This window comes from Chelonia mydas, chromosome 13 (assembly GCF_015237465.2).
Source record: "Chelonia mydas isolate rCheMyd1 chromosome 13, rCheMyd1.pri.v2, whole genome shotgun sequence".
In the NCBI taxonomy this organism is placed as follows: domain Eukaryota; kingdom Metazoa; phylum Chordata; order Testudines; family Cheloniidae; genus Chelonia; species Chelonia mydas.
In genome coordinates, this window is record NC_051253.2 from 12174499 (window position 1) to 12244520 (window position 70022).

At 40.1% G+C, this 70022-nt stretch overlaps 2 protein-coding genes across 8 annotated transcripts in view; one reads left to right on the plus strand and one right to left on the minus strand.

Annotated features, from left to right (window-relative positions):
• PCK1 (phosphoenolpyruvate carboxykinase 1) overlaps positions 1–6176 on the minus strand; it is a 7989-nt gene extending 1813 nt beyond the window's left edge. The window contains exons 1-8 of the mRNA XM_027822275.3: positions 5812–6176; positions 5359–5608; positions 4316–4497; positions 3443–3646; positions 2937–3124; positions 1671–1833; positions 981–1205; positions 762–893 (exon numbers count right to left, since the gene is read on the minus strand). Of these exons, the coding sequence (XP_027678076.2) occupies positions 762–893; positions 981–1205; positions 1671–1833; positions 2937–3124; positions 3443–3646; positions 4316–4497; positions 5359–5582 (1318 nt within the window). The 5' untranslated portion in view covers positions 5583–5608; positions 5812–6176. The remainder of the gene's footprint in view (positions 1–761; positions 894–980; positions 1206–1670; positions 1834–2936; positions 3125–3442; positions 3647–4315; positions 4498–5358; positions 5609–5811) is intronic.
• Positions 6177–22356: 16180 nt separating this feature from the next.
• Positions 22357–48669, plus strand: CTCFL (CCCTC-binding factor like). 7 transcript variants are annotated; one of them, XM_043527583.1, is made up of 12 exons: positions 26700–26805; positions 27328–27897; positions 28188–28214; positions 29211–29445; positions 31635–31805; positions 32305–32438; positions 34426–34546; positions 35555–35704; positions 37841–38001; positions 40494–40676; positions 43588–43711; positions 45902–48669. In XM_043527583.1, the coding sequence occupies exons 2-12, from the start codon at positions 27337–27339 to the stop codon at positions 46057–46059; spliced, it is 2025 nt and encodes a 674-aa protein (XP_043383518.1). In that variant the 5' UTR covers positions 26700–26805; positions 27328–27336; the 3' UTR covers positions 46060–48669. The 7 variants fall into 7 exon arrangements, with proteins under 7 accessions (XP_043383522.1, XP_043383518.1, XP_043383519.1 ...); XM_043527584.1 differs by having other exon boundaries at positions 26732–26784; XM_043527585.1 differs by lacking the exon at positions 26700–26805 and adding an exon at positions 27140–27160.
• Positions 48670–70022: the final 21353 nt, after the last annotated feature.

Here is a 70022-nt window from a genome sequence, read left to right on the forward strand (position 1 = left end):
ATAAATACTTTGAGTCCATGGGCAAGAGAGAGAGAGAGAAAGAAAGGGAGACTGACATTGTAGTCTGGTGGTTACAGCACCCACCTAAGAGGTGGGAGAGCTAGGGTCCAGTCCCCCTACTCCAATCACTTTTTAATTAGCTAGCCAAACTGAACAACTTCAATAGGAGAGATTGCGGAAGCTCCACCTTAGATTATCCCAAAGCTCAGTGCTTAGAGATCCCAACGCAAATCATTTCTCCCAATCACACAGAGGAGGGAATCGAACCTGGGTGTCCTTCATCCCAGGTGTGTGCTCTAGCCACAGGGCTAAAAGTCATAATGTGGTTATCTCTTGCTCTTGTGGCCAGATTTTCAATGGAACTTGGTTCAGTAGGTAGCCTCAGTTCCCCATCTATAAAATGGGGATAATATGTCATTTCTCCCACCCTTTCTCAGTCTGGGCTATCTAAATTGTAAGCCCTTTGAGGCCTGGACTGTCTCTTACTATCTATCTGTCCCATGTCTAGCACAATGGGGCCCTGATCTTTGTTGGTGCCCCTAGGTGTTAACATAATACAGATAATTGTAAAGTGTTGGGCACCCAAAAATCATAGGCCACTTCTTAAAATGTGGTTTACTAATCTAGTTATTTTGCTGCTCTCGCTGCTTAGAGGACACCACGGTAGCAAAAATCATATTTAAACCCAACTGTTGCCAGCACAGTTTTAGGCATACAGTGGCTAGGGCTTTGGTCTTGATACACATTATTGCAGCTCTTACCAGCAGGTCTACGGCCTCCAAATATTATACCCTCAATCGGCACTCCTTCTGGAGATTCCCAGGCAGGGTCAATGATCGGGCACTGGCTGGCAGGGGTGCAGAATCGAGAATTGGGATGGGCGCAAGTCTCCCCTGTACAGACCAAAATATTTCATGATTGCAGAGTTAACGTGAAATGTGAAGAGAAATTTAAAAAGTCCCCCGAACATGCAGAGTTACCATTCCCTGGGGTCCACCTCTTGTTCTTCCATGAAGTCAGTGTCACTCCTGGTGCAAGTGGTTCATCGATGCCTTCCCAGTATATACCTCCATCGCTGGTTTCTGCTACATTGGTGAAGATGGTATTCTTGTGTATGGTCTTTATGGCATTGGGGTTTGTTTTTACTGATGTCCCAGGAGCAACTCCAAAAAATCCATTTTCTGGATTGATTGCCCTTAAATTACCTGGAATTTAAGAGAGACCAAACAATGATAGAAAACCCAACTCACTATTTGAACTCTTGGCAGACTAGGATCCAGATCCTGCGGCCATCAAAGTCAGAGGGAGGTGGCCACGGACTTTAATGAGAGCAGGACTTGTCCCTAGAGCAGGGACTGGCAACTTTTGGCATGCGGCCCGCCAGCGTAAGCTCCCTGGTGGGCTGGGCCGGTTTGTTTACCTGCCGCATCCGCAGGTTCAGCCAATCGCAGCTCTCACTGGCCAGCACATCCCTTGGCCTGCGCCGCTTCCCGCAGCCCCCATTGGCCTGGAACAGCAAACCGCGGCCAGTGGTAGCTGCGATTGGATGAACCTGTGGACGTGGCAGGTAAACAAACCAGCCCAGCCTGCCAGGGGGCTTACCCTGGTGGGCCGCGTGCCAAAGGTTGCCAATCCCTAGAGCAATTCAGCCTTACAGTAAGAAAAGTTACCTTGCTCATCGAATTTCATCCAGGCAATATCATCCCCAACACACTCTATTTTCCATCCTGGCAGAGTTGGGTTCATCATAGCCAAGTTAGTTTTTCCACATGCACTGGGGAATGCTGCGGTAAAGTACTTCTTCTCACCCTCTGGGTTTGTGATACCCAGGATCTATTGAAAAATAAATGTCTCTGTTTAATATGCTTATTTTTTCGGGCACTTGTATTATTACCAGTAAATAGTAATAGTAATAAATAGTAATAATAAAACATGTTGGATTTGCATTAAATTATATGCAGTTTTTTTTATTATGTGTTACACAGTGCGCCCAATGAGCTTAGAGATGAAAGGGAAAAGGGGGATGGGGCAGTAGTTGGAGTGGCAAGTGGGGTCAACGGTGGGATTTTTTTTTTTTATGATAGGAATGACTTGCGCATACTTTTATTGTGAAGTGAAAGAGCTAGAGGATAGTGAAAGGTTAACGAGAGGAGAAAGGGAGGGAGGGAAAGTGGGTGTGAGGGAGATCAATTTACTTAATTTTTTTTTACTTCATAGATTAAAAATATTCAGACTTTGAATATTTTTGTGTTGCTGAGCTGTGATGGATGATCAGGTAAGCCACATGGTATTTTTCAGTTCCCTGAGTGGGTCAGCCTGGCATAAATACTTGTATGAATGAATGTAAAATGTCTTTGCTGTGAATACTCAAGTGTGTAACTAGGAAATTCACTTTGCAGGACCATTTTAGTGAAACTTGATTGCTCAAATGAGAGTGGAAAGTGAAGACAGGAAGGGCACGAACACAGTCAAATGCAATTCATTTGAAAAAGGAATTGAATATTTTCAGGATTCTTTTTCAGGTCTGCTTTTAATATTAAAGACAATTTTACAAACTATGGACCCTATCCTGCAAGCTGTTGTACGCATGTAGACCCGTATTCCCATGTGTATCCTTATTGAAGTGAATGGGGTCTGCACAGGCACCGAGGTCTGCCTCTATGGAACATAATTCAGGATCAGGGCCTAGACAAGCAGATAGAAATCTTGCTTCGTTCCCTATTTTATATTTTCTTCTATAAAATGCTTATTTATCAACAATACAAGTACTTCCCTATTTCTACATAAGATGGTTGTATGATATGTACATCTCACATCACAGTAATATTCATGCCAGATGGTAATTCCACTCATATCAAGTCATGGCATATTCACGCTGAGCTGTTTTGAGGTTTAATTGCTTTAAAAAATTCACTTATGATTTTAACAGCTCTTACCAGCATGTGCTCAGCAAGCCAGCCCTCTTCCTTGGCAATTCTGCTGGCAATCCTGAGGGCAAAGCACTTTTTCCCCAGCAAGGAGTTTCCTCCATAACCACTGCCAAAAGAGATGATTTCTCTGCGATCAGGAATCTGAGCAATCAGAGTCAAATCTGGGTTGCAGGGCCAATTGTTTACTAGTGGTTCTGCAAAACACAATGCACTACTCATGAATATAGGAATTTCCAGATTAGGTCAGACACAAGGTTCATCTAGTCGGCGTCCTGTGTCTGACACTGGCCAGTACCAGATGCTTCAGAAACCCTGCAGTAGGCAGCTGTGAAATAATCTGCCCCCTAGGAAGGCCTTAAATCCTAATTCCTTCACCAGGGACTTGACCCTCCTTTTGTTGCACACTCTAAAACCTCCCGTTGACTTCACTGGCAGTTTTCATTGTGCCAAGGATACAAGATAGGTGCAACACATATGTCTGAGCATTAGTCAGAGTTAATACGATTACTTACTTTTTAGTGGTAAAGGGCACCCAACTGAATGAAGGCATTTTACAAACTCTCCATTCCCTAGGGTTTCCAAGATGGCTGTTCCCATCCGGGTCATGATCCTCATGCTGGCCACCACATACAACGAATCTGTCAGCTCAATCCCAATCTTGCATAAAGGAGACCCAATGGGCCCCATACTAAAGGGGATGACATACATTGTACGTCCTGTAAAGCAGGAGCAGAGCCACGTGAGTGAGATGTGACCAAGAATAAAAACAGTGTATTGTTGGAATAATCATTAAAAAGTACCTTGTCCCTTTACATTTTCTCACTTCCTTAAAAGCCCTCCATCTTTTGCAAGGTGGTTCCAGAGGTGGTTCCAGAGGATATTTATATATTTGAAACACTCCTTTTTGTCAGGTTATGTAATAAAAGGTTTTGTTTTTTAACTACTAGTAGTTTTCTATGTTTTTAAGCTATAAAAGCTACTGTGCTGGGTTAGGTAGAATTGTCTAGCAGCCTCAGAAGGAGCAAGAGGCCAAATTCTCTGCTAGTGTAAACTGGTGGAACTCCATTGAAGAGAATTTGACATTGGGAGTCAGGATTCCTGGGTTCTTTCCTCAATTTCCCATCTACTGACTCGCTGTTGATTTCAGGAAAGTCACCCAAGCTTTCCAAGCTTTAGTTGCCCTTCTTTAAAATGGGTAGTAGAATGACCATATATATGTATGCAGAGCTCTGAGACCGAAAGGCCTGATAAAATGGGTTAACTGCCTAACCTTCATGTGCCAAAGTTTGTAAATCTTAGCCAAATATATTTGAATTTTTAGATTATTATTTATTATTACTGGTGTTTTTCTTATTATGAAAGTGTCATGTGAATTTTCTTTTTACCTTTCATGCACCCGGGGAATCTGACACTGAAGGCTTTCTCAAAATCTTCTTCTGACATCCAGTGACCCAGCTGGCTAGTTCCAGTTTTAGGGATTGGAATGGTATCTCTCTGCTCCTGAGAGATAATGACTGTTTTGCTTTCAATTCTTGCCACATCCCTTGGATCAGTGAGAGCCAACCAACTATTTAAAAAAAAAAAATCAGGAAATTGTGCTTTGGTCATTAAAAAGTGGTAAGTAGAGTACATTTAATCCTTCCCTAGGGGGAAGGCACAATCGGGTAAAATGCTTTATAGTGGGTAAGGGGACAGCCCATCACGTCCAGATATCTTTCCAGACAACCACAGCTTATTCAGATAAAGGATCGGTGGAATGTATTCTCTCATACAAAATAGCTAAGAATATTGCAGAATGAACTGATGGTGTCATGGCTTTAGAAATTTAGCTGTAGTATCGTTACATGTTAATCTCTCTTGACCTCAGCTTCACCAACTGTCAAATGGGGTTAATAACTCACAGGGAGTTATAAGGCTTGACTCTATTCTTATTTACACCAGTATAAATCGAGAGTTTTGCCAGTTTTACACAGTAATCAATAGAGCGACTCCTGGCTAAGGCAGAGGCCCTGTCAACACTTTGAATACAGGTGTAAGTGTTTGCAGGATCAGGGCCTAAGTGAGATCAGAATCTAATCCATTGTGTTGGCAGAGCATTTTGAAGACTTAAGGTTCTGCGCAAGTCACATGATATGGTTCCTGTTCCTGAATTGGAAGATTTACGTAAAGAACATGAATTGTAAACTGTGAATTGTAAACTGTGAATATTCCAGTTGAATAATACCGTTTAAATCAGCATTGGGTGAATATTCAAGGTTAAAGTGCACTTTTCCTGAGTACTCAAATGTTCATGGAAAGTAAACACTAAAGGGTTTTGATCATGGTTGAAACGAAATCCCCTTTTAAATATAAACGTTAATGGAAAATTATATACCACAATTCTCTCAGGTCTAACCCTGACTTTCTTTTACATATGTCTGTTACTTACCAGTTCTCATACTTCTTCAGCTTTTTGATCATGCCTTGTTCTACCATGGTATCCAGAATGTTTTTGTTCTCTTCCTCTGAGCCATCACAGATATGAATTCTAGCAGGTTGGCACAGCTTGGCATTGCTTTCAATGAAGTGTCTCACTTCCTGAGACAGGCTCTTCAAATCCCCCTGAATGAGTCGTGGGGTTATGTTCAGTCGAGTCTTCAGCTGGGGAGTCATTATTTGTAGGCTGCAGTGGATATGGTCTGTAATCAAAGATCAAACATTTGGCCTGTTAGCACATTACCCAACAATTCCTAATGGAAGGAATATGCTTTCGTAAAAATACATTCAGTAATAAAAAGAATGCGTATTAGATTTAATTGTGTCTAAATCAAACCTGTGCATAGATATGGAATGTAAAGCTCTAGAAGAATGCATACAATTTATATATAGAAACTCCACTTACCTTCCTGTAAAAGAGTTTGGAGAGGATTTCACTGCTTCTTCTACCTGTTCAGATTTTGCCTACTTTGGACTATTCTTATGATCATTTACTTCCAAGGAGGAAACCTCGTCTCTTAAATACTCCTCACATGCTGGAGTCCTTCCCACCAGCAGAGGTGAAGCAGGCTTGTCCCCTATGTCATCACAGGATGGCTCCTGGAACAGTGCCATGGACAGTTATCGTCATGAACAATTGACAAGAAGCCGCGAAGAGGTAATTATTTAACAGGCTTGATTAATGAATGCTCGAAACTGAGATTCTCAGCCCTTGGATTTGCTGTTTTAAGCAATTACAAAACTTGTTGCTTTGGCCAATCTTTGAACTAGTTCTGCTCTGATGCAAAAAGTGTTGTAACTCCTCAATATGTGGGAAAGGTTGTGCGCAATGAGTGGCTGGAACTAGAACACCAAGGGTAGTAAAGCATAATAGACAGCCTGGCACATCTCGTATGTGTGTGCCTGCTAGTTGGCTGTGAACTGGAGGCTCATACAAAGTGTGTTTACTCACCTTGGAAACATTGCCTGACGTGGGGATAAAGTGCAGCTTTGAGCATCAAAAGCAGGGGAATAAAAGAGCGTATTGCACATTCTATTCACATATCAATGTACCTGGAGGTTTTAAGTTTGTGCATGAGGTTCTGAAAAGCTATGCCAAAATCATTCTTGCTGATGAATTTCCTATAGTGTTAGATATAAGCAAAAGCTCTGTCTCTCTAAGCCGGGGCTTTTCATGTGTACAGAACAGATAGTCTCAAAATTCTGTAAATTCCCAGTATAGTGAGCAGTGACAGATCAGCAACTGTCAGAGCAACTAAAAAAACTTCTGTTATTGTTGATTTAACAGAGTTACTATGGAAAATGTAAAGCTGTATCTAAATTGCTACCCAAGAAAAATCACAAAACTTCCTTGTGTTTAGCAAGGAAGAGTTAATAGCAGTTCTCTAAGTTAATAAAAGAATAAAATAAAATTCTGCTTTCCATATGTAACTTCCTGTGAGGAAACAGCAGCTGTTTTGTCATTAATTGATATAATTTGATTGATGAAATGATTGACCCCATGGTAACACTGTGAAAGTATTTCATTCCCGCACGGTTCCTAGAGATCTGCAGAGTTCAGGCATTCAGTTGCACGTCTTTATAACTGATGCAGTCCTGCACACAAATCAGACAACTGAGGACATCTGTATGGCCTAAACTCTTTGGATATCTGGCCCATAGCTCCCTATGCATTTTGCTATGTTTAGGTCTTTTGATGTCCACCTCTTACAGGGGTTCTCACAACAAAATTTTTGGTGGCCTCAGAGTACAGCCACCACCTCTTGCTGGTGGCCGCTATGACAATTTTTCCTAAAATACTTAATTAACTTGAGGAAAAACATATAAATATGAACATATGCACATCCAAATCATAGTAATTTATTTATGTGAGGGTTTTTTTTGCAGACTGAATAGTAAAAATAATGTACAGTTGTCTCTATTCTTTACTAGACCGAAACAGAACAGAAACATAGATAAGGTTAATGGCATGTCCTTGTCTGGTTGTTGTTTCTTTTGCTTTTTTGGTTGAATTTTTGTTTTAGACTTGCTAGCTAGTAAGTCTGCTTCTGTGAAAAATTATATTTGTGTGTTTGTTAATATCACTTTTCACAGCAGACTTCTTAGCTAGCTGGGAGGCCGTGAAAAGCGATATTAACAAATATCACTTTTCACAGCAGACTTACTCAGCCCTGGCAAGCTGGGGGATAAATTAAGCCTTAGATGAGGAGGTAGGTAGGGAGGCAGTGGGAGCCAGGGGTGATGGGGTGGATGGGTCAGGGGATGGAGCCTGCTAGGTCCTGCAGCCAGGGGAGCTGGAGCCTGTGGCCGGAGCCCACCGCTGCGTGGCTGGAACCTGTACGGAGCCTGCTGCCCGCCACCCCAGGGCTGAAGCCAGAAGCCAGAGCCCCACTGCCCCCGGGGAAGGTGGGGAACTCACACCAGTTGTCTGCTCCTCCAGCGTTGTGGCTCTAGAGGGGGCAAGGCCAAAGCCATCCTGACAGTCCGAGGGGAGGGGCCGCTGTTTTCCCCCACCCCTCCAATCAATGCCCAGAAGGCTGTGGCTGCAAGAAAAGCCCCTGGTGGCCGTATTTAAGAAACACTTTCTTAGAACTTGCTTTTCATAAAGAGAAGCTTGAGATTTGTATGCATGTGCCCTCCCACTCTGGTACGCGCAAATACTGCAATGCTTCAGGCAAATTGTGCATTTGCATGTGCAAAGAAAAGTCACAAAATAAAGTCACCATGTCAACCAGATCAGATATAGGCAATCATAAGATCGTAAGAATGGCCATATTGGATCAGAGCAAAGGTCCATCTAACCCAGTATCCCAGCTTCTGACAGTGGCCAGTGCCAGATGCTTCGGATGGAATAAACAGAACAGGGCAGTTATTGAGTGATCCATCCTCTGTTCAGTCCCATCTTCTGGCAATCAGAGGTTTAGGGGCACCCGCAGTATGGGGTTGCATCCTTGACCATCTTGGCTAATAGCCATTGATGGACCTATCCTCCATGAACTTATCTAATTCTTTTTTGAACCCAGTTATACTTTTGGCCTTCACAACATCCCCTGGCAATGAGTTCCACAGGTTGACTGTGCATTCTGTGAAGAAGTTGTTCCTTACATTTGTTTTAAACTTGCTGTCTATTAATTTCTTTGGGTGATTTCTGATTCGTGTGTTATGTGAGGGAGCAAATAACACTTCCCCATTCACTTCCTTCACACCATTCATGCTTTTATAGACCTTTGTCACATCCCTCCTTAGTTGTCTCTTTTCTAAATTGAACAGTACCAGTCTTTTTAATCTCTCCCCATACGGAATTTGTTCCATACCCCTAATAATTTTTTTTGTCCTTTACTGTACCTTTTCCAATTCTAATACCTTTTGTGAGATGGGGCGACCAGAACTGCATGCAGTATTCAACCTGTGTGTGTGTACTATGAATTTATATAGTGGCATTATAATACTGATTATGATAGCTTTTTTGAGTGCTGCTGTACACTGAGCAGACGTTTTCAGAGATCTATCCACGATAACTCCAAGATCTCTTTTTTTGAGTGGTAACAGCCAATTTAGATGCCCATCGTTTTCCGTGTATAGTTGGGATTATATTTTCCAATGTGCATCACTTTGCACTTACCAGCATTGAATTCCATCTGCCATTTTGTTGCCCAGTCTAGTGAGATCCCTTTGTAATGCTTCACAGTCAGCTTTGGACTTAACTATCTTCAGTAATAGGGTATCATTTGCAAATTTTGCCACCTTACTTTTCACCTCCTTTTCTACCTTTTCACCCCCAGTCCCAGCAGAGATGCTGAACACTGGATGAAATGGTCTTTCCATCTCACATCTAATCTCTCTATCTATCATATAAAGTTTCTAGGACAGAAAATCTGGGATCTGACTTTAGTCAGGCTATTGAGTATTCCAAAGTAATAAAATTGGTGTCAGTGGCCTAGCTAATGAGCTACAGGTTTATAGGGGAATTTAGAAGCTGTTAAAAGTTCAAGCTGATGCCATTCAGTAATCTTTTTCCAAGGAGACTTCCATTAGTTAGACTTCATTGTTACAGCTAATTCATCTCTTGGTATTGGAATGCAAACCCTGAACTGAAATACCGTGCAATGCCAAGCCTATCTGTATTGTAGATAAAAATTCCAACCTGCACCACAACCTCCACCTTTAAAATGCCATCGGTTTGAAAGGTCTCTTGGGTTAGTTGGTGAGTGACTGGCAGAAACAGCAATACAGGAAAGAAAAGAGTACACGCCTGGGAAGGTCTTTTATTGTGTTTCGTAAAAGTAAAGGAAAGAAAATAGTGAAGTACCAAGAGATGTCCTTGATGCATAGCAAGGCCAGCATTCCTGATAAAACCAAAGGCTGGCAAAGCATGGACTGGATAAGAGATACTAAAGATTGCTCCAAGAGATAACAATGCATTAAGATAGGTAAAATTAAAAGCAATTTAATGCTGAGAGGAAGGTTGCCCATGCTTTGCGCCCACTTACAGGTGGAACCCTGCTTGGGTTCCATCAGTACTTTGGCAAAATCAGACTCTGCAAAGTATTCTGACTTTGCTTCATCAGAATTTGCTGATTTGGCAATGTTTTGTTGGAATTTTTCCAACTCGCTCTAAGGTTTATATGTGTTTAATTAATAGATCTTTTTCCTGTCCTGTCCTCATATGGCTTCCCACCCCATCCAGGCCCATCTGTTAATAGATAAGTTGTCAGTAGGTGGTGCTCAAGAACATGCAGCATTGTGCCCTTGCTACAGGTATATGGCTGGAACTGTGTATTGTATTAAATATCATTACAGTTCCCATGCAGGGCAGTGGGGAAGGAGGATATGGGGGAGATGGTTTGGGCTCAGGCCATGATTGGGATGATGGGATGAGTATTTATGTGGCTTCAGTATCATCACACAACTGCAGTATAGTGGCTTTAGCCCTGAGGTTGGAGAGTTTCACCCAGACCTTACGTTGCAGGTGACAGTTTTCATTTAGAGACAGGGAGGGAGAGAGAGAGAGAGAGAGAGAGAGAGATTCTGCAGACCCAGCCAGACAGCTAATAGAGCAAACACGTTAGCCAAGAAAACCTCTTCCCAGAACTAAGCTGTCTTTGTTGATGACATGGTTGAGGATGTTGACAAACAGGAGATAATAGGCAAATCAAAAGGTGCTCTGTAAATTTCAGCTCAATGTTTGCCTAATGGAATAAGCAAAATTCTTGAGGATTTTTCTTAAACTTTTGAGGGGGCCAAGTTTGCTAACCTGCAGAGCATAGTCCAGGGCACACTGCATTTACCCAGGGATTATTGTGTGCTTGAGCTAGCGTGGGCTGTTTCCAAGTCATCACTAGGCACAGACAGCAGGTTAACTGGTGATTGTTGCTGCCTATTGTCAGTAGTACTGTGTATATTATTTTTAATGATGTATTTGTACCCTGAGGCTGTGGGGATGGGCACATAAAAAAATCACTGTATTGTGTATATACGAACAAGCAAGAGAGAGTAAAATAACAATGTTTATACCTGTAGAAAAGGGCAATGGGCCAGACTCATCTTAGTGCAAAGCCAAACTGATGGCACTGCTGAGTGAATCTATGTCCATTTCATGTTACATTAAAGTTTCCAAACTTTTTCACTTGTGATGTCAGCAGAATTTGAACATGAATGGCCATACGCTGAGCAGTGTCAATCCATAACCAGCGAAAGCTTTGTATTTGGGTAGCACTTCTCACCAGAAGATCTAAAGCCCATTACAAATACTCCGTTAAGCCTCCCAACCCCCCTGTGAGGTATGCTAGTATTATACCCATACTCCAGTAGAATAATTGGAGCATAGGAAAACTAAGGCTATGGTTTTCAAACGGCTCTTCTCATTTTTGGGGCCTCAATTTTGGGGTGCTCCATTTGAGACACTAAAGAGGTCTGATTTTCAGAGGTGCTGAGCACCACAACTCCCAGCATAGTCCATGGGGTATTCAGCCCCCCAACAATCCAAGCCTACTGGTCATGTTGGGCAACTACAATTAGCTTGCACTGCTGCTGCCCGTCATCTTAGCTAAGCAGAATACTCCAGTTTCCAAGACTGTCAAGCTGGCAAATTTCACCAGCATTGGGGAAAGTGTAAGGGCCTTTTCAAAAATGTCTCAAGTGTACATTTTGTTTTCTATTTTAAATGAAAAACACTTTTTTTTTTTAGTAGTATTATAATACATCACATCTAATAGCGGAATACAAATCCTCTGAATTGAATTTTTTCTTGCTACTTCTTCTCTGTACTTTTTTTGACACATGAATCTGATGCTCATCAGGTGTCTTTTCTGGAAGCTGTCAAATTATTTAAATGAGTGCGAATCTGACATTTCCAGATGATAGTGTTCAATAAGTGCCTTGAAAAGAGTGTTTTCAAGTTGTCTACTTTGATGGACACAAGTCAGGCTGTTCAAATTAGAGGTTTTGAGTGCTTCAGTTTAGGAGTGACTTACCAGAGCTCAATAAAATAAAATTAAATGTTCCTAGGTACTCAGAAAAAGAATGTCACACACACACACACACACACACACAAAGTTTTAGCTTCATCACTACAAATGGACATAGGTGCAACAAAGCACTCTCGTGAGATCTGGAAGTCACTAATGGCACATAATTATTTGTAATAGACTTGGAAATTCTGAGTTCCTCACATCGCTAACTATTTCAGGTATTGTCAGGTTAAAAAAAAGTTTGGTTTGTTTTAAGACAATAGATTTTTAAAAATCAATTTATCTAGACTGCACAGGGAGGAGCCAGGAATTGAGCCCAGCTCCATTAAGACCCAGTCCACATCTTAAAACAAAACAGGTGTCACACACATTTTTTTAACATGACAATACCTGGAATAATTCGCTACATGAAGAAACCACAAAAGCATCCTTCCTCTAATTTCTCAAGGCCAGATCCTTAGCTGTGCAAAGGGGCCCAGTCCATTGAAGTCAATGGAGGCTCTGTTCCTCGGCCCTCTGCATTCCTATCCCCACAGAAAAGGTGTTGCAAACCCAGATGTGGTCTGCACACGAAATACATCTGGGCTGCTAACCCTTGCATTGGACTGCAGAACAGGGCCCCTTGTGGAGAGAGAGAAAAGGTTGCAGACTTCATTAGAGTGCTTCCCCATCTCACCTGTTTCCTCTCATCATAAATGTTATTGCACTGTTTGCTTTATGCAGCTTGTAAAATTACTTTAACATGGTGGAAAATCCCTAAAGCTGCATAGTTTTCAACCTGGCACAACATTGCCTGAGAAGTAAGGTCTGCTGAGTTACTGAGATAGCCAAGAGAATGACAGAAGATATCGAAACATTTGGTCTAGTTGTATAGTTGTGCCAGGAAATATGGTGGATTTGTTTTTTCATTTGCATTTGCCACTCTGGCTTTCTCATCTCTGCACTGCCCATGCTGAAGCTTCGTGAAAATGTAATATAAGCAAATCCATGATAAAGGGGAAAATGCATTAGCAGTGACACAAATGGATCCATGTCCTCTTGGCTGATGGAACTGAGGAGACTATCTGAGCTTCCTACCAGTAAAGATTGTTAATACCTTCTTGAGGGCTTGGTCATCACCCTTGTTTTAGGGGCAGTATGTCGTGCTGCTGCCCCTCTAGTCTGTAGACCAGCACGACCGTAAACATCTGCATTACAAATGAAGTCATTCCACTTTATGCCCAATATACGGCATTGGCATTTTGTGTAGAAAGCCTCCAACTTTCCCCAGTCTGAAGGCATAGTGTGTGTATTTCACTACTGTACAGCAACACGGAGAAGATACAGAGAATAGATCCTGAACTTGGCTGTCGTGCTGAGATGATGTTGATTCCATATTCATTGTAAACAACACATGGCAGAGGCAGCAATGCCAATCTGGTGGAGAACCTCTGTGTGAGAGTTGGAGGAACTGGTGAGTATAGAACCCAAATAGCAAAAGCTGGAGACTTCTTCAACAGTGCATGTGTATATCCCTGTAACTAAGTAACCAATCAAACCCGAATGAGCTTTGGAAATGCAAAAGAAGGAAAGTGCTAATTTCAAAGCAAGTGGCAAGTGTGTGATGATTGGAGATCAGAGACTCTAAGTGCATTCCTCACTCACCGTCATCTAAGGAAAAGCCACGAGGGTAGAGACATGAGCAGCTTGTTTTCTGTCTGAAGAAGATATAAGTATAGATTTGAGGATAGATCCTTCATCTCTGGACTCTGCATCTGGTACACTTTCCTGTAAAAGCAGAGATCACCAGAGACAATTTGGGTACCCTGAAAAGACTTTTGGGAAATTGGCAGTACATGACATCACTGCCACCATTTGGAATTACAAACTCTGACTCACCTGTTAATATATTTTACCTGCTTTAACCTCTCCATAACTCTCATTTCCTTTTCTTAACTAATAAACCTTTAGTTAGTTTACTATGGAATTGACTACCAGCATGATCTTTGGTGTAAGATCTGGAGTACCAATTGATCTGGGGTAAGTGACTGGCTTCTTGGGACTGGGAGCAACCTGATGTGGTGCTATTTTTGGTTTAAATAACTTTGTATCACAAAGTTCAGTCTATCTGGGTGGTAAGATAGACTGGAGAGTCTAAGGGGACTGTCTGTGATTCTCTGGCAACACTGGTATAGTGATCCAGGAGTTCACATTTGTTATTGGTTTGGTGAAATCTAATTATAGACCCCACCACCAGCTTGGGGTGTCTACCCTGTTTTCTGATGGTCTGCCCTGAAGCAGGCACTCACAGTGGTGAGCTACTCCAGCCAGCGTGACACCAGCACTGTCCACGCTGATGGGTGAGCTCCTTACAGGGGTGGATCGAAGGTTTATGTTAGTTCTGCTGGATTGTTTATGGCTTTCAGCAGCATGAGCCATGCACTGATTCTCATCTGCCCCTGAGACCTAGAGATGCTTGTTCCAGCCATATGTGTCCTGGAGAGAAGGGATGGATGATTACTGCTCCCCAGGGGACCCTCAACTGTGGAGTCCTGCAAGGATCAATCCTGTTTTCTACCGTATTCAACATCAGTGTGAGGGCACTGACATTGGTATCTGGACAATGGGCTTTATATCCAGCAGCATCTGTACAGCCCTGTGCAGATACACAAATGTGTATCCACATCTGATCTGCAATCCACAAAAATTATCTGTGGATATCTGCAGATTTGCAGCGCTCTACACTGGGTACCGGGCTGAGGCTCTGAGGCTTCCCCCCTCTTGGAGCCTGGTCAGGGAGAGCAGCGTGGGCAGCTGTGGGGAGCCCATGCAAAGTCGCGGCCCCTCCACCTGCCCTCGGCAGGGTGAGGAGCCTGGGGGGCAAGGACACGGCCAGGGGCTGCTGTCAGTGCCCTTCCCCTCCACCCCCTGCAGGTGGAGGGTCCACCATGGTTCCTTGGCTGGGCTCCACGCTGGCCTGGCCGGCGGGAGTGGGAAGACCTTTGGAGCTGCCGGGGGGCTACTCGGGCCCCCCACCCAAGGCAGGTGGAATGTCCGCCACGGCTCCCCACAGCTGCCTGCTCTGCTCATACTGTGGCCAGGCTGCGGCTCCGAGCTGCCCCCCTCCCCGGCCGGAGCTGGGTCAGGGAGAGCTGCACTGGCAGCTGTGGGGAGCCTGGGTCCCTCTACCTGCCCTGGGCAGGAGGCTGAGCAGCCCCGACCCCCAACCCCCCACCCAGTGTCTCTGCCTCCCAGGTCCCCTGCCCAGGGCAGGCGGAGGATCCATGCTGCGGTTACTCACAGCTGCCTGCTGGGTGGTTACCATCAGAGTCCTGCACTGATACAAAATTTGTATCCACGTTGGCACTGCTATCCACAGAAATGGTCCACGGAGATAAAGCGGATACCTGCAGATTTGCAGGGCTCTAAGCAGCATCCAGCTTTACATATCCTCCTTATCAAGGTGCTTGGCATTCTCCCAATGTTACAGCAGGGATCTGGATGAACAGCCACAATCTTAAACATACTCCCCACAAGACAGAGGTGATGCTGGGTGGCAAGTGGGGGCATTTTGAGAACACAGGCTTGCAAAGCAGCCCCAAGGAGGCTTTGATGGATTTTTTTTCTATCGATGCATTATTGAGTGGGCTGTTTGCTCAGTTAATATATTCTTTTTGGCTGGATGCATGGCATAGCCACCACTAGGAGACAAGGAACAAGCTGCACTCAGACTGGAAAACAGTCAGTGGAAGGTTGTGCATTTCTCTTTCCCTATGCAGCAGCTACTCTGGTCAATTTGTACAAATTCCAGATGGCACTGAGTTTACAAAGTAAGGGCGCAGTTGCTGGAGTCAGTCAGTGACGGAAATCCAGGCTTACCACATAGCTGTTGTGTACTCAGCCGGTGACATTGTCATGGATTCCCACTTCCTGCATGAGGAGGAGGCAGGTGACAAACCTCCTAACGCCACCCCCCCCTGCAGTAGAGGAAAAGGAGTTAACAAATATGGGACAGGGATTCAGGGTTCAATCCATACCTCTGCCTCAGGCTTCCCCTGTGACCCTGGGCATGTTTATCTCTCTGTGCCTTAGTTTCCAATGTGCCAAATGGGGAGGGTAATACTCCTCCTCCTTCCTGCTCTTGTCTATGTAGATTAGTCATTTCTTCACAGTCTTGTCTATTTAGATTTTAAACTCTTCTGGACAGGACCGTTCTATTACTCTGTGTATGTACAATGCCTAGCACAGTGGGACCTTGATCTTGGTTTAGACTATTGTAATGCAAATAGTAATACCAACATTCTCTCTCACCTGCTCCTATCCTTTTGATAAATGCTTTTCCTTTCACCTAAAGCCTATTTTCTACTTCCCTATCAGCACAGATGCATTTAAACAGGATTTAAGCATGTTTTCTGTTTCAAATAAGCTTTGCTCCATATTTTGCTCAGAAAGGTAGCTTTGCTGAATATTTCACACTCCTTGTAACAGTGGAAACAAGGACAGGATAAAGAAGCTGACAGTGCAAAAATAAAAGCCAAGCTCTATAAAAGTCAGAAGGCAAACATTGTACCAGTATCAGGCAGTACATATCTCCTGGGTGCCTGAACCTGACTGCTTCATAAAAATCAACATGAGAAAAAGCAATTGAATGATAATGCTTTAAGTGTTTACTGATAAACACTGATTTAAGGGATATTTGGCCAGATGAAAGAATTGTATGTGTTGTACAATAACAGCCAGATACATTTCTACTGGAGGAGGCTTTGGTTGTTATTTTTTTTTCTAGCGATGTATTATTGAGTAGGCTCTTTGCTTGGTTAATAAATTCTTTTTGGCTGGATGGATGGCATAGCCACCATTAGGAGGCAGGGGACAAGCTGCACCCAGACTGGAAAACAGTCAGGGGAAGATTATGCATTTCCCTTTTCCTCTGCAGCAGAATTTTATGTACAGTACAAAAACAGCCCAATACGTTTCTATTAGAAGGAAAGTAACAAGAATTATTCAAATGTGCGTTAGGCCTGATAAAATTGAAAAATATTCAACCTGTACATAGAGTTCAGGCTGGATCAGGTTTATTATCGCAATGAATCAAGTCGGCAAAAAGGAAAAAAACAAACAAATCAACCAGCCGCAACCTGGCCTCTATGCAGAACCAGTCCAAACCTTTTCAGCATCTCAAATGGGTTCAGTTTATGAACTCCTTTCTGGCACTCCAAGGTCCATTCTAATCCTAAACATGACTCCCCTTTAATCTAGTACAAAGACTCACATTCCATCTTTCTTAGCAGCCCTCACTAGTGGGCATCTTGAAGGTTTTTCATAGTCCCCTGCCTGGAAGATATCACTTTACTATATTGCTTAATCTCATATTTGTAGCGTGCCCCTCATTGTGATATCCGAGTGCTTTAACACTGCTCTCCACAGCAACAATTGTTATGCTTCTAACCCTGGTCTCAATGGCAAAGATTACCTTCTTCAGTATCACCTGGTTTGTGAAGAGATATTCCCCCCTCTTATTAGTCACACAGGTAAGTAATCCTCTACACTTCAGAGGCAGTGATTATTGCACTGTAATTTTCTAACCTTTGTTTTCTAAGTTGTTCAGTTTTGAAGCTGCTTCTACTCTGCTGCTGAAACTGGCTGAATGCAATGTGTGTTGTCAACTTGTAATTCTTTTACTTCTCTTGTCTTTCATGCTGATGAGTCATTTCTTCAGAGAGCAACTAGAGAACTTAATTAAAATATGAAAACGTATCCGCTAAAGAGAGATTAGAAAATAGCTATTTTCTTTCTCAGGCCAGTACAGGAAACGGGGAGTTGTGGATTTAGAATTACCTTAGTGCTCTGAAGTGCTGGCCTGGCAGATTGTCAAGGAGGGGGATACATTCTGAATTTCAGGAAGGATATTGATCACTTGGGAAAGAAAACTTGTTTATTAAAGTATTTTAACCTTTTGTTGCAGAAATCTTGCTTCCCTGGCTCTGAGATCAGAGTTACACAAATACAGAGGGAAGCTACTGAACATATACAAAAATGTTATATGCAGCTGTAGTCAGGTTGTGGTTCCAGTACATATTTACTTCAGCAGTTTAGGATTCAGTTGTGACTTGGATTACATGCACAATGCACAAGGCAGTAGTAAGGAAGCCCTTCCCTTCACCTCTACAAGGTATAACCACACCTTGGATCCAAGCATTTAGGAATAAATGGGGCTACTTGCTTCCTTACACCCTCTTCAAAGCAAGTGGGAACGGAGGGGCAAGGAATGGACAGAATCTTGGTTCCACACCTCTGTGCACTGGCCAGACAATCTGTGCCAGCCTGGGGAGGATTAGTACTTTACTGCAGGTATATACCAGCAACAAATTATTGCTCCTTGCAGGGGAGGGGGGAGAAGGGAGGAGCGGCAAAGAGGAAGCTAGGGAGTAATTGAGACAGGTATCCCTCTGAGGTATACCTCGAAAAACTACTCCCGCCGCTTTGATAGAGAGGGGCCCTTTTTAAACTGCTGGAGGCCTTTGTCCTTCTGTGTTCCCAGACTTCGCTCCATCTCATCTGAACCTGTTTGGTAGGTTGGCATGAGATGAAGGTAAAATAACCCAAGTGAACATATCTGGCACTGTCTCTTAACAACACTTAAGTGTTTGCTGAGGGAGGGGGCTTAGCTTTAGCCATTTTCTCCTTCTTGCTTGTTTTTCCTTATTAAACACAGCCAATATATTCATACAGAAAACATCTCAGTAACTAGGTCAACATACAGTATTCATCAATTACAGAGCAGTCCCAAATCCATCACAGAAGGTGAGCAGTGATTTTCAGCTTGGATAGTGTGAACCAGCCATCTTACTGGCAGGTAATTTTTTGCCAGTTGTGTAGAGAGATGATTGTTTGGAGAAAAAATGTCTGTTTTCTTTGGCTGTCTTAAGAATCATGTTGTCTTACCAATCACTGAGTAGGCCGTGCATAGTCTGTAAAAATACCCATTGTACTGTGTGCATGACACCTTCATGATTTGAATTGCATCTCCAATCAGGTTTGATCATGGATAAAGCAAGCTGAGCCTACTTCCAGTAAACTGAAAATTTTCAGTCAATTAGCTTTAACATAAAAAAATTCTATAAAATAATAAATAATAATGAGGACTTTGTATTGACACAGCATTTTTCATCCAAACCTCTCAAAGCATCCTACAACCATCACTTAAGCCTTATAGGACCCCTGCTAAGTATTACTATTCCCATTTTTGCAGTTAATTGAAAGTAATTGGGTAACTTTCCCTACCTCTGTGATGTTGCACTCTATATGTTTCATGGAAATATGCTTATGAGTGTGAATATGATGTTATTGGAATATGCTTTATGCGAAAGGTTGCTTGTAAAGTATCATAACAAAGGTTATAACCTACTGAATGTATTCTTCCTATTTGTATTATTCCTGTATCTGAAGTTAGAAATATGAAGTATAACTCTGAGGTTCTATTGTAATTATGCAAAGTGTGGGCCATTAATGGTGGTTTAGAATCTTGATGGCTCCCATTGACCAAGACAATTGGTTGTAAATGGCTCTGTTTACTTACAAACCTTCCTGTGTAAGTGTGGGCCAGCCCAGGAAGAATGGAGGCTGGGGTCTCACAGGACATGTGACCATGTCACATGATACTGGAATCCATCTTAAATCTGGTACTTTTCCATTTAGAAGGAGGGGTGGGGACCAAGAGACACAAAAGAGTCCCGCCTTGGGCCAAAGCTATAAAAGGGGGTGGAACAAGACAAAGGGGACTTCCAGTCATGAGAAAACCCCTAGTTTCCACCTAAGATGTCTGCTGGAATTAACAAGGATTGTAGCAGGGGAAAGGATTGGGCCCAGACTAGGAAGGAGTCTGGTCTGTGAAAGAAGCTGATTCGAACATCTGAGGGTGAGATTTTACCTGTAATCCATTTCTTACTGTATTCGCGTGTTTTTGCTTTATTTTGCTCGGTGACTTACTTTGTTCTGTCAGTTATTACTTGAAACCAGTTAAATCCTATTTTTTATACTTAATAAAATCACTTTTGTTTATTAATGAACCTAGAGTAAGTGATTAATACCTGGGGGAGCAAACAGCTGTGCATATCTCTCTACCAGTGTTATAGAGCACGGACAATTTGAGTTTACCTTGTATAAGCTTTATACAGAGTAAAATGGATTTATTTGGGGTTTGGATCCCATTGGGAGCTAGGTGTCCGGGTGCTGGAGGCAAGTAACCTGCTGATCATTGTATTTACAGAACACTCTTTAATCTAATCAATAACAGTTTTTCTAAAGACAACTCCCCCTTGTTTAGTGTTTTCAGCATATGCTGCTATTTGTGCAAGAGTCAAAGAACTACCAAGATGAGAAAGCAGAAAGTTTTCCATTATTATGGCTAACCTAGAGAAAAGTTGGAGAGTGCAGAACCTGATTGCCAAACCCAGAGTGAAGATACACAAATGGGAAGAGATAGTAAAGGTTTAACTTAATTGATGAACAAAACAAATTTCAAGGATGTCTATGTTTCCTTGCTTTTATCAGTGTTAATCATTAATCAGGAAAAAAAGAGTTCTGAGAACTGAGGGTGTGTACCAACTCTTAGGAGTTAATAAGCTCAGAGGATGAGACTATTAAATCATTGTTTCAAACATATCAGTGAGACAGGCCCAAAGGGGGTTAAAATTCTGTCTCCATTTGGAAATGCCCCCAACACACTGCAAAAATCAGCATTAATGTGTTCTGACTAGCAGTGGTCCCACACATGCAAGTTATTCCTACTGGGATCACAAACCTGCATGGACATTGGAACCATTGAGGAGACACAGGATATGTACAAAAAACCCCACAAGCAATGCCTCTTGATGTTAGAGTTTAGAGGAGTCCAGAAGGAGGTGCAAAACTCCATAGGATCTAATTCTGAACTCACCTGGTATAATTTCAGTGGACTCACTCCTAATCTACACCTGGTTTCTTCAGATCATTTTCCTTCCTACTGTAACAAACCATAATTTGTAAAGACCACAAACAACTCTAATAGTGTGCTCTTTTATCAAGAGGTAACATAGCTGTTGTATAAAAATACCTCCCAGACTGCTTCTCTGCATCAAGGAAGGTCCTTGTAAAAGTCTGCAAAAACACCAAGTCCTCCTTTAAGTTTTCCTCTTAAAACCCATTGTAACAGGGTTTGCTCACTCCTAGGGTACCTCCTCCTGGCTGCTCAGGGGATTAGCTCTGAGCAAGTCTGATGCCCCAGTCCATCATTTGCTCTTGCCATGACCCTCCCACTCTCTGGAACTCAGCACACTCCCTCTTTCTGGCTTGGGCCTCTGGCTAGATCACCATGAATTTCCCCCTTTTTGGGGTTTCAAAGTCCCACAGGAGAAACCATCCCAGGAAGCCTTCCACTTTGCCCTGACTGTGCCACTGGTAAAGGAACCTGTGCCCACTCTCTACTCTGGGTTCCAGCTCAGGGACCCTCTGATCAGCAGTTAAGGTCTGCAACATCCCACCTTGCTGTCATTTCCCTGAGTTTTTCCTATTCTGCCCCCCTCAAGCTTCTACTCCACTGCCTGTCTGGGCAAAGCCTTCCTTCAGGGCCTAGATTCCCAGAGTTTCTAGTCTTTCTCTGGGTTTCCTCCTTTCCCACTTTAGTACCTAGAGAATAGCTGCAGCTTTCCTCCCTATAACCTCTATCTACAGCCAGCTTCTTGGCTTTATAGTAGACCTGACTGTTCCTTCCCAGATGAGCTCAATCATCAGTCTGGGATTACTTAGACCACCTAATTTCCCTCAGGTGTGGCTTGCCTATCTTGTTAATTGGCCCCTTCTCAACCTCATTAATCGTATCCAAGTTAATATGGGGTGAACATGTGCCATGATGCCTCCAGATAATGGCTAGGCAACTGGTATGCTGTGACCCCTGCTTATTATATTGTTAATAGCTATCTCCTGTTATTTTATGCTTCCTCAGTCTGTCATTCATATCCACCTGTTGCCTTTCATCTTAGATTGTAAGATCTTTCGGGCAAAGATTGTTTCTTATATGTTTATGCCCAATACAATGGGGCCTAGTCTTCTAGGTACAACCACACTACCAATTAATACGTAAAAGGGTCCAAGGTTAGTGATTAGTGGGTTACTTTGTTTTCCTTGATTTGTGTTACAGAAATCAGTTAAGACTCATTTGCACATAATTTTTTTAAAAAAACAGATGTAATAAAAGTTTTTTCCCCCTTAAAATAAATTGCATCCATTTGTTTATGAGTGGTGCTAGATTTGCAGATCTGGACATTGATGTGCTGTATTTATCAACAGAATAGATGCAACAGAGCTAATATTCTCCCAATATGCTTTCACTGTGACCTGGAAGGACCACCTGTAGGGAGAAGAGAATAATTTTGTCTCCATGGCCCATTGGAATCCCTGGCCTCTCTGCACAGACTGTCATTAACAGTTAACTGGTTAGTTTTTGTGGTGCTAATGCCTCTCAGAGTCACGAAACAAAAATGTTTGCTTCAGACATTTTGTTTGCTTCAGAGATTTATACACCACAGGCCCTATCCAAAACCTGCTGAAGTCAGTGGAAAGCCTCCAAATCACTTCAGTGGGACTTGGATTAGGGCCCATGTTAGGGACATGCAGTAGCAGTACAAAATGTACAGAATGGTTCTTGATTACCACAGGCTCTTCAATCACCAGTGGCTGTTTCCTAAAGTGGAAGAATGGGACCAAAAGGAAGGCTTTTAATTACTCTGAAGAGCCAAGATATGGTATGTGATGATGAAGGTGTTAAAGCTATTAGCATTAAATACATTTTAACTAATATTAAGAGTCTCAATTAAATCTGTAAATGACAGTCAATTGAGAATTACATCTGACAATCTGGACTAATGTTCTGATTTTAACTCATGCCAAAATACAAAAAAAAAAAAAAAAAAGTGAATGCCAACTGTGCAGTTTGTACGCAGGAAAAACTCATATTGGATCAAACATTGTTCCTTTACTCTGGTGCACCGAAGAGCAGTATTTGACCCAATTACCTTAGATCTTGGGGGTTGGGGGTATATATACTCACTTTCATGAACTCTTAGCTCCTTTACAGCAATTTATCTTAATTTGTACAGCTGAACTTTTTGTTTCTTTATGCAACACTGTTTTGACAAAAAGGTCTGAAAAATATTTAAATTTCATATGGTAAGAACTCCCTAATTAATAATGATTCATACTTTGTTTATTCTCCCCGAAATAATTAGAATGTTTTTTTTTTAAAGTATACTGTTCACGAGATAAATGCAGATTCTTCACTTCACGGACTGAAATGGAACCTCTGGAGTATTGCGTAAAAGCCAGGTTATAGTTTATAGACAGATGACACAACAGACAGTATTCCTAGCTATGGAGATTGTACACACAATAGACCATAACGATCATAATGGTGCTGTTACAGTCTATTGTGTCAAAACTTCATTAGGGAATTTTTAGTTTTTGGATCACTGATCAAATGGCTCTTTTGAATTCAATGAAAATGAACTGAATTGATATTTTAAATTGGAGTTATAAATCCTGAAAATATCAGATTGTAATGGAAATAATGACAGACCCTTAACTAAAACTGCATGGATGGTACTGGTATTAATAATACAGAAGTACAAAGCAAGAGAGCACTTAGGTGCTGATGACTGTTCAAGTGCAGAGAAACTCATTAAAATTACCTAAAGGAAGATATATAATTTTAACAGCTTCTTTTCCCCAGTGCCCTTCAACTACCTATTATTACTACATAATACACAGTAGCAACCTGAAGAGATACAGAAAATCTGAAAGAAGTATGATCTATGAATGCAGCCAGTGGCACCATTGTGGTGTTCTGTGTATTATCTTTAGTGGTATTGAGAGACTCCAACTGAATGTAAACAATTTGATACCCAACTAAAATTGGAGTAAATTATTGGAGTAAATAATCATATTTAAATAACTGCTTTGGTTTGGGTTGCCCTATTAACAAATAACTTAATAGTTGTGCAATTATTTGCACATTAAGTAGCCTGTCGTCAATTTTTCTGGTGTCTACACCTGGAAGTTTTCTTTAGATGAGATGGGAATTTGTAGACTTAACAGATAGATACCCTTTTCATGTTCCTCACTTCTCTTTGTAGAAGCAAAATCTAACAAAGAACCAAGATCTGGATAAAACCCTGGGCCTTCACTCAGGGAAGTTATCCTCAATAACTTTTAAAGAAGGTGATACGTTTCCAGAACTGTTTACAAAGGTATTTTGATAAGTTTTTAATTTTAAAAATTGCAGTGGAAATTTCACAGAACACCGAAGTTTTACGGACAGACAGGTACTGTCAATCTGTTGGGGGTGGCATGGTACGCCATTTTAGAATAAAGTAGATAAACCATTTTGGTGCTACTTTTTTGCCCAGGTCTACTTAGTATTATCACAAAGCCACTATCTACATTATGTGCCACTGTGTATTCCTGAATACATTTAACTGTAAAACTACTGTGAGGTAAAACCCTACAGCTGTTCGGTTTCTGCAAGTTTATGGCTATAGGTATTTTGTTTCTGGTAGTACCCACTGGAGCGCATGGGAGCTATGGAAACTTAGCATCTCTGAGAACAAGGCCTTGTAAGGTTAATTTACTAAAATCAGTCAAGTCATGAGAATCACTTTTCTGTGTGTGTGCATTTTCTAGGTCAGCATCCTGCAACCTGGATGTCTGCACCCATGTGGAGCTCCTCTGATAACAATAAGAAAAGGAGTACTTGTGGCACCTTAGAGACTAATAAATTTATTTGAGCATAAGCTTTCGTGCTTACGCTCAAATAAATTTGTTAGTCTCTAAGGTGCCACAAGTCCTCCTTTTCTTTTTGCGAATACAGACTAACACGGCTGCTACTCTGAAATCTGATAACAATGGGACTTCAGGCACTGACTGATCCCTTGCAACAAGTCACAAGATCACTGCCTAGACTGTGAAGTCTTTAGTGCCTTCCTTTTGTGTTTGTATACCACATCTATCATTGTGGGCACTAGTTGAAGCAAATAATTATGCCTTTGTTATATTCTTGCAGAAAATGAAATGCATAATAGCTAGATTTACACTGAAAAGTATTTGTGTATTAGTTTAAATGTATTCAGTAGTATATATTAGGTACAGTACAATGTAGGCTGTCCACAAAATTCCATTATATCAGCTATGTAGACCAGGGTATGCACTGTGGGCTGCTTTTGTGCTGAAATAATTTCAATCACAATCAATATTTTTAAATGGGTTGAGCCTGTCAGTTTTGACAATCAATGTGAAAACAGTTTAGTGGAATATTATATAGACTGCCTAGGCCATGACTGGGACATGAGAGATGCTAACCTATAGCCATTTTACAATGTGTCATCTTAAAAGTTAGAGGCGAATCTTTAAATCCTTCCTCTGCACTGATATCTAATGTTAGGGGAGTATTAGTAGCAAGTGGGCCTTAAAAAAAAATATGAGACTTTAATGGTTTATCCTGAGGATTGTAAAATGTTGTTTTTGAAGGATATAAAAGATGAACTATTTTGTGAAATTTTACAAGTTTATCTCAAACATTTTTGTAAGGGCCTTTAGAGAACTCTTGAACATAAAAACTTGTTGTTCCCTGGTGAATAATCAATACTGAACTACAGAATAGTATAATGATGCTTATAGCTCTTTAATCAATTTTGTAAAATACTTAAGCTTTGATGGTAAGAGATGATACACTACTAGCAGTCAACTCTCTCTTGAATAACACTCAGCTGGCATAATAGCTAGGCTGAGTGTTTCCATAAGAGAAGTATGTAAATACTTTAAATAGTGTGGAAGAGGAAGGCCAACTGAGTGCTGTTCCATTGACTCTCACGAAGTGGGAGCACATTTTAAGAACATTAAAGAAACTCTCAGAAATCTCCCTTTATGACTCAGTTAGGGGAAATGTTTCTAAATATTTTGGGGTTTTATGGCAGACTTTACTGTCTAGTCACAGGAACTTGCTGTGCTGCATAAAAGTGGAAAATGGAAACTTTGGCTCTGACCATGCGACAAGATTCATGTGGTCACACAGGCTCATGCATTAGGATACAGTTGCAGGCTGTTGATCTTCATTAATGGGGTGAAGAGGTGGTTCCTATTCACAGAGCCCTGTGCCAATACAAAAGGTGTATCGGCATCTGATCTGCAAATATCTGCAGATACAAAGCGGATATCCATGGATTTGCAGGGCTCTAACTGTTCAGTCAGAATCTCAAAGGTCCTGACTTGTACCGTCTCTGGAAATTGAAATAAATTAAACTATCTTTGCCGTGCATGGTTTTCCGTGTCTGTTTCTTGGGCCAGTCTCATTCATTTCCTTAGCTGCTGAACGCTATGGTGACACAGGGACTTTCTCCGACGGGTCAGACTGCAAATGACATGGAGATAGGCTCTCCACCCTACCCTGCCAGTACACTGCTAGGGGGGCTCTGGCACCGGGCTTTTTCCATCTTGCCCCTTGTGATGGAAATGAAGTGGAGGGGGTTGGTTCCCTCCTCAGGCAAGAGAGCTCAGGCCTCAGTCCCCGCTGCTGGAGGACGGAGCCCCGGATCTCAGGCCAGTGGAGGTCCCACTGTCCCTGCAGTGGGGGAAGGAGTGAGGTACTTAAGGGCGGCCCCTTGTTCCCTTGCAGGGGTGAGGAGTGTGTGTGGGGAAGGGGTCCCCGTCCCTTTCCAGTGGGGGAGGGGCTCTTCTCGTCGCCCCTCCCCCGCGGGCCTCGGAGCCCGCTTCGCGGCCGGCCGCGCAGTCACGTGCGCCGGCCGCGCGCCCGCTCTGCGCTGCTCCTGCTCTCCGCGGAGCCCGCCGGGCCGGCCGCTGGGGGGAGCGCGGGGCCGAGGGCAGGGCGGCGGCCGCCCCTGGAGGTCGGGGCTGGAAGCCGCAGCGTGAGGGCTCCCCGCGCGGCAGCGGGTTTCGGGGGCTAGTGCAGCTTCAGGGGGATTGTGGGGAAGGGCAGCTGGGTCACTAGGGTGGGGGGTTGGTTGGAGTGGGTGGGTTTGGGGAGCTTCTGGGGAAGGCAGGGGGTTGAGGAGTAGGGCGGGAGGGAGGTTTCTTGGGGGGTAGCCCATATCAGGCTATATGGGGGGGAGTATGTGGGGATAGGTGCTTGAGGGGTGCCATGGGGGTGATTAATGGAGGGTGGGGGGGTTATTGGAGGGGGAGGTGCTGTGGGGCTTAAGGGGAAAAGGGCCGCTCTGGAAGGGTCGTGGGGAATATTTTCCCAGTGTGTGGACAGTGGAGGTAGGTTTTGGGGGACCAGGATTTTAGCCGAAGGTTTCGGGGGGGGGGGGGGGAGGGTATTAAGGAGCGGAAGTGGTGCGGGTTAGGGCAGCATGTGGAGTTGGTGTGGGCTGAATTTAAAGGCGATGGGGTGCCTTAGTAGCTTTCATTGCTGTCTCTTGGGACAGGTTTGTTTAATGATGGCCTCTCAGGACTCAGCCCTGCCTGAGCTGTTCACCAAAATAAAAGGTGCTGAAAGAACCTGGGACAAGGCAAGAGAAGATGACGGAGGGGGCAAGATATCCTGGGTGAAGGAAAGAAACAGCATCTGTGACCCAGATGCTGAAGGCCTAAATGGAGCCCTTCCAGCCAAGCTGCTGGAAGAAGGAGGAGGAAACCGGGAGTTGTCCCCATCTCCAGTACAGGGTGAAAAGCATTTGATAATGCTGCAGACTGTGCATTTGAAGGAAGGGGAAGAAGACGTCCAGGGGGTCAGTCAGTTGAATATTCAGCAGCAGAGTGGGGTGCACATGGTAGTACAACGAGGAGCAAGTGTCTTGCAGCCCTTGGTAGTAGTGCAACAGGGAGTAGGTGCTCAGCAGAATCTACCCACAGGTGTAGCAATAAGTATACAGGATGGTGTTTATACATTTCATGACGTGGAGGTGATGCAGATTAATGTTTTGCAAGAAAAAGTACAGGCAAAAGATGAAGAAAACCAGTCCATGGATAAACCCCCAGGAATGCTACTGATTAAGGTAGAGATACTGTCAATGAAGATGAGATGGTAACCTTTGGTCTGTAGTGTTATATTGGTAGACTTAAAACTAAAATCTGGTTTTAAAAAAATATAAATGAAAAATAAAAATCATGGCTGTGACTTTTTAAATGAAGTGATTTAGACATATAAATCCCTTAAATGTGTTTTTTAAATCTCAGCCTATATTATTAAAAAGCAATCTTTCCTATGTACATTACTGACAGTTTATTAAAGCTAAAAGAATTTTTTAAATATATTTTTCTCATTTCTGCATTATTTGCATTTCAGTTAACTCAGATGTTCACAAGTATGCTGGTAGGTTTCTTTTCCTGGTTCTCACACATTAGTATAATACTGTAGTGTTTGGGTGTGAAAGTTGAAATGTTTAAAGCCAAACACAACTAGTTTTCACTTAGAACAAACTATTTGGAAAGTTCATGAAAACACTAGTATTGCTATAAATACTTGGCTTTGTAAATTTTGCTACAAAACTTAAATGTTGGGCCTAAAATACTAGACATTGTCCCTTTCAAGAGATGATGCATTATATTTTATAGTCTTGGGAGTAGTAATGATCACTCTGAGTATTAAAACCTATTTAGTTTAAAAAAATTCAGTTACAATACCTCGTAACTGCTACATGATGTGGAATTAATACAAATATACTGCATAAATCCTATATTAATTTTACAAAAATATAATTTATAAAAATTACATTTATTTTCCTTGTTTTTTCTTGAAATGTAGAGTCCTAGTAATTATATGAAAAAATGCTGTCAAAAGAAGTTGAAAATATAAACTTTTATAGTCTCATTGCTATAGTCTCAAGAAGAAGATCTAAAATGTTCTTAAACCTGTAAAGATTCAGGGCCAGGTTTTAAAAATTGCTCAGCACTCAGTAGCTCCCGTTTAGGAACTTTACATGAATCTGTTAATTTTTCAGAAGTGCTCAACTTCCTGCAGTTTCCACTGAGTTGAAAATCTGCCCGCTCAATTTAGATGCCTAAATGACCTTTTTTGAAAATTGGGCCCCAACTATGGGTGCTAAGCGCTTGAAAACTGTGTCCCCCAAAGTCTGTTCCTGTTCCTTTTTAAGTATATGTCAAAACTCATTGATTCAGTAGGCCCCAAATCAAAATCCCTGCAGATTATGTACCAAATAACTAGCTGTAAATGAGAATTAATTGGTGGGTAGTTTATTGTATTCTGCTTGCTGGTACAGATAGCCTCTGCTGCTTTGCCACAAGCATGGTTGGACTGAGACCATTTGTTTTCTTGATGAAATGTAAAACTTCTTGTTTTTTAAACTAGATTGACAGAAGTAAAGATCTACATGCAGTTGAAGGTAAGGTCCAGCAACTGCCTCCAAATGAAGAGGGAAGAGAAAAGGACATTTTCAGTGTTGAGAAAGCAAAGATCTTGAGCTGTAAAGCCAAAGATGATATGTCAGTGTCACACTATGAACACAAAGAGCAAGAAGAAGAAGCAGTTATAAAAAAACCTGACACTCTAGAAGCTCAAACAAACACACAGCATAGGAAAAAAGGTAAAAAGTTGACGATGCAGTATTTGTAGCTCATATTTAGAAAACCGTTTGAAGTCCTGTAAGTAACTTCCATTCTTTATGGTTAGATTAAGTTAAGGTTCAAACTACTACTGAAATGTGAAAGAATGAATGAATAACCTTTTCTGACCTTACCTGCTTAGAATTTTTTAATCAGTGTGATGTCACTGTAAAGTTTCAACAGAGAAATTATTCAGATTACTGCCTCAATCATCTGCACTTTGAGTAATTTGGAGTATTTGAAACCTGGCTCCATAGCTAAGGTTCCATTGAGTTTTCCACTTAATGTTGAATGTAAATGCTTAATAATTAAACATGAAGATTTGTAAAATCATTCTGAGATTTGTACTCTTTAGAGTCTTCTTGGTAATCTTAATATTTAAAATCATTGTCTTCTGAAATCCGTAGATTATAACTTTTTCAGTCTTCTACAATACGACAAACTCGAAGGTGAGAAAAACTCATAATTGCACTGAGTGCTTTACCAAGTATAAGCCCAGAATAGGGTAATTCATGGTGGAGGAAAATACAGAAAGCTGTTTGTTATAACTCATCTGCGGTGGGTTTGTTGTGGTTTCTTTTTTTTTTTTTTTTGCTATGGAAACTGATGGAGCTCTGGATCTTCATAGATGACTCCCATTCTCTGAAGCTCCCTTCTTGATTCCCCTTTCGATCCTGGCTTCCCTGTCCATGTGCATCCTGCTTGTCCCATCTAGTTCCCCTGCTACCATACCAGCCCCTCATCCTGGCTGCCTCTGTGCTTTCAGTTTGCTCTCATCCGTGTCTTCGCTTTCAGCTTTCTTTGGTTGTGATAATGGGAGTTCCAGTTCAACAGACCTAGTAAGGTTTGCCAGAGCAGAGTTTCTGTCTGGTGAGCCATAAGAGTTTTCCAGGTGTAGAAGCAGTCTCTGTAACAGTGACAAACTTCATGTGCCCCGTGCCACCACGTCTCAGTCCTTAACAGAAGGCAGAAGGAAGGGGTGGTTTGCAGGCAAAAACACTTAACAGCAACAGAGGCAATATAGGATGCAGGAGATTGGGGTGGGCAGACAGATAAAGTTGACTAAGAAGCAAAGTTCTTACTTTGCTGGTGAGGCAGGTTTTCTGTCTGCTGTACTTAATAAGATGGATCCCTGATTTGATGGCTCTTAATAGTTATGCCAGACAGTGCCTCCCTGTGGCCAAACTTACAAGATTTGCAGGTTTGGAGGAGCCTATCGGTGGTTCCAAGAAGCAGTTTTTTGTGTGGGTATGAACTGATGAATAAAATAATGATAAAGTACTTTTGTTTGTTATTCATTGAAGTATACTAGTATCTGCATGTCCTGATACAGGCACATGAATTCTCTAGAAATATTTGTTGGCTTCAACTTGAATGGTCATCGTAAAGAATCGGCTTGACCCAGACCTGAGATAATGGTTCCAGGAAAGCTGTCTGTATATTACACTATGTGCCATTTGGCAACTCTGAATCTGCTTGAAAGCTGAAAATGTTCCACATTTCCTCAATTTATTTTCTAATGAAATTCCTTACTTCTGTTATGTGAGTTTGCAGGTGTTATATAATCACCATGGAGTACAGTTCTCTTTGACCACTTAAGGAACCAACATTCTGCTGCATTTGCATTCTTAAAGTTCAAGCAATAGATTAAGGGGCTTTAAACTATAATAGTTTTTTTGTCTATACTTAGCATTTTCAAGCCTCTGAATATGTGGAGAATCATAATTAATCTGCCATTTCTAGGCTTTTATAGTAAGTATAGGAGGTTGTCTCACTAGTTAATGAAGCTGACATCACAGGCGTATTCCACAGGATATAAGCGTCTAGATGAGCTAAATGTTAAAGATACCCTCGAGGGAGGGAGGATTATCCATTGGTGTGAGTTAGACTAGGAGTCGTGCCTCTAGGATTTTGTTCCCAGCTGTACCACTAACTCAGTGTATGGTTTTGGATGAATCACTCTAAACTCTTTTTATAATAGGTATAATAATACCTTTCTGACAGGCTTAATTTTTGGAAAGCACTTTGAGGTACTCTTATGAAAGACACTGCAGAAGTGCAAAGTATTATTACTTAATCTAGGAGGTTTAGTTAGGAAATTGGCACTATTATTTAAGTCAGATAATTGTTTTGTGGCTCATGTGACCTAAATATGTCTATATTCTCATAGGGGAAAAGGTGATCTTCCATTGTGATCTGTGCGCATTCACCTCTCTTAGAATATCAAGTCTTAATCGTCACATGAAAACCCATTCTGATGAAAAACCCCATGTGTGTCACCTCTGTCTTAAGGCTTTCCGTACAGTTACTCTCCTGCGTAACCATGTGAATACACATACAGGTATACTTAGTGTGTAAGAACGTGCTCCTTTTACTTGGTGGCATTGAATTTAAGTGATTTAAGTGGCATTGAAATGATCTTGTCTTCGGCCACCAATCTGCATTCTAAACCCCCCATTGATTTTATTGGGAGTTCCGTATGTAGAGCGGTGACACAACATGGCTTTAGTGTTTATATATAAAATATATATATAAAAAATAGTCAACAGAACCATCCTCAAGGTAAAATGAATTAAAATATCGAATTCTTGTGCTCATGACCTGGTCTGTCTCCTTTAATATCTGTGGGCCTTTTTCTTCCTAATATTTTAAAATAGGTGTGTAAGACGTAAACCTTGCATTCGTAATACATTTATAGTTTTTAAATATTTGCATCTAAAAAAATTTCATATCAATTTTTATATTAAAACTATTTTCATTAATGTGTAAATGCTGATTTACTACTGAGAAATTATACAGATATGCCTTTTTAAAAAAATCTAAATAATATGTTCTTACAGGGACCAGACCGTATAAGTGCAGTGACTGTGAGATGGCATTTGTGACCAGTGGTGAGCTTGCACGACACAGGCGATATAAGCACACTCTAGAAAAACCCTTTAAGTGCTCAATGTGTAAATATTCTAGTGTAGAAGTAAGTGCGGTACTACTGAATCTCTTTTTTTTTTGAGGGGGCGGGGGTGTATGTTTTAAAATACAAAGGCCTGGTATCCTGTGAGTTCAGTAGGTTTTTACACAGATGCATAAAATTACTCATGAGCAGAAGTGCTCGAAGGATTGGAAACTAATGGTGCACCTTCATATTATCTTTATTTACCTTAGTTTTACAAAACTCATTAACCGTAGCAGATACACAGGTCAGTAAATGAACTTATGTGGCTACATATGTAAGTTACAGTATTGACACTGAACAACTGGGTTGGGTTGGGGAGATTCTCCTTAGTGCAGAGGGTTTGTGCATTGCTGTTTCCACCGTTTTAACCCCATTACTTCCCTCCACAGAAGAGCAGTGGCCACACAGATAGCGGCTACAGTCCCTGCACACAACAAAGGAGGGCTCTGCACTGATCCCATAGATTGGCATGAAGATTGCCACAGGGGCATGTGTAAGTGGAGGGAGATATTGGATCTCCAGATTCAATGGCCCAGAAACTTGTCCTGGCCACAAAGGGCTGAGTTTTCAGCCCCAGGATCCGGCCAAACATTGAGGGAGTGAGTTCCATCCCTCCACCTCCAGGTGCCTTCACAAAGCCCAATTAATAAAACTTTCAGAAGTAGAGGATGAATTTCATTATTTATGAAGAAGCCTTTCAAAAAATAAAGACATTTATTCAGAATCATCACATTCTTATTTTGTCTGCTCACTCATTCTTCTGAGTGAGCTCTTGTACGTTTTTAAGTTAACATTTTCTGTGTTCATCAAACCCTTTTTTGAAAACATACCAACAAATACATTTTGTTTTAATATTTTTTTCTAGTTATTTTCTAACAGTAAAAATGGCTGTAGGATCAGGGTCACTGTAAATACGTCATGCAGCAAACAGGCACTTGATTAACTTTATGCACATGAGTAGGCTTGTAATAGTCAGTTGTTACTGCTAATGTATAAAATTAAGCACTTGCTTAGTGTTTGTAGGATTGGCATCTATAGTGTAGTTCCGGGTCAAATAAAATAAAAACTAGAAAATGCCAGAGGTTCACATGGAAAATAGTAAGCATTCAATCATGCACCTACTTTTTGTGTGCACTGTTTTTGCGGTTATGTTGTTAAATGACTATTAAGTGCCTGACATGCTGTGCCCAAATTGCGACTGCGTACAGACCTTGCCTGTTCCTCTTTTCAAAATGTGGTCCCTTAATGCTCCACATGTATTGTGCTAGTAGATTTTGAATAGTATTTAAATCTAAATTGAAATGATTTTTAAAAATATTAAATGTACTCTGTACTTTTTTTTTAAGTAAGGGTCTTATTAATCACTTTTTGCTATTACAATATTACAACCTCACATTGAAGTTTCTGAGAGTTTTGCTTGAGTGAGTGCTGAAGAAGCTCTTAGATAGTTATTACTATGCAGTTAGGATTTGATGCAGCACAGACTTAAGCACATCCATGATTTTTACTTGAGTAGTGACGCTGAGTGAGGCTATTCGTGGATTAAATTAAGCATGTATGTAAATCTTTGCCAGATTGAAGCCAATGAGATGAGCAAATATGTTACTTAGTATTGGCCTTTCCATTTTTTTCTCTATATTTTCAGTTTTTCTTTGGCTGGCATTTTCACAGCTGCCTAAGGGAGATAGGTGCCCTCATTAGGATGCTTTGAAAATCCTAGCCTTTGTGCATTTGATAGAGGTTACGCAGGGCCAGTTTCACTATTTCCCCCGATATAGTCGTTTTCCCCTTTTGTTTGTGTGGGTCTTCAACGCTCTATGCGGGGAAGGAATATTAAAAATACCCCTAAAAATTGTGATTGCAAATCCACTAAAATTGAAAGGGTGTTTTAATGAGGGTGTAGAACTTGAAATTACTGCATTTGTTCTGTAAAATGGATTAGATTTTAAATTGACAGTGTCCCTTTAATATGGGTGGTGTTAAAATTAATTTTTGACTTTTACACTAGGCAAGCAAATTGAAGCGTCACCTTCGTTCACATACAGGAGAGCGTCCTTATAACTGTTATCTCTGTAGTTATGCTAGCAAAGATACCTATAAGCTGAAAAGACATATGGTAACTCATTCAGGTAAGACTTACTCATGTAATGGTTAATATATATATTTTACAGTTTTGGTAAATCTGTAGGACTATATTTTTTAAGCTGACCTCAATCCAGCCTCTGAAATTGCTGCTGCAGTTTTACGCAGACAGTTTTTCACTTATGTTTTGTGTGTCACAAGAACATACATGGAAAAATGTTCATGTAAAATTGTTAGGTCTGTTTTTAAAACTACTTTTGAAAATTTGGCCTATCAGATTATAACAATTTTTAATTGTGTTCATTTTGTTTAAACTGACCTTTACTGATATGAAATAAAAAGTTCAATGTCTTATCTTGTGTGCTCTTGTTTTCTGTGATCCAGTTTTCAGTTGTGTATCAGGCCTGGTTAATTTTACATGGCATGTGTCTGACAGTCAGGAGGGTTTACAAAAAAATAGCTGTCCCAAAATGTGGGCATGACTGGCACATCTGTTTCCTAAAAATACAGTCTCTTCATGTAAATTATTTTGGCAAATGAATAACTGCAAATCCTGTAATTATAACTTGCACTATTTTAATATTTATGGCAAAATAACAAAAGTAATTTGTTCCTGCTGTGCTCTCCTGTTTCCTTATGGAATCCCAGTGAAGACAAACAGATTACAAAGTCTGCTTAAGAGCAGAATTTAGCCCAGTTCAGTGTTAGCAATTGTGCATTTTCCTACATTAAACACAGCAGAAAAGAAGAACGAACTAATTAATATTTTAAGTTACATAAATGGCATTGTACTGTCATTAGTTCTGCTCACAACTTCTGTAGGCTAAAATCCTGCACTGGGATCAGCTCTAAGCTAGTGTGGATCTCTGCACACATCATGCAGTATGTATAGCTACTGAAGTTAATGATTTTCTATACGGGCACAGAGATTCGTGCTGGTGGATCACAATGCCGTATCAGGGCCGTAGACATCCATGGGAGAGGTGCGTTTGTATCAAATATATATGTAGAGCTGCTGAACATATATTCTCTAACTTCTCATGCTTTTTTCATAGGAGAAAAACCCTATGAATGTTATGTTTGTCAGGCCAGATTCACACAAAGTGGTACCATGAAAATCCATATATTACAGAAGCATAGTGAAAATGTGCCCAGATACCAATGTCCACATTGTAACACATTTATTGCAAGAAAAAGTGATTTGGGTGAGTTTGGATTTAAGAAAAAAATGGAATTCAATTGCATAGGGAATTTGGTATCTTTTCTTACTGTTCATAATGCTATAAAAATGTTCTTTGACTTATTTTTATCATTAACTAAACTATTCCTAGGGAGAAAATATTCATGAATTTCTCCTGCTGAGGGGATGTGGTGCCATCTTGTGGTTGCTATAGATTGGTATAGTTATAACGCTCCACATCAAGAGTTAACATTTGCAAGATTTTATTAAATACCTGTGGCATTAAGAAAATCCATTTTCCAAAGTGACAGCCGTAACAAAAATCTAGGCCATAGATTCTCTACTGCACAGAGTGGAAACTCAGTGTGGCAGAAGGAGCAGATCTTGATGGGACTGTCACAGTTTCCAGATTCTGTTCCAGCCCCAGCCTAAGCGTGAAATAAAAGTGGGTGTCAGACCAGAAATCTGAGGAGCTGGAAATATATTGAATGTTTTTAATACACTGATATCCTTGAATATATAAGATCAGCTTGTACATTTGTATTTGTCCTTGAATGTTTTTTTAACTTTACTTGTGAATTATGGAGCAATTTACAAATGAGACTTCAAAGAGTACAAGGAATCTCATTCATAATTAATATACACTTTATGAACTTTTAATTTTGCGTTCATATATGTTTAGTAGGCAATATTTGTACTATAGAAATTCTAAATTCCATTAAGCAGTTGTAGCAGATCTGTTTTCAGGTTCTGTAAGATTTATGTGACATGACAGATTATGGTGTACAATACATAGAGATGACCTTTAACTCTTTGGGTCTTTTCCCATCAAGCAGAAAGCACTATATTCTGATGTAGATACCTACATTCTTTATACAATCCATGGATTTTTTTCTCACCTGCAAGTAATATCACTACGTGCTGGTGTATATGCAAATTTCTGCTTAAAATATCATAAATGGAAGCTGGCTATATGCAGATTAAATTTTGAGTTCTACAAACTACTATATTACAAATACAAACCCACATGAGTTTCCAAGAGAATTATGATTATACTGACTCTGTATCTGAAACAAGACTTCATTTGCATACCAATAAAATTATAAGTATCCATATAGTTCACTTGTAAATTGATGTGTTTTAGTAATTTGAAAACCTCATAGAAACCAGATTTTCATTAACAAGCCACCGTATTAGAAATACAACCTATTTGTTATAATTCAGTCAATATAACTGACAGGTTCCAAACAAATTTATACATATGGCCAAGATTTTCAAACTAGGAGCTTAAAGTTAGGGTCTTAAATGGATACTTAAGTGCCAACCTGATTTTCAAATGTGCTGAATATCCGAAAGTTCCGATTGGGGTCAACACTGCACATTTGCTCAGCTTCTTGTACAAAGGCTCATGCATTCATCACAAGTGTGTGTAAGTAAGTGTGTGTGTGTGTATGTGTGTGTGTGTGTGTGTGTATATATATATATATAATGTGTGATTTGATTAAATATGTTACCATAGTGGGCTCCTGGTGCTTGAATGAGATGGGTTGAGGCATAAAGGGCCAGATTTTTAAAGGTATTTGGGTACATAAAGATAGGCACCTAGGCACATTTGGAAAACCCACTAAAGGCCTAACTCAAATTGAAATCAATTAAATATCTATTCATAGAACTACGGTAGGGTGTTTACTTATGGAATTTGTCTCTGTTCAAAGATTATCACCTAACAAGCACCTATTGATTGTCAAAAAGCCCACGTATACTGCAGGTACCACATTACAATAAATACAATTTTGGGCCAGATTATCAAATATACTTAGGTGCCTAAAGATGCAGAATTATTTCAACGGGAGGTAGATGCCCAAACTGCTTAGGTGCTTTTGAAAATCCCACTAAGCGCGTAAACAGCTTTTGAAAATCTGGTCCTTTGTGCTGCTGCCCCAAAGGTGATGCTAGTAGACTGTTTTTTGGCTCCTGTACAGAGGTAGTAGGAGGCCTGGAAGGTACCTTGTCAGCTTTCTTTCACACAACCCCCCCCCCCGCCCGTACGCCTGTTCCAGGCTATGCACAGACTAGCCTTTTGTCTGAATCTGTGGACATCCAGAAATCCATCTTCAGCTACCACAACTTTTCAATGTAATGATCTGTAAAACTGTTTTAGGCGTTCACTTACGGAACCTGCATTCCTACCTGGCCGTAGCGATGAAGTGCCGTTATTGTGAAGCTCTTTTCCATGAGCGCTATGCTCTTATTCAGCACAAGAAAACTCATAGAAATGAAAAGCGATTCAAATGTGATCGATGCAGTTATGCATGCAAGCAGGTATTTACATTAATTGGAGTGTGATAGCTTATTCAGCTAATATTTCTGTGGGGTAGGCTTGGCTTTGGGGATGTATTTACTTTGATCATAGTTATTTGTTACCACAGTCTAGCTAAAATACTGTGTTTATATTTATTTACGAGATAACTGGTTTATGAATGAATGATAAATTAGTAATGCTAAAAAATCTTAAACTATTTGCTTATGAAAAATCATTCAGACATGATTTGTTCGAAAGTAGGAAATAAGAGCAGTTATTTTCACTGCCATTGTGCAAATACCATGTTTTGTTATCATCTTATTTGTAGTATTCAACATGTACAGAATAAAGTTTTTTCAATCCGAACTGGTATTTATATAAAACAAATAACAATATACTATAAAAGTAGCTTGGAAGCCATGCAATATAAAATGTCAGGAAAGACTGGATTCCTAGCGTAGGTTATTTTTCATAAGAAGTAATTTGACATAGGATACTGTATTCCTTGCCTAATTTATTTATAGAATTTACATTTTTAATAGATTAGATGTACCCCATATCTTACAGATGTTGACAACTCTTTAGAAACTTCATTACACAGCTTTGTTCATACCCTCAATCAGGTTGGCTCTATTTATCTGGCCTGGCTGAAACAAACTTCTTAGTGGACCTTTTGTTATCCGAATGTATTTCTACATATTTTTATCTCATACCTATTCTAGAAAGAATTTTCATACATCTGAAAATGGAAGAATTAAATCATGCTATAGGTTTCATAAGTTTTTTGCTATATCCGTAACATAAGGAAACATATTTATCCCAATATATAACCTTTATAGTCTTTGTTTCATTCCTGGATGGTGTGATTAAAGAGTTACGTACACTCTAGACTAATCATTTTACACTATATTTCAGTCCAAAGAAACTTTTATTATTGGATGCTCTGATTAGAGAATTATGTGCAGTCCAGACGTGATGAATTTTACACTATATTTCAGTCCAAAGAAACTTTTATTATTGGATGCTCTGATTAGAGAATTATGTGCAGTCCAGACGTGATGAATTTTCATCCTCTTAAGTTGTATTTAGAAATCTGTCATGTTTAAAAGCTGAAATATGTGGCCATGCTCTATGGAATATTTATTTGTTCATAACAGTTTATTAACTCCATTATTACCCTTACATTAGCAATGTATGTACTATACATTATCACAATTAAAATCTTCACCAGCCAAAGGAATAAACATGCTATGGTAGTATAAGTTTTTCTAAAAAGAACTCATAAAAAACACACAGGATTCTTTCATTGACACTCCTGCTCTAAGTGCTTTTTGGACTCTCATTGGAAAAGTGTGAAAATTTAGTGACTTGTTCTGCCTGTTGATTTCATCACACTCAGGAAGAGACATTAAAATGTAGGGAGAAGATAACTAAATATGGATCAAAATCATGGATTCTTAATCAGACAAGCATACTCTGTAGTAGAAAGGGATATTTAACTTTTAAGGCTGGGCTTTTAAGCCCATTAAAACCATGTATAGCTTTATCTTGCCATTGCTCCCCTGAAGAGGGTAACAAAATGTAAAATACTGAGAGCTCAGTAATATGGGTTTTCACGTGTTCTTTATAACTTCAACAGCTTATTAATTGTAATCAGTTTCTGTTGAATTAAAACAACTGTGCCCTCTGAACTCACCAGTTACCACTTGTCAGAGGAAAGGAGGGCACAGGCATTGTCTTGTCTAGTCAGTTGTCCACTTGTCTGGGGAAAAGAGGGCAGGAGGCAAGCCAGACCTTGAAGAGGTTTTTGAAGCTGCAGTATGAAGGTGTGCTTTCTCCACAAGCAGCAATCTTTTCTACCCTGTCTGTTACTGTTATTAGTCATTCCTTCCCACTGTTCATTACATAGGCCCTGATGTGCTAGCATAGACTGTCCCCTTACAGAGTTCCATTTCCTTCAGCACGTCTCCAGTTGCATGTAATGATCCATATCAGTGGATCTCACTGCATCATCGCGGCAATGCAAACTCAGCAGGGGTGGAGTTTCCAATGGACAGTAGGAGACAAGGTCTTAAGAACCCACCAACTCTAGAAAATAACATTTTAAAAAAATCAAAACCGTTAACTTATTCTCTCATTTTTCTGGAAAGGTTTGTTTTGTTCCAACCATTCTTTAAAACGTTGCACAGTAAAATAATTGACGCTCTTGAATATTCTGGTAAAGTGAAAGATTTAGTAAAATACAAACTAAATCTCAGTACTCAGCCCGTAACATCTTATTTCAGGGATCACTGTTCTCCAAGTTATGGTACATGTGGGGTAAAATCCTGGTCCTATTCAAGTCAGTGGCATTTTTGCCATTGACTTCAGTGGGAGCAGAATTTTACCCTACATGTTCTTCAATACCTGTGCTCTGTGAAACAAATTAAGGAAACTGCAACAACCTTGGGCTCTAGTTTTCTTGCTTGTCACAAAGTTAGTTATGTTTTAAACATTGTTTTCTTCATTTCAGGAACGACACTTGATTGTGCATATGCGTACACATACTGGTGAGAAACCCTTCACTTGTGTATGTTGCAGCAAATGCTTCCGGCAGAAGCAGCTTCTAACTGTTCACTTCAGGAAACACCATGATTCCAATTTTAAACCAACAGTTTATGAATGCCCTAAATGTGGCAAGGGCTATTCACGCTGGGTAAGGTTCTTCCTTTTAAGGACTCTCAATGGGGAGATATCTTTAGTTAAGTACTACATATCACATTTTTATAAAGAAGCAGTCTACTGGCTGAACTGAATCTCCAGCTAGCTCCTTGATGCAGAGCCAGCAATAGGCTTTTTCCAGATCTCACATCAAAGGGTTAATACATCTGATAATTTGCCACTTTATATAAAAGGCCAGGTGTTTGTTTCAAGAATTATATTGGTACAATGCAAGTTGGGAATTAATAAGATTGAAAGTGCAAATAGTCTACTGACAGAAAATAAAAGGCAAATAGGAAACAAATGTAGATATCTGGAAAGTATCCTAGATAGGTACCAAAAGACAAATAGAGGAAACTGCGAAAATATGTAAAGTAGAAAATACAAGGAATATTTTAGCAAAGTGAATGAGAGAATAATAATCCTGTTCTTCAAAACCGTATGCTACCAGCAGAATTTGTATCTCAGCCAGCTCCCTGAGCACACAGGATACTGTGTTATCAACAAGAAGTGTTACTGTCATTGGGACTCGTGATTATAGTAGCTTCAAAAGCAGGTCCTACCTTCTTTTTAAATTTGATATTTTATAAACTATTTTATTCACTTACGAATCAAACAAAGATGGTAGATCTGATTTTAAGCCTACCAGTCTTTATAATGGTCCTTTAAAGTGGAATTTAAAATTTTTTGCTGGAACAATCTTCAGAAGTTGGCTGTATTTTAAAGAATCCTTATTGAGGTTACAAGGACAAACCATCCCGATGTGTAGAAAGAATGGTAAATATGGCAGGCAACCAGCTTGGCTTAACAGTGAAATCCTTGCTGATCTTAAACACAAAAAAGAAGCTTACAAGAAGTGGAAGATTGAACAAATGACCAGGGAAGAGTATAAAAATATTGCTTGGGCATGCAGGAGTGAAATCAGGAAGGCCAAATCACACCTGAAGTTGCACCTAGCAAGAGATGTTAAGAGTAACAAGAAGGGTTTCTTCAGCAACAAGAAGAAAGTCAAGGAAAGTATGGGCCCCTTACTGAATGAGGGAGGCAACCTAGTGACAGAGGATGTGGAAAAAGCTAATGTACTCAATGCTTTTTTTGCCTCTGTCTTCACGAACAAGGTCAGCTCCCAGACTGCTGCACTGGGCAGCACAGCATGGGGAGGAGGTGACCAGCCCTCTGCGGAGAAAGAAGTGGTTCGGGACTATTTAGAAAAGCTGGACAAGCACAAGTCCATAGGGCCGGATGCGCTGCATCCGAGAGTGCTAAAGGAGTTGGCGGATGTGATTTCAGAGCCATTGGCCATTATCTTTGAAAAATCATGGCGATCGGGGGAAGTCCCGGACGACTGGAAAAAGGCTAATGTAGTGCCCATCTTTAAGAAAGGGAAGGAGGAGGATCCTGGGAACTTCAGGCCAGTCAGCCTCACCTCAGTCCCTGGAAAAATCATGGAGCAGGTCCTCAAGGAATCAATTCTGAAGCACGTAGAGGAAAGGAAAGTGATCAGGAACAGTCAGCATGGATTCACCAAGGGCAAGTCATGCCTGACTAATCTAATTGCCTTCTATGACGAGATAACTGGCTCTGTGGATGAGGGGAAAGCAATGGACGTGTTGTTCCTTGACTTTAGCAAAGCTTTTGACATGGTCTCGCACAGTATTCTTGCCAGCAAGTTAAAGAAGTATGGGCTGGATGAACGGACGATAAGGTGGATAGAAAATTGGCTAGATTGTCGGGCTCAACAGGTAGTGATCAATGGCTCCATGTCTAGTTGGCAGCCGGTATCAAGCAGAGTGCCCCAAAGGTTGGTCCTGGGGCCGGTTTTGTTCGATATCTTCATAAATGCTGAAGGTGCAATCCACACCATCCTCCAGATCAAGTTTGCAGATGACACTAAACTGGGAGGAGAGGTAGATACATTGGAGGGTAGGGCTACGATACAGAGGGCCCTAGACAAAATAGAGGATTGGGCCAAAAGAAATCTGATGAGGTTCAACAAGGACAAGTGCAGAGTCCTGCACTTAGGATGGAAGAATCCCATGCACCGCTACAGACTAGGGACCGAATGGCTCGGCAGCAGTTCTGCAGAAAAGGACCTAGGGGTTACAGTGGACGAGAAGCTGGATATGAGTCAACAGTGTGCCCTTGTTGCCAAGAAGGCCAATGGCATTTTGGGATGTATAAGTAGGGGCATTGCCAGCAGATCGAGGGACGTGATCGTTCCCCTCTATTCGACATTGGTGAGGCCTCATCTGGAGTAGTGTGTCCAGTTTTGGGCCCCACACTACAAGAAGGATGTGGAAAAATTGGAGAGAGTCCAGCGGAGGGCAACAAAAATGATAAGGGGACTGGAACACATGACTTCTGAGGGAACTGGGATTGTTTAGTCTGCGGAAGAGAAGAATGAGGGGGGATTTGATAGCTGTTTTCAGCTACCTGAAAGGGGGTTCCAAAGAGGATGGATCTAGACTGTTCTCAGTGGTAGCTGATGACAGAACAAGGAGTAATGGTCTCAAGTTGCAGTGGGGGAGGTTTAGGTTGGATATTAGGAAAAACTTTTTCACTAGGAGGGTGTTGAAAACCTGGAATGCGTTACCTAGGGAGGTGGTGGAATTTCCTTTCTTAGAAGTTTTTAAGGCCCAGCTTGACAAAGCCCTGGCTGGGATGATTTAGTTGGGGATTGGTCCTGCTTTGAGCAGGGGGTTGGACTAGATGACCTCCTGAGGTCCCTTCCAACCCTGATATTCTATGATAAGTTTGATAAGCAGCAAGTCATTGAGATTAATTGACCTTTTTTCTAGTTTTCTAAAATCTGTATATTAGAAACTTGAAATGTTTGTCTCTTTGTGTTAAAATGAATAATTGCATTAATACTACATTCATATGCCTGTGCTTCATTGTCCTATCAGAATAATATGCATAAGCATGCTGAAAGCTGTGGATTGGTGAGGGCAAAAGCTGTTACACGCCGCAAAGGAAACAAGGGCAAAAAGAAAAGATGCGACAGACTGAAACATGATGTTAAGCAAGAAGGTAATCAGCTAATAAGTTTAGAATTTAATCAAGTAAATTGGAATCAACCAGATATGGCTAAAGCTGTGAATCTCATCCTGTGGTTTAATTCATATTTCACAGTGAGGTTAATTTAAGTGCTAACATAAGATATATGTTTGTTTCAGACACCGTTTTATGTGTGTCAGAAAGCCCAGTCAGCTGAGTGAGAGTCATTCCTCAATTATTTGTTCTGGAGCCACTGTTCTCCTGCTCATGCAAGTTTTCTCCCAGTCTTCCTGCCCAGCAATAGTCAAAAATACAGCACCGTTCTTTAATCAAGGAAGATGAAGGCCACAGTGAGTTCTCCTGTGCAGATAAGTGAGTCAGCAGGCAATAGGGACCAAATTGAAAACTCCTGAGTACCACAAACCAAGCTCCTCCCATTTGTGATGCCAAACTAGAATGCTGCTTAGAGTATACTGAGCATGTCTTCATAATATGATCATTCCTCTTCTTTACCTTATGTTTGGTCATCAGAGAAATAGTACAAATGACTATTTTAAACAGAATTGGGCTTCACAGTTAACGTGCCACTGAGATGAGTAAGACAGTTCACACCTCAAAGCTATTGTTTCAGGCTGTCTGCAGGCTTGGGCGGACACATTTGTTTTATTATTTTTTATTTTTAAAATACAACTATAGGCTCCCATCCAGTACTTTGGGTTCCTAGCCCATAAATTAAAAATCACAAGATGAACAGAAGGATTACCCCTAGATATCTGTTTCTCTCACTCTCCTCAGCAGCCTTAACAAAAGTCTGGAGAGCTACCTGGGCTATGGCAGATCAAGGGTGGGGAAGTGAGTTCCCAAACTGAGAACTTCTCACAGAGAACACCTGCCAGCAGCTCAGGCACCTCTCCTGAGGTAGTGTATCACGCTGCGTTGGTTTACAATTTGTTCACATTTTGAAGGTTATCAGATCTTTACAGTCATCAGGGCTATATAGTAATTTTTAAAAAATTTAAGCCTAGATTCTGGAGTACAAGATGGTAGCCAATATGAAAAGGTACTGGCTCATTGATCTGTTGCAAGCTTGGCCAATTTGACTCTTTCTAAGCATGAGTAGGCAACACAGTATTTAATATATTGGCAGGCAGTTTACACTGATTTTTTTTCCCCTGTATGGACAATGCCACTGGGATAACATTTCACATCATGATAATTGTGATGTTGTAATTTTTCAAAGTCTGATGAATACATCTCAAGGTGGGTCATCAGCAGGTGGTTTTACAATAGTGTTCCCTCCACTCCTTTCAGTGGTAAGGCTGCAATGATTGTGACTGAAGATTTTAAAAGAAATGCCAGTATAGACCCAGACCTAGGCTTTGCTTGCGGTTTTTGTATTTGCAATACTTACGTTGTGTAGACTTTTGCTGCTGTTGTCTGCTGCATGCAGACTATGAATTTTTTTGTGCATCTTCAGCTCTTGGGGTGAGAAATTCAGTTTGCTGGAATTTAAATAATGTCTCTACAAGCACTAGAGAGACAGAATGCAACTACTTCCCATTATTTGACTCTCTCAGATCTTACACACTAAAGCACTGGGTCCAAATTACTTTTTTTCAACAGTTAGTATTTGGGGCTGAACGAACAGGGGCAGAGGAATAGTTTTCCACACACACTTGGAATATTAACTATAAGATATAGGTATATATGTTTGTGTGATTGGCTTCTTGAAAGATCATAGTATCACAAGAAGTTTTGACTCTTTTTTGCTCAAGTTTAAAAATTGATTTATGGTGTCTTTCTGGCTGATGAATAACATGCTCTGCTGCTGCTGTTGAAAATTAATTTAAATTTTTGTAGAGGAATTCCCTCTTCATCATTCTGCCATGGATGTGAGAAGTATGTAAGTCTCCAGTTAATTAATGTCGAGGTCTCTGCTGATTAGTAAATCATTGGTGCTACTCAGTAGCATTGATTATTGCACATTACAACTAAATTGATCCACCGAAGTTGAGAACACAATCACAGTAGTAGCAAGGTGACATTTATAACAGAATGTATTTATCCTCCAAAATTGGAGACTTTAAAATAGAAAATGTAGTGGTGCATTATAGACACTGAAAATATTTTTTTCCCCTACAGTGAAACTGCAGAATGGTAAATTCATTTAGTATTTAATTCTTTCTCTCGTTGACAATTATGATGTTTAATTTTTCTGCAAAGCTGTTGACCTGGGATCATTCCAAGATGTTTCCTTTGTGAACACGGAATGCTGTGCCAGTGAGATTGTCCCTGTCGTATATGGAATAGAAACAAGTACTCCGAGGGAGCAGAAAACAGAAATGACTTGTGAAATGATCCTCAACATGATGGACAAATAATACAAACACAAGTTCTGATTTCCATCGTTAATGTACAGAATCTCAGTTTGTATACTAGTGCAAAGTTTGTAAGCATGTTAAGGGAAGTAAGCTGTAGAAGGTATTGGTTTCTGTAAAAGTTGCTAAAAAGTTGTTAGCTAAAGTTACATGGAAGCAACATATGTTCTAACATGTTCATATCAGCGTCAAAGAAAAACAGATCTTAAAACTAGGCCATGGAAAAAAAGTAGGTTGAATTTATTCAATTTACTTTTCATTTTTCTTCCAGCTTTAGTTACAGAATTACATACAATTTTCAAGCAAATTTATTCCTCAGTAGCTCTGTGCTCCTGTCAGATCCAGATCTGTGTGACCTTCAGCTTGTTTGCATTTACCTCATGGTGAGCACATTGTGAAAGGCAATATTATTCTGATGCAAAGAACATAGCTAGGTCTTCTCTCGGAACACTAAAGATCTCAACAAATCTGTACTGTTTTACCCTAGTATAGTACTTATCTTTATATAAATCTGAGAACCATGATATGCAGCCAGATACCCTGTCATTAAGTTTATTGTAACGTTATTAACTTTACTATATATATATATACTTTTAATCTCTTAATTTTAAAAAGGACACTTCTTCTATAACATAACAACCAAGCCTCAGAATTGGGTAAGCCCTTGGGCAGATTCTCCTCCCATTTAACACCAGTTTTACACAGGTGTAACTCCATTGATCTCAGTTGGGGCACTCATGCTTTCCACCAGGGTGGGAGGAGAATCAGACCCCTTATTTTTTTGTTGATTTTTAGGACTTTTATAACCACTTTGTGCTATAGTGTGAAAAGCTTTAGTAGAGTAGTAAGACCATCAGGTGGCCTGTGATTGAATGTTATCTAGCAATTTTCATTTTCCTAACTGTTTTCTTGTAGTTTGCTTTTTGAATAGCTATCTTGTATTTAGCTACATGCATATGACTGTAAGAATGGGTTTATACTTGGGACTTGATCCAGAGCATATAAAGGTCATTTGAAAGATTCCCATTGACTTAAATCACTTTGGTTCAGGCCTCTAATAATGTATGCTTATGTTTAAAAAACATGAAAAGTATTTTAACAGTGTTCATGGGACATACTGTATGTAAAAGCAATGAAATTCTAGTCGTTCTAGCTTTTTACCAATTTGTTGGAATCCCCACTTTTATACCAGACTTTCTGCTTAGTTTTCATGACAATCACAAATAGTACCATTCATTGTTGTTGGTTACAGTGAGCAAAACCAATTTTTGCATTATTCACTCATTTTTACTTTCATTTACAAATAATATTTGAAAGCATGCTCAAAATATCAAATATATACTTTAAATATATACTAGCATTTTCAGTGAAAACATGCTTTTTAAAACTAATTTTAATGACAAGTCATAATGAATAAATTTTATTTTAATTAAAAAAAACCCCAACATATATTTGATTTTCAGATGTGGAGTATGTTATATATCTGGATTGTTTTTATGAGTGTTACAAATCCTGCTGTCTTTACTCAATCAAAACATCATCATTATAACTTCAGTATGGGTTTTGCCTGAGGAGAAATGCAGAATTTGGTTCACTTTATTTGGCTGACAGCCTAATTGTAATGTTTAAAAATATTTTAACACAAAGCTAGACATACTGTAAATTCAAACTGATACCCCACTTATATTCTGCATGTAGACCTAATTATGTACTATAGGTTTTTAATTATCCTTTTAACAGTGCTTTTGTAGCCATGACAATAAGATTCTTCTGTGTTCTGTGCATTCCAGGTTAACTGAGTTTAAGTATTCATATCTGAAAGAACACTTACATGTTTTTATTACTTTTGAGAGGTTAATACATGCATGTTTATTTTCAATTAATATACTGTTATGAACTTTATCCCGTCCTTTACATGGCAGGTATAACTAGATAGCTTGTAGAAGCTACACTACTTCAAAATAAGGCCGATCCTGTGATATGCTGAGACTCATTACCATTACAAGTGGGAAAGCAATCTCACCCTCTTGTGCACCAACACACATCTAGGAGTTAATGGTGGTGAGCAACTCACCAAAGGCACTCATCATCTTTCAGACTGGAGTACCCAAATTAACGAGATATAGAGTGATGCATGCTACCACAGGACAGGATCAAATCTTTAAACAACTACTGATATAACTACTTATTACAGTATTTACGGCTTTGATAATGCAGTTGGATACCCCGTCCAGTTTTGTAGTGTAAGTAATTTAGAATCATTGGGAAGGCGGTGTACTTGAATCAGTTAACCTTGCTAGCTTGTTTAACCCATGTTCCATAATAACAATGTTATGTGGCTGTTCAGATTCATAGTCTGTGTTCATATTCTATGGCAGTTTGTTTAATGATAATGTTTATCCATTTCTAATAAGCTAATAGTTAATGCTGATTACTTAAATTACCTAACAAGAGCTAGGTTTTAAGAATGGTTTTGTTTCTATAATGAAAGTGTGAATGGTATTGTTGGCCTAGCATGCACTAACGGTAACATTCTTCATCTGAAAATCAGAATATTGGTTTCGTTCTTTAAAATTCATAACATTGTTGTGTAAACATTTGACCATTTTCTGTGTATAAACTGTTTATTTTGAATCAGAGTAATTTGGCTTTCTTCTTATCCTAAGCCAGAAAATCAGACTGCTTGAAATAAAAGATATTTTCTCTTATTTGTGAACGCAAAGTAGTTATCATTTAAGCCATTTAGAAATTGAAAGTAATGTATGCTTTTGAAGATAGAAAGATAGTACTTTGACCCCATGAGGCATCTGTTCCTAATTGGAGTCTTTTGCCATTCAATATAATTCCACTTTTCACTGAAACCAGTGGTGGTTCTGTCTGAATAAGAACTACAGAATGCAGGCTTTTAGGTACTTTTGTACCTATGACTTGAGTCAGGTTATGAAGAACATTTTACAAAATGCTAGTTTTGAGGGTATCTGATCAAAAAGCTGTACATAAATATGTGGATTTTAAGACAATATATGGATATGATCACAGCAGTAATCCTAAGAAGTTAAATTGATCAATGGTATTTAAGAGGCCAAAGGAAAAATTATTTTAAAAGTTTGATTGTAATGCTTTAATGGTTTAAATGTTGTCTTATATTTCTTTATTTTGTATTTTAGTGTATTCGCAAGGAGCTATTGAGAAAACTTGTGGTGTCTGTTAACAGTTTTTTTAGGTAAAGGGCCTAATTGTCAAAAGTCACATTTAATTTTACATTTGCAGTTTTGTACTTGCAATCCCTTCTGAGTGCAAATGCTAGAATTTAAATGGTAGTTATTTGATTTTCAATTACAGATGTGTGTATCTGCAAATCAGGTAGTTAACCAGCAAAAAAATTCTATTCCCACAAAATTAGACTATTTTAATGCTACGTACGAATTCAGTCTAAAAAGCGTAAAGACTTTTTGTGCAACTGTCTCAACAAAAATTGGATAGAAGTTGGGAGTTACTTTTACAAGAGAGAGAGTTTTATTTGTTAGGGGTTTTTTTTATCCTGTTGGGAATGATTTTTTTATCCTGTTGGGAATGACTCCTGCACCAATATTACAAATGCTAATCCCTACATTAGCAATGCAACATGACAGAGCATCAGAAAAATAATTTTTAGTGAGGCTAAGTGTGAGGCCACCATCTAACTTCAAGCAGTTGTAATAAACAGAAGTAGAGCATTTCTGTGTAAGAGACAGTAGAACACTTAACTTCTGTGTTTTCCCCCACAAAAATAAGGAATAGTCTTCCATTTAAATATTTGATGGCCTCTATGCAGGCATGTAGAACACACATCCAATGGACTTAGGGGAGCAGGCGATTAAAAGAAAGGTGTGTGTGTGTGTTTTAAATTGAGCACCAAGCATAAAATGTATCTGATACCTGCAAGCATAGGTGCTTCCAGAGCTTTAACATATGAAATATGAGGCAGCAAAAATAATAAAATATAGAACTGGCCATCAGACTTGAAATCTTCCCTAAACAGATATATAACCCATTTCAAATAATGTATAGAAAACTACCAAATCCTACTGTCAGAAAAATGACAGTCTGGGGATGTATCTGTTCGAAAATGTGAACAACTTCTTGCACAACAGTGATGAATTAAGCACTATGCTGTGAATTGGCATTGTGATGGAAGTAATAACGACAGTTTCCTTAAGATGGCAGTCTAAGTTCATTTATTTGGTCACTCACTAGGTGAAAGTCTTAATCAGGTAAATGTTAGAGGTTCTTCAGATTTTTCATCTTTATGTTGGTTTAAGTGTCTATGAAAGCTGTAGCAGGAGTTCTTTGTGGCATTTTGCCTTGAGTGGGCACAGTAATTCCAGGTGTGTCTAGGAAGTGTGGTCACTGCACCACTCTGGGAAAGGATGTGGAGTGCACAGCTCACGTACGCTCCCACTGAAGAGCTTGCAGTAGCATGGAAACTGGAGCTGCCCTTCACCAAAGGAGAGCACTGCCACTGTGCTGGATATCTGCATGTCCGGATATGCAAGGGGGAAAAACTTCTTTTGCCCTTATGTGTCCACATGCCACAGCACTAAGAATTTATGTAAAGCTATTTGTCAAGAGTAAGTAGTGGGTCGTGAGATAGTTAACCTGTGGAGCTCATTGCTCCATTATCACTGACACAAAGAGTTTACTAGAATTTTTAAAAAGATATGGGTAATGTATAAGGGATATAACCCCCATGCTTCAGGGCATAAGCTAACCCACTAACTGCCTGGGGGTAGAAAAAAACTCTGTAAATGAGTAGGTTATTTCATAATTGTCCATTATGTGGTTCCTTGCACATGCCTTTGAAGTGTATGGCAGCTGATGACGAGATACCCAACTAGATGGAATCCATTTAATTCAGTGCATCAATTCTTATAGTCCTATGTTTACTAAGGCTTAATAACTCTCAACAGTGTAAAAATACTGAGAGCCTAATTCCCAGCTGTAGAATCCCAGTTGACTTCAGTGCAGTTACGCTGATGTAAAATTAGAGTAATACAGACATTCAAGGGTTAAAGCACACCTTTAAAATTTGTTTTTTTGCCTAGAATGAAAATGTTCATGTTCATTGTCCCAGAGCTGTATATGTGAAGTTAGCTCCTATATATATTTTTTTCTTTAGAATCAGCCATAAACTGTTGTTTTACACACACCTTCTGTTGGCCTCCATGGGATTTTCATGCATAGAATGATATTGCTCTAAGGTTTTAATATAAGGTTTATATTAATTCAAATCTTGCATTTAGTGATTTATTAAATAAAGAAGTAGTAGCTTCATCATATTCCCTAGTAGATATTTTTCAGCATTAAAAAAACTATCACACAATTAAGCATGATTGACTTTCTGAAAAAAAGGAACCCAGGACTAGATAGGGACATGACATATTTAAGTATTGAAATTACTAAAACTGTACCTTTGTATTTTATTACATCTGTGAACCTATTTTACCTGTTTTTCATAAGCATTTCTTCTAACAAAGAAGGCAGATAATATTTAGCATTTATACATTGTTCTACCTCTTCAAAGCCCTGAACGAGCATTAACTAATCCTCACAACACCACTGAGATGTAGGTAGTGCTGAGTCGAACCTTTGGCCAGTGACGAAGTCTTAAATTGTCCATAGCAGGTGAAATGTGGCAGGTGGATCGTTTTAACATGTTACATAAAACTGTGGTTGAAAGAGAGTACAGAACAAAGGCAAAGAAATGAAGTAAACTAATTTTATCGGAAGTAAGAGGACTGTTAATTAGGGGTTCAAAGCTACGAGCGAAGAACCAGTTTTGTTATAGCAACAGACCTTATGGTGAGGTGAAGCGTACACATATCAACCATTGGCTGCTTGCTTTGATTTGAGAGTTTTGGATGGGACAAAGTTGCCACCTCTTTTAGGTATTTATTTTCTGTGGAGTACTTGGCAAACTACTCTGCACATAGCGTGAGAATGGAGCAGTGTTGCCACGTGGGGATGCAGGGTTTTACCATAAGCCCTTCTTTTTCCTGATCCTAAAAGATGTCCTGACCAGACTAGATGAGGAGAGGGAATCAGGTGATATTCATCTCCATGACTGTGCCCTGAGCAACTCCTGAGATGTGAATCTAAGGTTCCTGCTGCTCCCCTCCTCCTTGTGTGTCAGTTTCCTTCCCTATTTTATATCTCTTACATCTTTCCTGTCTCTCATTTTTTGCATTCTACTTAGTGAGAGTCTGGCTTAACCAAATAGGTTCAGTGCAAAACTTTGCTGTGATTCCTCTGACTAGCTAAAAGTGATGCTGTGTGTTGTGCCTGTAGCTTTCTGACAACTAAAGTGCAAACATGACAAACCAAAGGTGCATTTTATCTTTTTGCTCTTCAGTGCCCAGTCCTCTTTGTGTATGCTTGTCTCTTTTTGTAGAACAAGCATGGAAAAGAAGCAGAGGCCATAGTTGCACTGATATCCCCAGGATTGCGACAGCAGGTCTATCTGTCATGAATATAAAAATTCTAGCATCTTCTCTACTTTAGTGTTCCCACATTGGTTGCACAAGTGGAGTTGCTGCCATACTAGAGCAGTGGTGGGAGAACTCCCAAAATCTTATCCTAAAATAGCCTCCTTTCCCTTTTCCCCCACATGGATAGGTAAGATTCTCTGAGATTCTCACACAAGGTTTTTTCCCTTTCAAAAATATCTGTATGGAAAGAGAAGGAAGGGAGATTACTAAAATGAAGACTGGCTTGATTTTTTTCATCTTAATTGTTTTTCCCTCTTTCATTTTTTTTGCTTTAATACTAATAATACATAGCGCTTGTGTTTTTTCTTCATAGATTTCAAAGTGCTTTACAAAGGATGTGTAAGTATTGTTATCACAGTTTTATAGATGAGGAAACTGAGGCACAGAGTGAGCTGAAATGACTTTCCAGTGGCTGGGAATAGAATCTAGATGTTCTGATTTTTTCAGTCCATTGTTCTACCCACTAGGTCACCATGGCCTCCCCATAGTACAATGAGCAAAACCAAGTGTCTGGCAACTAAACCTCAGACCCAAATTACTGCTAATGTGGCAGTTAAAAAGATAATGCGTGGAGTAATTTCAATGATAATATTGTGAAGATCCTATCCAACCTGTGCTATGTGTTGTCTGCAGTGTACAGATGGGGAAGATGAGACAAAGATCAAAGTAATCTCTGGTTTAATTCCTTTCCTTTCAGATGAAGGGATGAATTTGGCCCACAAGGTTGACTGGTCCAAGTCACAAAAATGAATGGCTGTGATGGGATTAACATTAAAATGCAGAATTACCTTGCTGGCAATCCTTTGCTCAGTCCACTAGAGCACATTGCCCCTTAATCGATACCGAGCAGATGATATTGTAAATTGTGTGTACTGCCAGATGATCACCCCACGAGATTAGAAATAGAAACCCATAAGTGTTGCAGGCCAGCATGATTTGAGTTCCATTATCAGAATTGTGTGGAAACATACAAGGCCTACCAGCATTATGCCTGTACTATTAGCTGCTTTCAGGGCCACCAACTAAAATTGAAATAACATTTATAACTAAAGGTCAACCCTTAAAACGATATAAAGGTATTACAGTAGAGTGTGATTAAAGAGCGTGGCTGAGATTACTGTATTATAATATCTGATAAGGAGGAAAATGTGAAGAGAGCTTATGCTCAAATAAATTTGTTAGTCTCTGAGGTGCCACAAGTACTCCTGTTCTTTCTGCTGCTGTACACTAACACGACTGCTACTCTCAAACTTAATATCTTAGTAGTTTAGAAAATTTCATAAATAAGATGCAGATTCTCATTAATCATAAGAGCTTCCTAAAGTAGGTAGAGTTCAGAAGATGTCATTCACTCAGAAACGTGTTTAGAGAACCATTCTGCTGACCATCGCACTGAATACAAGCTGCTTCTATTTGGTTAACGGCAGGCTCCCGGATGGATAGCATTTAAACGACTATTGTTATCAGGGTATAGAGCTCCAACAGTGTCCTCCACTTGCATAAGTTAACGTCTAGTTTTCTGTGTGTTTTTTGTCTGAGAAATCAAATCAATGTTTGAAAGCACTTTACATTAATAAAGTATGCTTTCAAACAAACATCATTCCCTGCTGTGTTTTTTTTTTTAACAGCCCACTATTGTTTGAGGTTAGTCACTGAAACAGTTGGACTCTAGCGTTATGGATGTGCGACCATTATAAAATGGCAAAGAATTTTCTAGCAGTTTTGGTTCAATCCGTTTTCATTCTTAACTAACATTTGACAGTTAGCAGAATTTAATGTCTTTCTGCTTTTGTCAGTCGACTGTTTTCATTATCTGAATTATTTTTCTATTTTTAGCTTTGTTTTTTTCCCAGATTCCATCCATTATTAGTCTTACCCCAGCCCTGTTCGCATAGCAACACTGGCTGGCAAGGGTAAGAACGCAAAGAAAGAGTGACAGAGCTGCATGCTTTGATAAGGAAGAGCCCTGCCTTTATTAATACCAACTAATCAAATGGTAGGTAGCAGTTAAATGGCAATTATAATTAACCCTTCTAACTGCCATCCTTTATCTGGGAAAATTGTGTATTTACAGAGCAAAAATGTCCTCCCTTTCTGGCAGAAGTGATTCTGTTTTGTTGTAGCAACTCATCAGCAACTTTTTTCATTGTGGAACTAAAGTTATAAAATATAATATATATTTACAGTAGTTATTTCTTGCCATATTACTTTGCATGCTCTGTCTTTCAATGGATATGGTGCCATCATTGGTCATAGCAGTCTGTACATTACTAAGCTTAAAATGAACCAAATCCTGTAAGCCTTACTCCAATAAAACTTTCATAGAAAACCAATGGCTGTTGTACCTTACCCAGAATTGCATGATTGGGTCCTATGAGCCCAATTCTGGTCCCAGCTTGCATTAGTGCAAATTCAGAGTAAATCCACTTCTTTCAATGAGCTTATTCCAGTTATATACTGATTTTTCAGAAGTGCTGAGCACCCACAAATCCCATTAGAACCAGTGGAAGCTGCAGGTATTCAGCATCTTTGAAAATCAGGCCATATATCTGTGCTTTATATTCATAAAGGGGTTTTGCTATTCTCATTTTGAGATCTCCTAAAAGAGATGCAGCTGTTTTCACTCGGTACTAGACTGAGTGTAAAGATGCCTGCCACCCCAAGCTTGTCAGAAGAACAGTACAGCAGTGAACTGCTGTTTGTTCGGTGCCTTGCCATACCGTCTGGCAGATGTAAGCGAACTACAGGAGGTCATATATACAGGCAGGCAGGCTGTCCTAATACTACTTTCCTTCTCAGAAGCAGATGAATGAGTAGAAACAATGCATTGCTTTCATGATGTGGTGATGAAGGATGACAGTTTGTAGGAGATGAGTCAAAGGTTATTGATGAGAAGATCCATCCAGATAATTGCTATAATTATACCCTGAGGATGTAGCACCCATCAAAAAGAGTTATGCAATAATTCTGTTTATAAATACATACTTGACAGTGAACTTCTATTCTTTGCCTTAAATCAGGCAGGTTTCTCCTTTACATCTAAAGGGAGAAACTTTCATTTTAACTTCTTGTTAATCCAATTGTGCTTCTTCTGTTGGCATGTGAAATGGAAATGTTCTTGATCTCCTGAAACAAAAAAGCAATTGCGATTTTTTTAGACAAGTTATTAATAAACAAAAATACCACTTTTTGTTAAATCCTTATATGTATAAATTGGTTGCTTTGCATCCACAACCAATTCAATAAATAGCATGAGTAAGATAAATGCAAAATGGCATTCATTGAGAAGGTGCACCTTGCTGGGAGACCGTATGGCTCATTTTTCTTGAGCCTGTCCAGTGGCCAGTCTGCAATGTAGAAAAGCAGCCTATGGTCAAGAACTCTACCTGGAACATTGGGGACTGAATATATCCTAGACAGGGCACACCCAATGTCCCTATTGCAATAACTCATGTTCAATCAGCCCCTTACTGTACCGCATAGAAACTTATGCTGCTGCAGCATCTACATGGGGTGTGAATCCAGGAAGTGATTGGAAAACCAGAACAAGAGACGGGTGCAAATGAACCAAATTCCCAATCTCAACCTAGCAGTAGCCACTGTTAAATGTACAGTTAGTGTTAGACAACATTTTCAAAACTAGAAGCCTAAAGTTAGGTACCTAGGTCCATATTTAGGTACCTGCATGTATGGAGAAGAGGCAGAGACCATTTAATTTCCTATAAATTGAGTAACAGATTTTTTAAAGTACTTGGGTACTTTAAGACGTAGATATAATCATAAAATGTAGGACTGGAAGGGACCTTGGTCGGTCATCTAGTCCAGTCCCCTGCACTGAGGTAGAATTAAGTATTATCTAGATAGGCACCTAATGGGAATTTCAAAGCACCTAGGTGCCTATCTCCCATTGATTTCAATGGGAAGTCAATAGGAGTTAGGGGCCTCATGGCATTTTCAAAACACCTATCTGCATTTTGGGCACCTGGGTACCTTTAAATATCTACTCCTTAGTCTTAATGTGGTTAATGGCTATGGGCCACATTGATCTCAGTAATGCCAGAATAAATCAATATCAAAGCAATGGATTTACATCAGTGTAACAACCTAGCCCTTTGATTTCTAATACTGAAAGGCCATTTTTTGGATCCTGTGACAGAGAAACCATACATTCCCTGAAATCAATAAACACATTAATCATAGATAATATTTTTTCAAAATTCAGACTTTTATGAAAATACTAGAAGTCCATCTAGTTATCAGGAAAGAATCAAGTTGAAATGATTCATAGTTTCCTACAACTTTAATTAGCCAGATGCCACTCTTCAATAGTTAGAGACTGGATTGGGAACCTCTTGTTTATAAAGTAATTACAGTATTTAAGGAAAATGTATCTTTATATTTAATGCTTAATAAATCATCTTTTTTTGAAGAGTAACTTACAAGTATCTGACAGTAGCAAGACTGTGTAACATACCCTGCCAGTCAAATGCAACTGGGATTTTTGAAGAAGGAATGAGTTTGAAAAATGAATATAATTTGGATAGTGAAACTGTTTAATTCCATGAGGCCATGTGCTCCCTTCTGCTGTATGACCGAGGCAACTGGATATGTGCAACTACCAAATATATCCGGGAAGGGGAGGGAATGTGGATATTCTCCCTCAGCCCGTTGGTGGCTTCCGGTGTGTATGTGGCCCCCTGGGATTTTCAGAGGTGTCTCTAGCTAGAAAGCGAGTGGGCACCTTGTGCAGAACACTGCATTTGTTAATGTATTTGCCTACACTTGTCCATCACCCTCCAGTGCCTTTGGAGGTATAATACTTTACTATGGTACCAGTGCTTTGTTGATGCAGCTTTTTTCCCCTTCCCAGGATTTTTGTAAAAAAAAGAATTGAGCCAGTTCCTTTATTACTGTTTAAGACATAAATTTTTGTATAGTGTATTGATTGTTGCCATATTTTGCTCCTTTTGATGTAGGCTTTCAGAGAAAGCCTCAACTGTCGCTTGCTGCTTTATGTCCATCCCATAGAGAAAACAGGTTAATATAATTTCATGCTACTTTGGAGTGTTACAAAACATCAGGTCCAGTGCTTCTTAATAAATAGGATTACAATCCACAAGCTTTGTGGATACATTTGTGATTGCAGCTAAAGCTAACAGCATAACACCATTACCTGTCAATTCCAGTTCTCAGAGACTTCAAGTTTAATTGAGTGAAGAATGAAAAAGCCCTCTTAATCTAAACAGAGAGTGCATTCACTAAGCAAGAGTTAAAATGGCATGAACTGACAGAGCCACGGAAATCATGTCTTGCTTCACACACAAACAATAATTTACATTCTAAGGATGTATACATCACAAAATGCTTTCACTTTTAAGTAGCCAGCTATTTAACAAGAGATTTGTTTACACCAGGGCACAAAACAGTAAGAAGTAAAATGATTTGTTTCCGAGAAGATAGTGTCCATACTGTAGCAAACCAACATGAAGAAGCAGAAACAGCTTGCCCACACTTTAGCAAGGGAGCTGTGTTCCTAAGGCAAATATGACCTTGTTTTATTAACAAACTTTTTATATCTGGAGAAACTGACATTGCATTTTTTCAGACTACATGTCCTACATAATGGTTTTCTATGGTTACCAGAGGTTGCCAAAATTAAGAGGTGCTAAGGTTACCTGGCACCGCATTAAACAAAGGCTTGTTCCTCTCTGATGCACTCTGGGGATTGTTGGCATGTCCAGGCATGTTCCTCTCTTACAACAATTACACAAAGGCTTTGAGAGAACTGTATTTTCTGGAAGCCATTTGGCCTTTTTCTTAATCGCCTATATTTTTCTCTTCATGTGTCTTTCTGATCAGATTCCAAGAATCTGTGACGGGAAGGAAGAATGTTTTTCCTTTAAGTAGATGCTGGTGTAGGCATTATAGTACAGTAATAAATCTTTGCTCTTAGATATGGGTTATCCTGCAGCCAGTAGTCCCGTTGACTCCAGTGAGACTTCAGTGGGAGTACTCCTGTGAGTAAAGACTGCTGGATCAAGTTCACAGTGCTTCGTGTCTTAAAAGTGCCATGCAAACACTAACTAATTGAATTCTCCCAGTACTCCTCTGAGGAAAGTAAATACTATTACACCTATTGGAAAACTGAGACACCAGCCTCTACATATTCTAGCACTGTACAGTGAGTTGTCTATAAGGTGTTAGTTTGTTTTTTTACTTTCTCTCTATAATATAAAAATCCAGTAAATTTCCCACTGACCTCCATAGGAGTTCCAGGAGGGCGTGGTAGAGAGTGTGTGTCATTCAGACCATAACCATCTTTTTAACACTGGTTCAATAATTGCACTTCCTGCACTGAATACCTGCTACTTGACCTTATTCAGCTTCAGACAATATAGATCCAAACAGCACAGCAGTTAATACAGAGAATCAGCCAACCTGTGTAGGAGCTACATTTGATGTTTACCCATATATATTTTTGAATTGTTCAGCACTAGTTTGGTTACGAGAGGAAAGTTGTAGTGCAAGTTTCAGGACAACCAACGGATTGCCGTGTTTGTAGAAATAGACCTTTGTGCACTGAGCCCTCATCTCCAAACTTGCTTGAAGTCAGGGAAATCTTTTATCAGAATCTAGGTAAGTAGTTGTGACTCTTTGGCCTATCCTGGTGTCTAGTGGCTGGAAGCAGCCTCTAACATTATTGTTTTCAAGGCAATCTCTAACAACAAGCAACACAAAGAAAAACGCCACAAGTGAAAGCTAATCAAAACTCAAGTTTACAAGCATGTGACAGCTGCCCAGGGATGGCAGATGTCAGTGAGGCAAGAAAAATATTCCTCCGTTGATGGGGAAGTAGGTCCAACTGCCGGGGGGGCAGATGGGGGGAGAAGTTCAGGACTCGGTCTGCCCTCACCAGTCAGGGCAGCCTTCTGGTGAGTATTGAGATATGACATGTGCTGACAGGCACTCACCCAACTTTATTCACCCCTCACTTCCTCTCGTGGGCTTGCTGGCTGCTGTGAAGCCCAAATGTGCTGGATCAAATTGGGAGAGAACATCAGGATTTTTGGTCTCAGGGCCAAAAGGACTAACTGTCACCAATGGCCGAGAAGCCTTTTGGCCCCAGCATTCCCTCTCTCAACTCTCCAGCATGCATGTGCGCGCGCACAACCTGCCACAGAGGCTTTGGGTCTCAATGTTCCAGCTGCCCAAACACACCCCACAACTTCAACAGAACTTTCTGGCCCCAAAATTCCATTTGACAGCTCCCAACCCCCTCAGCAACTGCCACAGGATATTCAGGGTCCCATCATCTCACCTAACAGCTCCAGTCCCCTGTCTCCCCCGCAATTCCTATGGAACTCTCAGCTTCAGTAGTTCCCAAAACCACCCTCTCAGACACGTGTGTGTGCGCACACACAGAGAGATATGCACCTGTTGAGCCCACAGACACTCACCTTTACACAAACAAGCCACGGTCTGATCACACAAATAGTTTAATTTATGTGTGTAAACATTAGTGAAGCACATACCCGATTTGTGTACAAATGTGAGACTGTAGTGTCAGCAGATGTGCACACAATTTTGTGGGTCACTCATTGCAAGACACTTTCAAAAATGTGGCCCTTGCTGTAATTTTGCACTCTAAACTCAGAGGGGTGTTAAAAGAATTAAAATGGAGCTGCACACAAATGGTCCGCTCACTTTACTGTCTTAAGAAACATTAATTATAGAGAGCCCCAAAGATGTAGTGCAGCTAAAGTGGCTGAGTAGTATTTAAAGCTGAGACATTTAAATAACCAGTTGGATTTGAGCTCTAATAAATTACTGTGTTTTGATGGTAAAAATTCAGTAAGAGTGTGACAGTCAGATGGGGGTTTGGCAGCAAAAGTTTTAAAAATAGTCTTAAATTGCAGGAAATTACAGCAAGCATCTCCTTTGAGTTCTGTTTTTCCAATGCATTATGTGCTGGTAAGCATTTGACCTTTTGTGTATGGAATAAAATATGCAGGTGCAATATTGTGAATGCAATGATGGGAACCAGTAACTTTACACTGGGAGATTGTGTAATGAGTGTTTCACAGGGTTTATCAAAGGTGTTCCTCATCAGCATCTAAAAGTTTACATAAAGCCAGCTAAAAATTAGAACTGCTAATGCCAGCTCGTAGGCAATATGTATTACACAGAGGTGTTGTAACATTCAAAAACGGTAGGTCAGTTGGTGCTCATTTTAAAAAATTATCTTTTTCCAGATGCTGGTCTCCTTTACACTGGTGTGAATCTGGAGTGACTATTGAAGTCAATTGAGTTCCTCCAGAATTACATTGGTATAATTAAAAACCAGATCTCAGTTACACTGGAAAAACGTGTGAGATCAGAATCAGACCCAATTTTATTCTCATTAAAACTAAATTTCTGTAAAATAAAAATAGGACAAATCTAGCTAAAGTACTAATAAGGTTCCTATTACCATTGGATTTGATTGCTTCACAGTCTTTAATGTATTTATCATCACAACCCCGCCGTGGAATACAGCAGTGCTATTATCTCCATGTTATTGATGGGGACCTATGTGACTTGCCCAACATAACATAAGAAGTCTGTGGCAGAGCAGGGACCTGCACCCAGGTCCCCCAAACCAGACCCAGGCTCCAATCACTGGACCATCCCTACCACAATGAACAGGGAAACATAGTGAGGAAAATACTTGATGTAAGGTTTCATTCTTTAAGGATCTAATAATCTAATATCCACTGAAGTCAATGACTTTAGTGGATTCTGGATCAGGACTTTACATAGCATGAACTATACTAATTGAGAGAGCTTGTATGATAATGTGGAACTGTCACAGAAGTTTATTGCTATAACTGGGATGACCACACAACTCATGAGTAAAGTTATTCCAAAAATGGGGAAATAATTTCAATATTTTTTTCAAAATTCCAAAGTTGTTTCCATTTTGCAATGTTTGAAATGGACCCTTTTCCATTTTTAACAGTTTTTCATGATTTTTAAACAAGATTTTAGCAACATTGTTTTTGAAATTATCAAAATTCCTCATTTACTGAAAATCTGATTTTCTTAGGCTACGTCTACACTACACAGCCTGTGCTGACATAGTTATGTCATCATAGCCCCTCGTGTAGATGCAGCATATGCTGGCAAAAGGAGTTTTTCCACTGGTGTAGGGACATTGTCTCCCCTAAGGGTGTTAGCCAGGCCGGCAGAAGCACTGTTCAAAAGCTTCAGAGATTTGGTTTGGATAAGATCCAAAAGTTTTACCAAATGTTTCACCAAATACAAATAATTATACAGCTGTAGAATGTGCAAAAACAGGGTAGAACTCTCCGCTAAAACAAGTTTGTGCTCCCTGCTTCTGCTCAGTCTGGAAATGCTGTGAGAACAGATTTCTCATGGGATTTTTGTCACAGGGAACAAAGAAGCATAGAGGCATAAAAAATAATGTGATAAGAAAAGTTATCCAAGCCTTTCCTTGCCCTCATTAAAGATTCGCTTAAGGTTCTTTTCAAGTGTACCCAAAGGTTTGTGTCAGTTCTTATTTTATATCCAAACTAAATTGCCCAACCCTAATTCTAACCAGCTGCTCCTCTTTCTTTATGTGAAATCTTTCTCTTTCCCCCCCTATTTTGACCAAGACAATTTTCCTGTAGATTAACTATTCCTCATTACTGGTTGCCATCAAATTCATACTGCAGCATGTATTCTACAGTTGAATTTATTTTAATCTCAATTTCAAAGAAGTTGGTTTAACTTTAAATGATTTACGTCTAACAGAAAAAGGCCATTCACAAATGAGGTTTTCCTATGCAAAGAATCAGTTTAGGGCAGTAAATTAGTGACTTACACAACAGCAGAAGTCTGGCCATTCATATAATCGGCAATAAAAACCACATTCATTGAATGGCAGTTTTTAAAATTCATTGCTGATGCCTATCAGTAAAAGAGATGACTTCAACAAGTTCATTTGCACAGTTTAGGAGTAATGAAATCCTTACATTGGTAGATTCAAGACTACATGGCTCCACTACCCCATAGGACTTCAACAAAATGAGCCTGAAAGATGTATTTTAAAGTAACCCATTTTAAAGGTGACCTGGAAAGGATTTTTTTAAAAGTTTATATAGATATAGATAGGTATATCTGTTTTAGTACAGTTTGTTGTAATGAAGTACATGTTAAGTTACCTAATCAAACTACTAAAATAATCTTGTGATGCCTCTCGTTAAGTCAGTTTGAAAGATACTGTATCTGTAGCATCTCTTCTACATATGAGATTTGAGATTAGATAAAGTAATAGTTTGCTTAAGTAACTGTGTTTATGAAAAGAGGTATGAATTGTGTAAAATATACACCCTGTAGATTGTTGGTCACCTTGAGGTGATAGGCAGTGGGATCTGGTTGGGTCAGGAACCTAAATACAGCAGGGGAATTTTCTGAGAAACCTAGAGCTTTGTGCAGAGCTCTTGCTCTGCTTTGGGTTTCCCAACCAGAGACTCCGTTGGATTGGCCTGGAAGAGGGTCGGGGAAGTGGTGGTAGCAGAGGAGGATTTTGCAGGACCAGATTTGAGCAATGAAGAACCAGATTTGCTAGACAGGACCGTAAAGCCGCTGAGCTGACTTCACCAGGGCTGGACACAGGCAGCAGCTGACTTGATGGAGTTGACCTCATGGAATTAGACCAGGTAACTGCAGGTCAAAGCTGGACCTGGTGGTGCACGCTCTTCAGCAGAAAATTGGATTTGCAGCCCAGGAGCTCCCACGATGAGCCACTTCCCCTTGCCAGAGGGGAAGCAGTGGTGCATTATGGGAGTATAGTCTAACCAGGGAGCCTGGGCTATGGGGAGAATGAAAACATGAAGTATTTGAACAACTCCCATGAGGTGCCTTGGCCACATTCCCATATTAAAATGTTTCATTTTTTTCATCAAAAGGTCTATAATTTTTGTGCTTGTGGGAGGGCATGTTTTCCAACAAGCTCCACCCACTTTTCTACCACTGAATCTATTTGGATTTGTGACTGAGTGTTTAGAGGGTGAGGATTGTCTTGTGAATAAGTGTTTTGAGCTTCAACAAGCCAGGCAATTAACAGTTGGGGCTGTGGGCTAGGCCAGAACCCTTATATGGGTTTTGCTCATTTTTATTTTTGTGCAACTCTTCGATTGTCATGTTTTTCCCTAGTTAAAGGTATTTGTAGTTTTGTCCCAAGGACTCATGTGTGCTTTTGAGTGAGAAAGAAACACCTGTGAAGGTGACCAGGTGATTCACATTTTAAGTTCCTAAAATCTGGGAGTGAATAATGTTTTAGGTAGGGAGGTTTATTCATATTAGGAAGGGTCCCCTAGACATATTATTGATGGAGGCGCTAGTCACTGCCACTACCATCTGGCAAAAGGGTTATAGAAATGTCAAGAATGGTCTTCACTGGTTTTGTTTGAGTCCCAGAAACGTGCATGGTCAGTTCTCACACAGTAACAGACGGGACCAGAGTGCTGAGTCCCTAAAAAAAACAAAAACAAACCAGCCTTCAAAGACACCCTTTCTCTCACTTGTTCTTTAGGCATCAGAGTTAAATACATATGAGAAAAAACAGGAGTTTCCGTTGTTTCAATTGTTCAGCTTTGAGTTTTGTGATATCATTATTTCACTCTTTCTTCAGTTGCCACAGAGTCTTTTGAGCTAGACAAAACCTGAATTTCCATTGCAAAAAATAAGCAGATTTCTCTACTGTCTTTTTTTTAATTCACGAACATTTTTCAGATCATTATGCATCAGAAAGAAACAAGACATGTGACATCCTTTTTTATTTTCCTCTTTGCAGCTCAGCTTTACAATCAGTTTTTAATTTCCATATTTCTACTGAAGTAGGTGATATTTTAAAAAAATATTTCAATGTGAAATACTTGTAAACTTAAGCAATGTACATGGAGAAATCCATAATGCAAGATTTCTGTGCTCAAATCAGTTCTTGCTACTAGCTGGTGGTGGCACCATTACTCCAGAGGAAGCTAATCTCAAATCTCTTATGTAGAAGAGATGCTATAGATACAGTATCTTTCAAACTGACTTATCGAAAGGCATCACAAGATTATATTTGTAGTTTGATTAGGTAATCTAACACATGTACTTCATTACCACAGACTGTACTAAAACAGATTCGTGCAACAGATTTCTGAGTGTGAAAACCAGTAGGGCTCCTGAACAGGAAGGGGAGGTAAAAGAGTCATACACACACAGAGAGTTGGGCACTGATACTGGGACTTCCACCGGCAATTTACACTAGTGTAAGTGTAACCAAGATCTGGTGAGAACTGAGACTTGGTGGCCTGAGAATCTGGCTAGCTGGGCAAGAAGGGTCTCACTGTATTAGATTTTTCAGAAACATTCAAATACTATGGGGTAGATTCAGACCATGATCTGTGCCAGTGGGTCTCTCCGAGAGCCAGTAGAAACAAAACTGCAGCAGTCTAGCATGGCAGAGGCCCCTGGAAAGGTGCACCTGTTCAGTGGCTCTCTTCAGCAGCCTCTGTTGGTGGAGCTTCCAGATTCCCTGGCCATAAATTAAAGCTGCTTCTCCCATGTGGAAACCCCAAGGGAAAGTAGAACTGAAAATACCATTTTCTCCCTTTGCCTGGGATGGGTCCTTGGAGCACTGAGAGGTGTATGTAAATCTGTCTGCGTAACAACAGTGAATCTGGCCCTGCACAAATTAAAATCAAAGCCACTATAAAATAATCAGTTTTTATGACCCCTATCAGTCCTTGATGGTTGAAGATTTTTTTAAAAAAATGTTTTAATAGAGAACATAATTTATGATGAAACAGGGAATGAAACTGCTTGCTGGTGCCACCTAAAGCCAGCAGTCCTTTACTCAATCATATCCTGTTCTCTTTCTACATCAGTAATATTCTCCATTAGCTTTTTTCCTCACCCTCTTCTTTTAAACCCTGGCAAAATTAGTAAAACTAATTCTAAACTCTGCTGATTATTAGCAGTTCATTTTCGGCTTTCCTCATTTTATGTGGATAAGAACAAGAGCATAATCCTACATCCCCTGGTTTAGTTTTCACAAAGGCTCGGGTTTGTAGTGTGATCAGTTGATAAGCTTCCTCATAGCTCTTTGTTTACTACATAATTACTCTACCACTGTGCACAGGGTTCTGTCTCTGGAGCAAGCACAGGCATTCATTTCCCATCAGCTGCTATGATATAAAGAGCCTCATTCTGTTCTCATTTATACCCATCTCAATCAGGAGTAATTTCCTTGAAGTCAGTAGGGTTACACTGGTGGGGGGAAAAGGGTCTGAGTGAAAACTCAATTCAATATTTTGTTCATATACTGTAGAGTGAGTGTGTGTGTGTGTGTGTGTGTGTGTGTGTGTGTAGAGAGAGAGAAAGTGCAAGCAGTTTTTAAAAAGTATAATGAACACTTTTCAGACTGTTTGGATATATATTATAATTTTATATACATAATCACATTTAAGATTGGTATCAAATCAAGCACACGTGCTACAACTCCTTCCTGATCAGACCATAGGCTGGAAGGGCAAGCAAGATGCTTATGTGGGATTTGGGGAAATCTACCAAAAACAGGCAGGGTAGCACAAGAACTGTCCCTCTTCTAGCCTCCGCAAAGTTTATTTAAGGTTATTAAATAAACCTTTGGCCTATGATACTTACAACATCTGGGTCAATTTTTCCATCAAGAGAGGTGGCTTCCAAACTTTCAGAAGATTGCTCAAAATCCTCCCGAGAGCTCAACTGGAAAGACCCTCCATACATATCCATCTTTCAGATGAGATATAAAATGTGGTCCTGGCCACTTGTGGTCTAAAATCTCCATAGCATGTTGAGATCCCATAACGCTGGTATTCTGTTTAGTTCCATCTCCTGCATTTTGGTACCATCCTAATTCCTTGTGTCATTTCCTAGATTTGTCTTACATTTGTAGGTAGGTTTTACTCAGGGGCAACTCGAGGGGCACAAAGGGTCAAGTGACCCTCCCTAGGATCATGGGCCCCCAGCAGCTGGCTCAGGCAGGGAGAAGAAGGGGCGGGGCCAGAGGCTTTCCTCTTCCAGCCACGCTGCCTGGCACACTGCCCAGTGCAGTGCAGCAGCTGCCCCCTGCCCAGGCCAGTTACACATGGAGGATGGATTGCTGAGTTTGGATTCTTTTGTGAGTGGGAGAGCCATGCTACTGGCTGCATATTAGTCTGTGTCTGTGTTCTCTAACTTTGGTTTTAGTTTGTTTTTCTTGAAATGACTCCTATGTAGAGTTAAGGTTTTCAGTATTTAACAAAGTTAATATTCCTTAATACTGAAAAACACATATAGTGTTATCTGTTATCTACAGTGACTTGTATTGAGATGTACATTTGCTCTTTCTTGACAAGGAAGTTGTTTGATGATCTAAAATTCCACAGCATGTTGAAATCCCATAATCTTGGTATTCTGTCCAGTTCCATTTTCCCATTATTTTAGAGGCTTTCTCATTCTCTGAAATAGTGGGGAAATGGTAGGTTCCTTCATCCAAGGCATATTTTCAAAGTATGTGTTAGGATCAAACACAGACTAAAATTATACAGCCTATAAATCCTGCTACTGGTCTTCACAATTTTCTTTTCTTCCAAAATGATAGAAAGCACAGATTCACTTTCTCTCATAGTTAATATTGGCTTTTATCTGGGCAGGAGTCATTCATGCAAAACTTATTGTGTATAGGACAGTGCCTAAAAATATTCCAAAAGGTCACTGCGCATCAGACAGAAGGCAGTGCTCCTTCCAGGCACCGGCACTAGGAAATTCAGGTCTTTGTTTAATATTCATTGTGCATATTCTAAACAGTCAGTGCATGTTTTAAAAATACACTGCACAAACATGCACCAATGAACATTTTATAATCCCGGAGACTGCACGGTGGAGCTCAGCTTTTCACTGGTGATTTTAGTATGTTCATACTATTTACTGCCCTTTTGACCTCTTTTTATAAGGTTTACAAATTGGGCCCACGCTTTCAGAATTACACGGGTGCTTGCAAAAGTCTTGAGTGCGTTTCCATGCCTAACTTGTGCTCACAGTTACTGCAAATGAAAATGCAATGACAATAACAATGTGCATAAATTTCCAATTAGATAGTGCAAATGACCAGTTAAATATCATTAACGAGGATTGAGCTTATGACAATCATTTTGCACGCATATCATTCTGAAAATTTGCTCTTTGGTTCTTTTTTTTTTCCCTAGCGTGATTATAAGGATTTTTCAAAATATGCTCAACTATTTTATTATATATATTTAAAAAGGCCAGATTCTGTACTGTCTCTAATTGACAGTCCATTACAGCTTCCCAGTTCTCTCCCCCAGCTCTGCCCTGTCACAGGTTAGAATTACCTCCTGGCCTAAGGATCCACCTGCCAGCTGAGCTTAGTACTCATAGTGCATTGGACTCAGCCACTTCTCTCTTGCTTACCCTGTACCACCCTTGATATTAAACCAACTTACCAAAGGCCAGATCACAATGCTATTGACACTCCTATGCTGTCGGCTGCAGAGCGGGTGGTATTTGGACCCAGATACGCTAACTGTAGATATGTTGGGGAGGGGAGTTAGGGCTGGATTCCGTTCTTTTTTCTGCAGGAGCAGTGCAAAGGCAAGGAATGACGAAGGCCAGCTAAACCTTTTTTGACATCCCTGTCTTTGCACCCAAACAAAACTGAAGGATCAGAGCCTGTCCTAAGATACGCACCAATCCAAGCATTATGCCTCTAACTGGCCAACCTGAATCTAAGATTGTTGCATCTCTTCCTGAAAAATGCCAAAATGCTTGGATTTTAAAAGACTGTCAATTTTATTAGACCAAGCAACTGGCCAGCCTAAACGCTGTTCCCATCAGGATCATCTCACACTCTAGAATCTCAGTGTGCATGGCTTTTGAATTCACCCTACGAAAATGTAACAAAAGACTGATGCTGAGCTTTGCATCTGACTGTGATTACTGTGTGCTTGGACTACTGTGCATGCACCACACTTTTCATAAGATATCTGCACCGACTGTTATATGTTGACTTAAAATAATTGTGTTCCTATTTAGCATGAATTGTTTGGGGCAGGCGTTATATTGTTGGGGATCCAGAAAGTGAAGCCAGGCAGATGGAATGTCTGCAGAAATAATACAGTCATAATACATATCAATAATGTTAGTTTCTGCTAGAAGAGAAGCAGAAGGAGCCCCATCAGGACAGGGTGCTGCGCAAATGATGAAAAAAAAAAAAAAAGGAAGCAAGCTGCTGATGTTGACATTTCCTGGTTTTGCACCATTTTCTATTAAATATCTTATCAAGCAGCCCTTAGTGGCATCATTCTGTTTAATAATAGGGTCTGAAGATAGACACTTGAAGTGCAGCAGACGTGCCATTGGTTTAGCATGATCAGACAGTGTTAATCTCTTATCTTGTGTTAGGAAACCAGTCTCCTAATGTGACCTCTGCCCTGACAGATGCTTTTATTCCATGGTTGAAAAAGATGTAGAGCTTAGAGCCAACCACTGCACTCCCTATGCATGTAAAACTCTTGTTAACCTCCATGGGAATTACATATGGGTAAGACTCTGGCCACCTGAACATGTTGCTGGCCATCTGAGTTGCTGAAATTAGCAGCTCCACCATGTCCATCCAAAGTTGACAGCCTGTCCTTCCCCTCCCCTTCCGTTCAGCATGCCCCCAAACACTCCGTTTCCTCTGCCTTCCCGGAGAGTTAGATCCACAGAGTGGCACGGGAGAAGAAGCAGAGTGGAGTTGCTCAGCCGAGCAGGTGGAGGTGAAGGAACCCTATTTTCTTCCTTCTCCTAGACAGATTTCTATGACATCGGCTCATCCTTTGGTGCCCTCTGCCCCTACAGGTGTCCTGTTTTTCACTTTGAAAATCTAGTCGTCCTACCTGGGCTCCCGTTGTTGCCCACTGATGTTCTGTCTTTGGCTAGTGCACAACAGAAGCCATCAATTAGCCCCGCCTCCACCGTGAATATACTGTCACGTAAATAATGTTTATGTTAGTTCTCTTTAAAACCTTTGAAATCAAATTTTAGTGCTTGTAACAAGTGCCTGATTGTCAGCAGCTGCTCGTACTCACATCGTAACCTCTCACTTAAAGGGTGACCTCTCTGTAGCAGGGACTGTCTGTTGGTTCTGTCTGTGCAGCGCCTAACCAAAGGGATCCTTCACCATGACTAGGTGATACCGCAATACAAATAAGATATAATAGGTATAATAAGAACTTAAATTCTCCACCCACAGCACAGGTATTGTATTGTGAGTTCCTCACACCTCTGACTGCCAATCAAAATGCATGTTGTGATGGTGTTTTAGACACCTGTCCACCAAGAAATGGATTAAGACCACCCACTCATTTCTAGCAGGCAGTTTAA

What these genes read in the sequence shown, in the direction of transcription:
- CTCFL (XM_043527582.1), top strand. Translation starts at nt 27,253, where the DNA reads ATGTGGAGTTGGTGTGGGCTGAATTTAAAGGCGATGGGGTGCCTTAGT. An exon ending in CAGGAATGCTACTGATTAAG is followed by an intron (nt 27,898 to 28,187) that starts GTAGAGATACTG and finishes TTTGCATTTCAG; the next exon opens with TTAACTCAGATGTTCACAAG. An exon ending in GCAAGGGCTATTCACGCTGG is followed by an intron (nt 40,677 to 43,587) that starts GTAAGGTTCTTC and finishes TTGTCCTATCAG; the next exon opens with AATAATATGCATAAGCATGC.